Consider the following 72,089-nt stretch of genomic DNA (forward strand, 5'->3'; position numbering starts at 1 on the left):
ACAAGGCACAATATTGTAGCAAACCATTCTGATGTTACAGATCAACAAACAACTCAACCCTTCACTCATAATTTGATCAAATCCCATAAATAGCCATTTTAGAGTTAAAAGTCACCGAATTAATTAACTCTACACTCATAACCAACTCGAATCTCATAACTTGCCATTCTAACTTAGATAGAAAATACAATCTTAAACTCTACCATTTTTATATTGACTTATACATAGAGACTCATAATAGAATCATAACTTTTGAATAAGAACTTGGTTCTTAAATTTGACTTTTGATTTTGAGCACATGTTGGATCAAAACTTAGGAAAATCTAATGGTGGAATCAAAAGTTATGGTCTCTTCATTGAGATCCATTTTTGTGTGGCTCCATTACAAATTATTGAATTGATCAACCTCAATCAAAGTTAGCTAAAATTTTATAGCAAGTCATTCTAAATTGACAAATCACCGAATCGGTCAACCCTTCGCTCAAAATGAGCTAAAATCTCATAACAAGACATTCTAAGGTTACATATCATCAAATTGGTCAACCCTTTACTTAGTATCAACTAAAATGTTATTTATTACAAGCTATTCTGAGGTCAGAAGTATTCAAATCGGTCAAACTTTGCCTATTAATTGGCTACAATTTCATCACAGGTCATTTTTAAGCGACAATTCACCGAACTGGTCAAGCATTCAATCAAAATTAGGTATGATATCATAACAAGTAATTCTTAGGTTTGATTCTGAATGAAAGGTTGACTAATTCGGTGATTTGTAACCTTAGAATTTGTTTAGGGCATCTTTGTTAAATATTGTAAAGCTATGATAGTTTTAGTGAAAGCTTTTAACCGTCTTCATTGAAGCACAAAAAAAATAGTCTCAATGTAGAGACCGTAATTTTAGATTCCTCTCTTTCTCACACACACAGACAATAGACTTGCAACTAATTAAGAAATCTCTACTCAACTGAGCATATGCAAATGATGTCATTACATCATCTCCATACACAATTAAATAACTAGCATTTCTTTATTTTATTTTTTCTGAAGGTCGTCAACAAAATCTTTTTAACTACCAAATACAAGAGCAAGAGCTAATGATTTCAACAAAAAGTAAGAACTAAGGGGTATCCATTCTACCAATATCACCAATTAATGATTGTGAGTTCCATACAACTTGTCGATTGAAGCTCCCCGAAAGGAACAAAAATCTTTGCATATTTTGATTCAAATAAATAAATAAAACATTTAGTCTCGTTAACATTAAAAAATTCAAGTTGAATGCCCTTACATTATATTTGACAAAATCACTAAATAGGCTAGAGGAAGAGGCTTTTAGTTCAAAATATTCGAGGCATCAAATGCCGATAACCAGCAAGTTGCTGCATTCTTCAGCCAAAATAAAATATGCTTTTAAGCGCAACGTGGAAATAAGGTACACAAAATGTCGTTTCTTACGGTCCCGCTTAACTGAGAGAACAAAACGACAAAGAAAAGAGGAAACCATGACCTTAAAATAAGAAAACCAAGAACAAACTCCAAGCGTTTTTTCTCCAAGCAAGAATACTCCAAGATGATAGATACATTCAGAAGGAAGAATGTTGATGCCCTTTATCTTCGCAATATAAAAAACTAATTCATCATTGACTTCTATGAGGAATTGAATGTCAATGATATCAATAAATTGGCATAATGATACATACTAGAAAACATTTAAATATTTAAAGTCAAAATGGCTAGTGTTTTAAGTTCAAAAACTCTATACCATGCCTGCAGGTGACTTGGAGTTCTCGAATATCCAATCAGAAACCATAGGAACCATGTAAGAGAAGTTTTGGTACATGGGAAATGAGGTTCATAAATCTATGTACCATGCCTAAAGATGGCTTGGGTGTTCTTGAATATACATAGTTTTAGAACCATGCAAAAGATGAAGTTTTAGTGCATGTAAAATAAGATTTCAACTTACATTGTATAACAGTTTATACCATGTCTGCAGATGACTCGGAGTTTTCGAATATCCATAGTCAGAAACCATAGGAACCATATAAGAGAAGTTTTGGTACATGGGAAATGAGCTTCATAAATCTATGTACCATGCCTAAACATAGCTTGGGTGTTCTTGAATATACATAGTTATAGAACCATGCAAAAGATGAATTTTTAGTGCATGCAAAATAAGATTACAACTTACATTGTATAACAGTTTTGAGTTTTGATGCATAAGAAATTTTATTACAACTTACCTTGTATAAGTCGAGCTGTTAATCCTAATTCAAGACACGAATCAAGATTAAGGAAAGAAATGTATGTGAGCTTAAAACAAAAGGCCGGGGAATTGGGCCTTCTGAAGCAAACGCATGCCCTTCACCTACTCAAGAATCAAAGGAAGTAGCAGAAATTAAGGTTCATATGTCGAAATAAGTATAGAGAAGAAGACAGGCCTGTGATGCAAAAATCTATTAACAAAGAAATATACATGAATGTACTTGAAATCAAATACGAAACGAGTGAGTTAAAACTCAATGATTTATTAAAAGAACAAAGGTTATTAATATATAATCATTAGAAAATTTCCAAATGTGTTGCAGGGAAGGAACAATTATATTTGTAGCATTTGTCACCTAATAGAGGCAGTCTGTAACTTTATGTACCCTTGCACTCTGACACGTCTATCTTAAAAACCATTTCTCACAAAACAAAGCATAACACCCTTACCCTATTCTTTATAAGTCCAATAATTATAGGACACGGCTATCCTCCCTACAAACTGTACCAGTTGACCAATTTTCAAAAAATCAAAACATCAAGGAATTTTCTCAAAATTTCAGCATTTGATCTTCATGATCTGCATAGTTTGTAGTCGAAAACAACAAACAATTTGGATAAAAATCACTATGTTTTCGTAAATTTGGAAAAAAAAAGGTTTGACTTTGTTTTGTCTATAGTGCATTTTGTCTGGAGATTAGCCTGTCCCATAAAGATATAGGTAAGGTTAAAAAAAAAAAAATCTTATAATAGGAGCAGTCATCAAATTTGCTCAAATGCTTGATTACTTAGAAAAGCTCCATCATGAATAAAACAATGATATGGAACATGGAGCCTCTCCATCAAAAGAACCACTTGAAGAGAAAAACACTAAATCAGAGAACAATAGTCCATTCCACGAAACAAAAGACTGTTTGTACTTACAAGTGATGCTAATTTTGTGTTAGTACTCCCAAACTTAAAATAGCCTTCTGTAGTCTTGTGAATTAAAGAAATGAACTTAATCCAGTGACATGCACCATTATTGAAACAGATACAAAAAATACGGATTACAAATAGTTGCAATAATTGCAGAAAATATCCGGATTCAACTTGAATGTTTGTAAGGTCTGGTGCATACTGGAAACAAGAGACTCATATTATGGGGAGGAAAAACCTGAATCACTCTCAGAAACTTGTGAAATTGAGTCGTCTTTTGCAAGAGCTACATAATTGGCAGGGCCTCCTGGCCTAGAATGCTCCCTTCTGCCCTCCTTGTTTGCAGACATGCCCTGTCGAATGGGAGTAACTCCATTTGTTCCAGCTTGCTGCACACCAAGCGAGAGACGTCGATTCAAAGGAGTGCCATTTGCACTGCCCCCGTTGGTTCGTGGGGCGGTACCTTTCTTTGAAGAAAGTTGCCTGCTTGGACTTGGCCTTGAACCAAACATGCTTTCTTGTTCAGTCGTCAATTGTTCATGAAAACGTTTTTGATCCTGAACAGAACAAGGGTTTGCCTTAGCATTCAAAAAGAACAATTATTAATCAAGATTCAAAATCACTATAAGGTGGTGATGACTACAAAGTTGCATACCCTGAACCTCCGTTTCTCCTCTTCTCTCTCTTGCCTTAACACAGTGTATTCATCCAACATCGCCAAGAGGGGTACCTGTGCAGTTTCCCCAACAAGAAAAATGAAACCTAACTGATTAGTGATAGAACCTGTTGATTGGCAGCAAAAATCCTTCAGAGATCATTAACTTATGAATATACTACAACCCTATCATATAGGGGCAGAACAATAATTTCTTACTCCGTCATATAAAAACGTAGACTTCCTTTCATCTTCCCAAGACCTTGTTTTTGCAATCAACGTATCCACAAGAGCTACATGCAGAACAGCATAATAATTGTCATAATTATTATTCTTGCAAGGATTTATTAGTTGGATAAAGTAATTGAACATTGTGATCTTGTACTAGCAGGTACCGGGTATTTTGTTAACCAACACTCGAGCTCGCTCTGCACGTTTTAGATTTAAATGAGCACCTCTGCTGGAATTGTACCGATTATCATCCTGTAGAGGAATTAGACCAAAGTTAACACCTCAAAGCCTATGTTTAACAGTAATTGCAAATAATTGAGGCCACATTGAGAAGTAAATAGTCTGAAAAAAACAAGAAATGATTAAAGACATACATAAGACTCTGGCATTCCCAAAAAACAACAATGGAAGTGCAGTAATTAACTCCGTAAAGCCCTTACTTATTAATGTAGACATAATGAACCGCCAACTCCTAACACAAACAGGTGAAAACATAAAAGAGAAACTCAAAGGATGTCAAAACTACCTTGTTATAGTCTTCGAGCCAACTTTCCTCTTCACAAGCTGACATCCACTTCTCTACCTTCTCCATTATTTCCTTTCTACTAAGCGCCTCTTCTTTTGCCTTGAAGATCTGCTCTTCCATGCTAGCAAGCAACTCTGAAGGATCAATATTGCCTTAAAACAAGACAAGTGAATCAGTAGATGTTATAAACAAATAAATGAAATGAAGATCCTAACAGACCAAGACAAACCAACCAGAATCAACCAAAGCCATTAGCTTCTCTTGTGCAGACTCGGAATCTACTTCCATGTGAGCCCGTCTATATATCTCTTCAAGCTCTACTTGCTTCTTAAGCGCAAGCTCTTTCATTTTGCTAGATTTTAATTGATCCAATCTCTCTACTTCAACTTCAGCCTATAGAAACAAGAAGATAGCAAGGTATGTATGTGAGTACAAAAATGTTGTGAAAATAGTAACTTTCTAAATGTAAGTAAACAAAAATGTTCACCTGTTCAATAATATCAATGGCAAGTGCACCAGGGATTGTGACCTCATCAACAGAATCTGCAATATTGCAAGTCACATGATCAAATAATCTTCGTTCATCCATACTTGTATCCATTAGATTCCATAATTCTGTTAGTGAAGTTCCAAGTTCTTGGAGCTGTAAATAAACCAGAGAATTTATGTCAGGCAAAACCAGTTGAAAAAATTCTTGGCACATCCATCCTTATGGTATTTATCAACACCTCTAGATTATGTATTTTAAATGTTAAAGATTCTTCCAACCACTATTATGGGAATCCAACCACTATTATGGGAATACATTTATAAATCAATAAAAAGTTATGACAAAAATATTCTTACTCTCAACAGCTAAGTAGAAAGAATTCAATTTTAAACAAAACATAACTCAAAAATTAAAAAGTTCTAACGCGCAGTAAAACAGATTGCTTATGTCCTCGATTCAGTCCCAACAGTTAAATAAATAATAATAATCTTATACAAAACATTACTCAAAAATCATAAAGATGTAATGCACAGCAAAATAAATATAGGAAAGGAAAAAAAGGTGGTTTTATAGTCCACGACACTATGCCATAGTTTTTGGGTTTACATATGGTGACAGTGATATGGGACTACATCGTACTCTTTTTCAAGAGGCGCTTGGCGCTACAAACGAGGCATACATACCCTACCCCCAAGTGGGATTTGAACTTGTGACCTCTCTTTCAAGAGTACAAATTCTCCACCACTAGGCCAACTCAGGCTGTACAGGCCAACTCAGGCTGTATATGCAAAATCTATACGATGATTTAAATTAATACCAGATATGTACTACACCCCAAAGCTGCACCTTCAGACATTATTATATTGGATTACGAGTTGTTTAGACTTCACATGCAGCACTTAATCAATGCTGTGACATTTTAAGTGGGCCATGTTATGACTAAATTAACAGGCATCCTATTTTATCATAGATTTGTTATCATGATAATTTAACAGTTTTATGGGACAAAAGTGCGAAATTGAGGTGTTAATGTTTCTCTTTGATGGTAGAGTAGAACAAAAGGGAAGTTGTGTGACGATCAATTCTCGTGAAAGATGAATGGTCTATCTGGTGTTTCTCAGTCAGGTGATATCAAAGTTTGATTAGATTCATTATTTTTCATATCTAATAATATGATATCTAGCACCAGAATGCACAGAGTTGCTTACCAGTTTAAACCAGAACATGGATATTTTGGGAATGCAACTGACAGGGAGCCACAAAAACCCGTACGAAAAATTACAGAAAAAATTTGGAAAATGATAAAACGTCACAATAACAGAAAAGGGATATTTAAAGTTTCATATCTTGGAGGTTTGATCTGCATTTGAAAGGCTGCTGTTTTATATTAAGGCAGCGATTTGATTTCATCATGAGCTGTGATTTCCAGTTAGGGGCCTGCATTTATTCCTTGGAGGCCTGCGTTGACTTCTAGAGGCCTGCAAACACTTGGGAAGGCTGTCGTCCACCTAACAAAGCTGCATGGCTATTCTCTGCTGGCTGCGTCCAAAACAGGTGAGGCCAGCGTGGTCAAATCTGGGCCTGAGTCCAATCTTTTTGAGTCTATATTGCTGCTAGAGGCCTATGTAGCAGCGAAAGGAAGCTGCAATTTTGGTTGCAAGCAGCAGATATATATATTTCTGTTCATGCGTAGAGGGTTAATGAAGCTGCTGGAAGCCACAAGGACTTGGAATTGAAGCCTTGCTACATTCAAACGTCTGATATCACATATTAATCAGGTTCCCAATGTGAATGATAGTTGTTTTTATATTTACTGTTACAGCAAAGTTATTTGTATGAAAAGTTGTAATTGGTCAAATAGAGAGTTACTATTCAATACAAGCAAAATTATAAAGTCACCCGCATCTGCATAGAAAGTGTGATGTTGATCATTGGTCTACAGTTGCAAACAGGTGCTTAAATTGTGATCATTTGCGAAGGGCTTAATAGCAATTGTATGACTATAATAATTATCCTCTTGCATTACTGTACTATTCATTATTAATTTGGAATTCAGAATTGGTTTTGAATCATTTGTCTTCTTAGAAGTACATATATATGTGTGTTTTGGTATTTACCCATCTGAAAATTCAAAGGCGAGAATTATCTGAAGATTGTGAGGACAAATTAGTGGTGCACAGTTTATTGTTTTCCTGTTATTGTGCAAAAAAATTAGAATCAACATATGTTGTGAGGAGCAAGCTGGTCAGTGTTATTACATTTTTCATGCAAAAAGATAGGACATATTGCTGCTAGATGTCCTGACAATAACAGGAAGGATAAGCCAAAGAAATACAAGGACAAGGTCAAGAAAGCTTGCTATCTTGCTAAGGAAGGGGTTACCAATGAAGGGTCTGATTGAAGAGATGAAGACAAGAATGTATTTGTTGCTGTGAAAGAAGATCCTTCAGTTGACAGTGAGAAAGCTCTGGTCTGATCATTGATAGTAGCTGCAGTCATCACATGACCTGCATTGAAATCGTAAATTTTGATGGTGGATCGGTAAGATCTGGCAATGATGAACAAACAAATTGTGATAATGTCTACTGGGTTGAAGGTTTGAGGTGCGATTTGCATAGTGTGGCTCAAATAAATAATGAAGGATACATATTGGAGTTCAACAATGGTGGAGTTCAACAATGGTGTGTGCAGAATTCTAAGCAAATCAGGAGATTTGATTGATACTGGTGAACAAACAACATTATGTGTAGAGATTGCCATTATCAGATAGGGAAATTAACTAGTTCAAGCTTCATCAATAAATCTCATTCCTCTGAGAGCATTTTGCATTTGGTACATACTGACTTGCATGGCCTGTGTAGTCAGTCCCATGAGAGCCAGAAGTTTCTATGGTGATAGATCTTTCATGTTATTTATTGATGACTTTTCAAAAATGATGTGTGTTGTGTTTCTTAAGGACAAATCAGAAGCATTCTACATGCTTAAGGTGTACAAAGCTAGAGTGGAAAAGGGGACAGGTAAAAGTCTGAAATGTCTAAGATCTGAAGGAGGCGTTGAATTTACTTCACATTAATTCATTGCATACTGTGAAGAACAGAGAATAAAGAGAAAGATGTCAGCTCCAAGGACACCCCAGCAGAACAGCGTCGCAGAGTGGAGGAATAAGACTGATTAAGTGTGCCAAAACCTTGATGATTCAAAATAGAGTTCCACAAACTTTCTAGAGAGAAGCAGTAAACATTGCCCTGTCCACATGAAATTGAGCACAAATCAAGAAATGTATGTATTAGACACCCTATGAGTTGTCATATTAGACATCAAGAGGGGTGACAACTCAGGAAAGTTTGAACCTACGAGTAATAAGGGAATATTCTTAGGAGACTCAACAAAGATCAAAGCCTACAAGTGTCTAAACAAAAGGACAAACAAGATAATTGCGAGTGCAGGTGTCGGAATAGATGAGTTTGCAGAGCAAAATGATGAATTCAGTAAGAAGGAACCTTCAGACAATCAAGGGTTTGTATATGTAAAACTGGTGGAAGAGGAAATCCAGGATGAACAGGTAAGTGAGGAAGAACCAGTATCTACAGTTGAAGAGGGTCCATGACCTGAACCTACTCTACCAAGGTATGTCAAGTTAAATCATTTTGCTGATCAAATCATTGGTGATAGAAATTCACAAGTGCTAACTAGGAGGAAAGCAAGGGAAAGTGCATTTTTACTTTCTGAGTTTGTAAATGTAAAACCGATGGAAGAAGAAATCCAGGATGAACTTGTAAGTGAGGAAGAACCAGTATCTACAGTTGAAGAGGGTCGAAGACCTGAACCTAGTCTGCTAAAATATGTCCAAGACCTGAACCTTGTCTACTAAAGTATGTCAAGTTAAATCATTTTGCTGATCAAATCATTTGTGATAGGAAATCAGGAGTGTTAACTAAGAGGAAAGGAAGGGAAAGTGTGTTTACTTTCTGAGTTTGAACCCAAGTCTGAAAAAGAAGCATTGAAGGATAAAGATTAGACAAGAGCTACGGAAGAGGAGATTGAATAGATTGAGAAGAATCAGACATAGACACTAGTACCCAAACTGGTGGACAAGAATGTGATCAGTACATTTCTGAATAGAATTCTGGAAGAAGTCGTTTACATAGAACAACCAGAAGTATCTATTTCTCCAGAAGGCAAGGATATAATTTGCAAGTTGCAAAAAGCATTGTATGAACTGAAACAAGCACCTAGAGCATGGTATGAGAGATTGCACTCATATCTAATCAAAATTGGTTTCATCGGGGCAAGTGATAACAGTAATGTGTATCTAAAGATGGAAGATGAAGGCAAATTGCTAATTGCAGAAATATTTGTGGATGATACATTTTTGGAGGAAATGATATCATTTTTGCAAGTGAAATGAAGAAAGAATTTAAGATGTCAATGATTTGTGAGATCAAGTTCTTTATAGGATTACAGATTCTACAACTTAAGGATGGAATCTATATTAGCTAGTCAAAGAATGTTAGGGAGATCTTGAAAACCCATGGACTAGAAAACTCAAAACTGGTTGGGACACCTATGGTGACCAGTTGCAAGTTGTCCAAGGAAGACAAGTCTAAGGAAGTGGATGAGACATTATATAGATCTATGATAGGAAAGTTGCAGTATGTCGTGCACATTGGACCGGACATAGCACAAGCAGTTAAATTACTGGCCAGATTTTTGCTAATCCTAAAGAGTCCACTTGGTGGCAATGAAAAGGACATTCAGGTACTTGAAGGGAACAATAAAGTGATAACAGTAATGTGTATCTAAAGATGAATTATGAATGCAAATTGCTAATTGCAGAAATATGTGTTGATGATATTATTTTTCGAGGAAATGATATCATTTTCACAGGTGAAATGAAAAAAGCATTTAAGATGTCAATGATTTGTGAGATCAAGTTATTTATAGGATTACAAATTCTACAACTTAAGGATGGAATCTATATTAACTAGTCAAAGTATGTGAGGGAGATCCTGAAAGCTTTTGGACTAGAAAACTCGAGACTAGTTGCAACACCTATGGTGTCCAGGTGCAAGTTGTCCAAGGAAGACAAGTCTAAGGAAGTAGATGAGACATTATATAGCTCTATGATAGGAAAGTTGCAGTATGTTGTGCACAGTAGACTGGACATAGCACAAGTAGTTAAATTACTGGCCAGATTTTGGCTAATCCTAAGGAGTCCACTTGATGGCAATGAAGAGGATATTCTAACTTGAAGGAAACAATAGACTGTGGTCTTTGGTATGCACAGAAAGGTGATTTCTCTCTAAGTGTATTTACAGATGCTAATTGGGCAGGTAATGTGGATGATAGGAAGAGAACTAGCAAAGGAGCATTCTTCTTGGATGATAGGTTGGTATCATGGACAAGAAAGAAAGAAAATTGTATCTCTCAATCCACAGTAGAAGCTGGTAGAAGGTGAATATGTTGCTACTACAATCAACTATACCCAGTAGTTTGGATCAAGAAGATACTTGAAGGAATTCAAGAGAAGGTCATTGAACTGGTGGTCATCTACTGTGATACCACAAGTGCCATTATATTAAAGAAAACGGTGATACACTCTAAGACCAAGCACATTGCATTCAACTATCATTTTCTTAGAAAACAGGTACAGGAGAAAGAAGTGCGGTTGAAATATGTGCCAACCAAGGAGCAGGTAGCAGACATATTCACAAAGCTATTGCATAAAAGTACATTTGAGTATCTAAGAGGTAGCTTAGGGGTCATTCACATGCCTAGCCTGAACTAAGATGAAGACGTTGATGCATCAATCCATTGTACCCATTGAATATCTTATGCATGGATCGATGTTAAGGGACTACTTAGGGGGAGCAGTTGGTAGATCAGTCGGTTGATCAGTCAGTACAGTGAAGCAATACAAGTTAGTGAAGAAGCTTAGTGATGCAATCAATGGTTTACAGGTACATCATTAGTCAAAGTGTTTGGCACCTTTCGCATTGTTGTTAAAGGGGGAGAGAATGTGTAAGTGAAAGAGGTAGGGAATGATAATAGCAAGAAAGAGGATACAGATGGCAGGGAAGCAAATGTGCAAAGAGAATGTGGTGAGCAAATGGAGAAGACAAGGGGGAGTTTCCTACAGGTATCAAAGCACAAGGCAAATCAGAACACAGGTCCAAAAGATGAGCAGAAGTATTAGAGGAAATTAGAAGTGTTGTCATCAATGCAAAAGGGGGAGATTGTTGACATAACTGATGCAGTGATGGTAGATGATGTTTGGAGATATCCTGATAAAGATTTAGTTGTATGATGATGAGTGAGTGTGTTGTCATTGACGTCAAGTATTGACCTAAGAGTTCCTAGTATGTTGCTAAGTATAAAAGTGATGAACAAGGTGTTACAGAAAGTATCAGTGGTTGCGATCCTTATGAGAGACTTAGGGATGTCTCAAAATGTTGAATGTATGAACAGAACTTCTAGTGAAAAGGTTTGACTAAGTTATCACCAATTAAAGTTAAAAAGTGCAACTGCTAGAACAGTTGTTGACATGCAGTAGGTGATTTGATTGTTTTTCCAAGTCTATGTTAAGTGGATCAGTCACATGACAAGGTAGAACAAGGTCTTTAGATGTTATGGTTGCGACCACAACTCATTGGATGACTGGTGATGGTGTATTGCAATGATGATTGAATTTTTTGGACAGAGTGTTAGTGTTCTTGAGCTACCGACGGAAGATCAAGGATCGGTGATTGGTATAGATGAATTGATGAAGTCGGCTAAGTCAGACATGATGTGGTGACGTGTCCCAAAGTTTATAGAGGACTATTTGGCATTCCAGAGATTGATGCGAGTGTGTCATGAAGATTCTAGAAGAAGAGTTTGTTTTGTTAAAACGTGTTCAACTGTTCTTCATGAAATCAAATATAAAATTAATTGTGGGACGACACGATGCAGAAAATTTATTTTGTGCATTGAGATATGTGTTTTAAATCATGGTACACGATTGATTTATTTGAAATCCAAAATGAAACATGTTATGGCAAGTTTGAGGCGTTGGAACTTTTAGGGTTATGAAGGGCACTATATATTTGATGGGAGGAGAAAGAATCAAGTGTTTTGATCATGATTAGGGCATCATTGTGAAGGTGCAGTCAAGCCAGTGTGAAGTTGAGTATGGCGTGAAGTGTTTGAGGGAGCTACAACGGATCTGATCAAGCAAGAGAGGTGTTATCACACAGATCATTCTACTTGTCATTTCCTATCAGTTGCAGCAATAAAATCCCTTAACCAAGTGGATCCCAGCAGGTTGTTATCACACAGATCATTCTACCTGTTGTTTCCTAACAGTTGCAATAGTAAAATCCCTTAACCAAGTCCCAACAGGTCCTTTATTGTAAGTCCTTTAAAAGGGTGGCACTTTAAGTAGTGTTCAAAGTCTTTTAACAAGGCTACTATTGACAGGGTAAAGCTCCTAGCAAGGCTAGAGGTAAATCCCTCAACTGAGTCGCACCTAACAGTGTCTTTGTAAACTCTTAACAGGGTTAAGCTCCTTACAGGGCATGCTCCAAACTAGTGCGAATTGCGTGGGTACTATGTCCCACTATGGTTTACACCCAAATTGGATTTCAATGAAAACCAAAATCTGTGTGTCAATATTGCTATATCTTGTTGAAATGATCAATGGTTTCATTTACTATAATTAAGTTAATATTGTGACAGGGGTTTAAGTGTTTGAAAAGTTGTATAATCAGTAGATTATTGATTCCCCCTCCTGTCATTAATCTGATCCCTCGGGACTACTAGTTGATTCATATGTACATAGCATGGCTAGAATGAGAGGATAAAAAGAAAATAGACAAGATGTTGCATCAGTAGAAAGAGGAAAACGTAGAGGTAATTGTCAATTTTTACAATTTTATCAATATTTTTTATTATGGGGAAAACAGGTTTTGCAAGGGGCCCAAAACCCAGAACACGAGAAGGGGGAGAAGAGAACCCCGCAACAAACCAAATGCTGCCACAGAATAGCATTACATGTCTAGCAGCCCAAAAAAAACTAGCAAAAGAGTGTCAAGGATAACACTATCCAAGACCCAAAAATAAAAGAGACGGAAAATAAAATAAGCACCAAGTCCAAATTGTCCCAGAGGGTTTTGTAAAAAAGATCCCACAACCTTCAAAACAAACCTCCCTTCTTTTGGGAGCTAAGGATCGTATCAAAGTGAGGAGGAGATTTAATAGTGCTTTTCCAAAAACTGGATCCCTCCTCAACCATTACAGCTTTATTCTGCCAAGAATGTAACTCTAGAACAGAATTTCCAGAACAAAATGGAGATCCAACACAAGGCTGAGATCCCATGACAGAGCCAACACAAGAACCACCAGCTACAAAACCATTTTGGACAAGGCCAGCATTGGCCTTCACATCAATACCTTGTTGTTCAGTTACAGCAGAGCTAGACACCACCACAGCATGATGGTCTAAGCCAGCATGGTCTAAGCCAGCAGGATCAGCAAAGCATGCAGTCATCTACTTTGAACCAGTTATATCAGCAACCACCGCCTTTTCCAAATAGAATCAACAGTAGGAATCTCCTGAACCTGAACCGACCTGGTGGTTCCCTGTATCCCTTAGGATTCACATCCTCCTGGGAGGAATTTTTAATAACTGTATAGTGCTCCAATAAAGCTCGCTTCCACCATAAAGAGGGCCTCTTATATTTGACTCTGACAATGTCACACTTTGCTGCCAGGCAGTTTTATCAATGTTGATATTGCAACTGATCTTTATTTAAAGAAATAGTAAAAGAATAGGTTAAGTGCAGCAATAAGGTGTCACAAGCTAAGGCACAACAAGGTATGGTTCATTTTGTTGATATGCAAGAAGTTGAAATTTTTTAGGAATTTGCTAATGCTGATTTGTATACAAAAGTTGAATAAGATGAAGTAGAGTGGGGAGATAAGCCTTGGTGGGTTAATATTATAGTAACTTGAAATTCATAAGAGAGAGAAAGGGAGGAAAGATGAAAGAGGGGAGAGAAGATACAAAAAAATGTTAATGAGGAAAAAGAGGATAAGGAAGAGGGGTGCTTCAAGAAAAAACCCATGATTTTCAAATGCTCATGAGCTTCAACTCAGAGAAAATTTCACGTACCCTAAGTGTTTGATGCAAGGGCATCCAAGGGTGTTAGGCGATACATCGCGCAAAATATAGTTAATTTTAAAAAAATTGGTGTTTCATGTGATTTCTAGCTGCAGGCAAGATCTTCAACTCCAACTTAAGCACACGCAAGACAGTTTCCCTTTAGATATTCAGTTTGGCTTGCCAATATGTTTAAAATATCAATATTCATGAAATAGAAAAGAGGTTCAATTTATGCAAATATTAATTTTGATTTTGGACCAAACTTCTAAAAATGGCAAATCAAAAAATGTATACTTTAAACTGCTAAGAATGACAAAATTAAAAAAATTGAAAACCAACTCCCATGTTTGGGACATTGCCGGTTCAATAAATTTTGTCTTGACACATAATCCAACATTATTGTACAGCCAGGAAACATTATTTGGGTGCACAACTAACAAGAGTTACAAAACCCACGTGCAGAAGGAGCTACAAAGCCAACAGGTTACAAGTTTGATCGAATTTGCCAAATTGATGGTGGTGGTTATTGGGAGGCTCTCAAAGCCCATATTGCAGGTATTTGATATTTTAGTTTCAAAACACCATTCCTGAGTAAGGAAAGATCCAACACCCAGGTTGGGGATATAGCAAAGAGGTGTATGCTTTTGTGTGATTTGTTGATTTGTTTAAGATTTAAATAGCTTTGATGTAAAATTTATTGTAACAAATTTCAATTTGAATAATTCTCAGCAACTATCAATTTGGTAAGTGTTGCTAAACATCGAAATTATTTGAATTGAATTTTATTACATATGCTGGCAAGTTGAGGAATGATGGTTTGTGTGTGGTATGGGCTGCCTAAATAAGTTGTCCGAAAAGACCCCCCATCCTTGATTTGCATTACTTTGTGTTAATCTTCATCACCAAGTTAAGTAAGTGGATGGTATCTGCTATTGAAAAATGTATCTATTTCTCCGCAACATATAAAAATCACTGCAATTTTTAGCCTTGTTTGCCATGACTTGGACAATGTTTTCAACACCTATCATTTCTATTAACTCAATAAGGATTTTTAAAAATGAAATTTGCACCCCTGCCCATTGTAATAAACCACCATCAAAAACACTGCCCCTTTGGAACGCACTGCAATGATATTTTTTAAGGTTGATTTTTTGAATCTTCTCATCTATCAAAAATGATGAGCACTTCTGTTTCAACCCATGAACTCCTAAATTGGTTTGTATGCCTCTACAAAAAAATAAAGAATAATTTGCCAATAAGGCAATGGATGCCTTCTCATACCCAAGGTGTTTGATTGACTACATGCACCATTTCCCACCAACATGATGATCTCACTTAATTTAAGATGGTGCTTGTTGAATGACTGCAACATGCAATCTTCCATCGGCAATATCACCACCTCATTTTAAAATGCATTATCAATGAGCATATTGTTGAAGATATAGTGATCCAATACCCTGTTCTTGTAAAAAGAATGTTGCAAAGAAAGGATGTGAGGCAACCACTATTAGAGATGACCCTATAGGTGGCCAAAGTGATTCTTTCTTCAAGAAAGAATGAGATCTTAACTTTGCTCACTTGCTTACAATAGTAAATTCATCTTGCTCTTCAATATATGAGAGAATTTGCTCTTTTGGCAACCATTTTTATCCGACCCTTAATAGATTCTAATCCTTTTGGTCATTCGCAGAAAATTGATGAGCTTTCACTCATGAGTGCTTCTGCTTATAGCTGATATCAGAATTACTACAATGTCAAATAAAAACCCAAACTCCAAGAAGTTGTTAAACTGTCATAACATACTTATGATTGATCAAATTTAGATGTCCTAGTTGTAGCAATTGTGTATGGATTCTTGTTATAAAATAAATAAATTAAAATTGAAAATGTAACCATAATGAGTATAAAATGTTTTTTTGGCTAAAAACACTCAAAACATTTCTTAAAAAATAAAAGACAGAATTTCTGAAATTTTTCAAAAATCTCCTTTGATCAATAAATATCCTTCATGCTGGCTTGTTCCCTCCTCTACCACTTAGCTAACACACTATGTATTTTCCATCCTTTATGTTTGAGAGAGAAACAGCAAGCTTTGAGAATAAATATCTCTATACTTATCCACATACAGCTTAGAAGGATATTTTAGGTTTATTTTATGAAAAAAATACATTTTGAAGAGCTGATTTTTCATAATTTTGGGCCCCTTTTAAACCTACACACAGTGTCTTTTGAAAACAGCCAACTACATTGGGGGTTTGCATTCAAGTACCACGTACCCTTTGAAATGTCCCCACAGGGTACCCAAGAGAGCAAAAGCTATGCCCTAATCAAACCCATCTCATCGGATATGGTAACACAGCTGAACTTGCAACTGACGGGACATGTTTTCTTGCAATGAGAACATTTTCTGCTACAGTTACGGCATGTTAAGTTATTTTCAAGTCTTGAGCAATGACTTACAAAGACAGAAAAGGAGGATTATTGAGGAGGAGTTGTAGGCATCAGGAAATAGTGAATGTTTATGTATTGTGTCAGAACCTTCTCGCCAAGTTAATAAATTGAGGTAGACAAAGTGGAATTTGAATAAAGAACATAAACACATAAAAGATTTGAGCTGCGAACAATTATCCTATATTAGATCAAGCACCCCACTTAGTTCAAGGTTGATCAATGTCAGTCTCTAATTGGGAGGTGAATCAAAACCTTCCATTTGATTTCGCAACAACAATTGAGCAATCCTCTTCTCACTTAAATTTTTTTTTAAAGTGCATACAAATTTTAAATGTTAAAGGAGCATACTTTAAAAAAAATTAAAGTGCATGCAAATTTTAAATGTTAAAGGAACATATTGGACAACCTCGATTTTGCTTGATTGCTTAATTATGTGGTAGGCTTTCTTGCTCAATGATTTATACAAGTCGCTAAATAGTCAAAAAGGGAAAATGACCCAAATTAATCATTAATCATATTTGTTGGTAAACAGCTCATGAATGGCACTCAAGAATTCAGACAAGCATACTAGACATGGTCAAACACCCACACAAATTTCTGTTGTAGCAGCGAAGTGCAGCAATATGGTCCCTATAATTATAAATCTAAAGCTAAAGCAGGTTAGGTTTGATGTAGCAAAATGGAACATAAAATTTTGTTATAATTTGGATGTGCTTAAAGAAACTGGCACTCTTATCTCCAAAATCAATCATGCCATTTTATCCAACACCATCATTGCTTTCATCAACCAGTTACTCTGCTTAATATATACAGATTTTGCAAACACAACAATTGCCTTGAAAATTGAGTCTTAATTACCAAAGTTTATCTGTATTTCTCCTAACAATATAAGGCCTCAGATACAAATGGGTATTAAATTTCTAATATTGAAAAATACCATTGAATCTATCCGTGTGATCATAATGCCATCAATATTTGTTATAAGAAAGGTGTCCAATATTACACATGACAACAAGAGTATTACTTCAGCTTCACAACATAATTAGAAGTGAAATTCTGCCTTAACGAAAAGATTGGCATTTTGGCCTGTACCCCAAGGCCACAAAGACTCAAGATCCTAACTCAAACTCATAAGCCTAGTTTTCACAAGAAGAGGTATGTCCTAGTGGAAGAATCTGTACTCCACTAAAATGAGAAGGGGTCATGCACCTTAAAAACACCTTTCACCTCATTCTTCACAAATTTAGACAAAATTGCATGTCAATATGTTAGGGCTTTGCAAAACTGACTGCTTTTGTAGCCAACAAACATTTGTATTTTACCAAATTTAGATTGTTTGGCTGTCAATATCCAGAAAACTATTAACATTGCTTTGCATGAGAATTTGGATTTGGATTTGTATGAGTAGTGAGAAATTATTGAAGATCTCAATAATGATTTGGGTATGCAGCTGGCAATTCAATATTGATAAATAATGAATATTAATATTTCATTATGAATCTCATGTTTGCAGTCACCAAACTCGAAAGAGCAGAGCATTAATTGATTTCGATGTATCTCTTGGATGTTCGGCTGGGCATAAGTATTGGTTCAAAAGACACAAAGCCAATGGGCATGTCATGAGAGGACACGTCTCATGTCCGCTCATGACATGACTATTGGTAATTTGGTATAAACAATTATTAACCTTATACTAATCAGTTTAGTTAATGTTTAACCAAAATATGATTTATATCAAGTCGCTGATCTGCATAAACATAAATGGGTCATTTGCTCAATCCTATTATAATGTGAATGCATCCGATCATTGTCTAATTGATATTATGCAAGAGATCATTATTCGATCACCAAGAGATAATTTTATCTGGAAGTACAGATTTCTGCATACTTAGTTTGGTATGAATATTTTTTATTGAATGCAAGGATAATTGCTTGTTTGAATTCAAGGCATGATAGTTCTAGTTTAGCACAAGGACTATGCAAGTTTGTATGTATGCATGTATATCACAGTTCACATACTGAACTACTATACATCCATCCATACATGCACATATGCATACAGTCACCATAATCAGTTATCGTTGTATCAACACTCCATCTTGGCTAGGGAAGATAACTAAGTATGAATTGATTTAGATATCACCTAACTCGTGATATCAAGGAGTATACAGAACATCAAGTCACATGACATTTGTATGTCCTTGTTATGGCATGTGCACTAACATCACATCACATGGCATGTCCACGGATATTACATCACATAATATCCATCATGATTATCTCATAAAGAACATATTGATACACAATCAATATCAAGTCAGCATGATATGTAACAATAAGTCCAAGAGATATTAACTATCAAGATATTTCCATGAATATCAAGCCAGCATGATATTCATCATGATAGTCAACATCGTAAAGTCATCACCTTACAATGTTAGATACAAGTGTAAATTATTTGAAATATCATCACCTTTCAATAATGTACACAGGGGCCCTTAAAGTCATGGAGTCACACACATGACATCATCCACCATGAGCCATATCAAAGGGTGTGGATCTGTCACTACTCCCAAAGGGTGGAACAGGGGTTCCACTTAAAGCTTCTCTCTTACAAAGAAGAATCCAATAAAGTACATTTCAAGAAATCATTGATGCCAAGACTCCCTCTTAGCAAGGGCTTCATTCTTCACAACTCCACGCTAGTCTCCACATGCCCAAACTTTACTTTGGTAAGAGACTTGGTGAAGATATTAGTCGTTCATTCTGTAGTGATGATGTACCGAGTCTAGAAACCATCTTCATGGTCTACTCCCTCCAAGTCACTATGATCAAAGATCCACATGGCTGATCTACTAGCAACTCTCTCTGTTCTAATCACAACATCATTCGTAGGAGTGGTCTCTTGTACACAAATATACTTGTTTGATTTCATGGTAACATGAGTGTGTTGAGATAATGGGTGTTGCACACATTGCATAATATTGTTATATTGTTTTATTTTATTATGTAATGTTGCACCTAGATGGATGTGCAACATGTAAAGACTCCCATGGGATATACTTGATGAGTGGTATTGTAACATTGTGATAATATTTCATGTAATTATTTAATATTGGAAAAAATAATTAAATTTTCAATATTAAATGTGAGGTCAATGGGTTAGGTAGCACATAGTTTTAGCACATGGTTTATGTAATATCACTTGATGGTTTTGTGGGACTTGCTACTATCTAAACAGTCACAAGATAGTTGTTGAGACAAGGTAGAAGGCAAAAAGGGCAAGAGTTTGAAGGCTATGGGATGTGTGGATTCATGCTTGTTCACATAGATTGTTTGGTTGTGGCTATAGCTTTGAAGGCTTCCATGGTTGTATTGCAATGGTGCTTTTGTTGAATAATACATGGTGATGGATGCTTTTGGAGGCTGGGTTTTTCCCTCAATGAGGGTTTTTCAGGGTATATCTTGTGTCACATTACTATGGGTATGTTGTCTATTCTCTTACATATGAATTCCAATTGCATATTTATTTCAAATCTATTATAGATTATGTGGAAACGGTTATATTCTTTGTTGCAAGTTTCTTTACAAATGGTATCAGAGCCTAGTTCTGTTGTTGTAACCCTAGATTGAATACATGGGAATACATGAGAAGATAAAAGAAAGAGCAAGATATATGAGTTGTTTGCTGCAGATCTAAAGGTTTTGGGTTTGTTGTTATGATGGGATATTGGTAGATTTTGAAAATGTGAAATTGTTGGACAAATGGATTTTTGGATGTTTCATTTAAATGAGGGGTTTCAGGGGTAGCTTGCAGAAATTACCTCTTGGGTAAAAACAAACCTCACCATTGGATCTAGGTCAACGTTTCCATAAATTTTGATATATATTATGCCCTAGTTTGGCCATGTTCAGAAGAAATGCAAGAACTTTTTAGTTTCAGCCTGTAATAGCCGTCAAATTTAATCCTGTCAAAATTTTTTTCACAAAAAAAAAATCGCAGTGAAAATGATAAAAAAAACTACCTTAGTAAAATGACCATAAGTTTCTCTCAAAATATCAGATTTTAGAATTCTTACAGGCGTTGGAAAGTTAATTCAAAACACTACAACTTGGTGTAGGTTTGGTTCTGTGATTTTGACATTTTGTTAGGTTCTAAGAGCCCAAAGGTTAGATGTTGTTTATTTTGAGTACAAATTAGGGCATAACTTGGGCATATGGAGTCGGATTTTGGACTTCGAGTAGTCAACGAAAAGCTCTTAGAGAACTCTACACATTGGTTCAGATTTGATGCAGGTTTGACATGGTTTATTTGCTAATATATTGATCTGAATAATGTGCGATATATAATGACTATGGTAACATTGTGAGTTTATGACATTGTATACTCAATTCATATTTTAGATTGGTCTCATGATGATATGGTTATCAGCATTTGGTTTGGACATGTATGATAACTTCTTAGGTCTAAAAGTTGTGCAGTGTTGTAAGCGATCTATACTTACAAGTTGCACTTATAGCTTGGATATGGGTTGTTTTTGCCCATTGATCTTTCATTATTGATGCATATTCAAATTGGTGGCTTGGATTTGGGTTGTCTATGCCCTAAGTCACATGATTTGCTGAATTTTCTTTATGTAGAAGGGATGAGATGTTACCAGATACAATCATGGTGGAGGATTGGGGTTGATTATTTTATGCTAACAGGTTGGACACTTTGAGAGTTAGTTGCTCGGTTCATGGATGTGATCATGGTGCCATGGATTTTGACATGACATAATTGGATATGCAAGTACATCCTTGATGTTCATTGGTTTGGATTTCTAATTTGGTTATGGTTGTGTATCTTCTTGGTTGACGATCATGGTTATGTGGTTTCTTTTGAGGAGCTCATGATGTGCACTTTGAGTTCTTTGATGGTTTGATGAATTTGTTGGTTCTCATGGTTAGAAGAAGGTTTTTTCATCATGATGTCATAAATAGCTTGGATGTACGGTTTAGTAGGCACTTGTGACAGTAATGAGGTGGTAGTGCATGATTAGTTCCTGGTTTGGTTTGTATCTTCTCGGTCTGGAGATCTTGGTTTCACTTGGTACTGACACTTTGGTTGTGTTAGTGTAGACTTGTGGGATCTTCATGTAAGAGATGGGTTTTATGATGCCTTGGTACCATGGTCGGGTGGGAGTTTTTTGGCATTGATAAATTTATTGAGTGTTTGCAAATGTTGAAGATTTGTCTTAGATCCTATTGTTGCAGAAGCATCTTTAACATTTGCATGGTGCACTTGTTTATCTTCATGGTGTGTGGAGATGGTTGGATCTCAAGGACTCATGGGGTTCTTGGTTATCTTCGTGGTGTGTGGAGATGGATTTTCATGATATGTGGAGATGGTTTTCTTCATGGTGTGTGGAGATGGTTGCATCTGAAAGACTAATGGGGTTCTTAGTAAAGATGTGATTTATGCTTTCATTTTACATGTTATCCTTGGTGTTAAGATGGTTTCATTTTTATGCCATGGTATACTCTTGATACGCCTTTAGAGTTTTGACATATTATAGTATGTTCATATGGAGCATGTTATCTCTTTGGTTGAGATGGTTAGATCATGTTGTCATGTTTATGTTCATGAGGTCATGGTTGAGACTTTGACAATGATCTTGGTTTAGTTTCTTGGTATTGAGTGCATTGATCATAAGCTGGATACTCATGATATTGCTATGTTGCATTTGGAGTTGGCATGGATTGATTGGTTACAGGTGCTCGTGGATACTTACAGACGGTGGTGATGCTGATTTCTCTTGGATTAAAGAAGTATTTGTTGGGACAGTTGATGGTTTCAGCAGGAGAGTCTGAGGGGCATTCACCTGATATGGACTTGAGAGGAGATTGTTCTTAGATGAGTCTTGGTTGGAGACTTGGATATCTTGATGACCATTCTCATTCTCCACTCTTGGTCTACTTGGCGGTTTGCTACTTCAGAGATATAGCCCATTGTTTCTCTTAGGTGCATTATGTTTACGCTTGTCTTTCATGGATATGGATCTTGAGCTATGGTACATGAGTTAGTTATGGAGGGTTCATTTAAGAGATGGTTTAGCATTGGTCATCTCCATTTGCATATATGTTGTTATGCTAGTTAAGTTTGGAAAATAGTATTATATTGGACATATTCCTTGGATTAGGAATGGTTTATGAGTTTGATCTTCTTGTGAGAGGGTTACATCCATGATTAGTTATATGGTATGGTTTGGGTGTTGTTGAGGCTTCTTAGTTGGGGTTTTATGGAGAAGATCATACTTGCACAGTTTGCATCTAGAGGTGTGTATTTGCATGGTCTCTCTTTGGTCTTGGTTATCTTCCTACATGTTTAGTTTTGCTTACATTGGATTTGAAATTGGTTAGAGATTGTGATCACTGGTTTGTGCTCATGTATGTTATGTGAGAGATGACATGGTTATTCCTCTTATCTCTTTCCTCTATTGGTTGTGGAGAGCTTGGGAGACTATTGGAGATTTTTTTATGAAAGTTGTTCTTGTAGGTTATTCGTTTATGTGTTCACTTCTTTGAGATATTGTGAGTGGATTGGTTATAGATTTGACATTATCTTTTGCAGTGGGAGCTTCTTGGTATATATGTGGCAGGTATTGCCCGTGAGGCTTGTGATTACAAGTTACAAATTGGATATGTTGATGATGTGAGATTCACTTGGTATACCTTTGGAGGTATGAATAGTTGGATGGGTTTGGCACTTGTTGTGGGTTTTATTTCAGCTATGGATATTTTGACAACTACAGATACATGTGATTTACCTTTAGATCAGGTTTTTGTGCTTGGCATTTTAGTTGGTACAAGATTTTATGATCTTATAATGCGACAAGTTGGGTGGCTTTCTCTTTGGATGGTTTCTATGTGTTCGGTGGCAGTGGCATAATAGGAGGTGAGATCATTCATGTCTGAGAAGATGGATACTTTGATTTTGTTGTGGATACCAAGATGGAGCACTTCGTGTACTTTGATCCATGATGGTGGATGTGCTAGGAGAGATTGTTCCCTTGTTCATTTATGTGGCTACAGAGTGACCCTATGCAATGTATACAAGAAGTGGGAGATTGTTGAGATAATAGGTGTTGCACACATTGCATAGTATTGTTATATTGTATTATTTTATTTTATTATGTAATGTTGCACCTAGATGGGTGTGCAACATGTAAAAATTCCCATGAGATATACTTGATGAGTTGTATTGTAACATTGTGATAACATGTCATGTAATTATTTAATATTGAGAAAAAGAATTTAGTTTCCAATATTAAATGTGGAGTCAATGGATTAGCTAGCACATGGTTTTCGCACGTGGTTTATGTGATACCAATAGGTGGTTTTGTGGGACTTGCTACTATACAAGTAGTCACAAGGGTAGTTGTCTAGACAAGACAGAAGGCAAAAAGGGAAAGAGTCGAGCCGGAGAAGGCTTGATAGGTTAGCCAACGTGAAGGTTGGAAGCATGGCATAGGATGTGTGGATTCATGCTTGTTCACATGGATTGCTTGGTTTTGGCTATGGCTTTGAAGACTTCCGTGGTTGTATTGTAATGGTGTTTTTGCTGAATAATACATAGTGATGGATGCTTTTGGAGGCTATGTTTTCCCCTTGATGAGGGCTTCCCAGGGTATATCTTGTGTCACATTTTTGTGGGTATGTTGTATATTCTCTTGCATATGGATATCAATTGCATGTTTATTTCAGATCTATTATAGATTATGTGGAAACAGTTATATTCTTTGTTGCAAGTTTCCTTACAGAGTGAATGTAAAAAATACGGATTTACCCCCGGGTCTGGCAACACCAAAAATCATAATACTGTGGCTTCTACCTGAAGATCCAATTACAAGCATCAACCTCCTAACCTCTTTGTCCAAGGTTGCCTTTGATGAAATGCCAAACTCCCTCTGGTTATAGAAGGATACTCATAATTGCAATTATCTGAGAAATCTTGCATCAAGAGTCTCTTAGTATCTGGCATGATTCATATGTGGCTGAAAGTGCTAGCTCCAAGACCACTTGGGAGCTACTATCGAGTCCTAGACCATATAGTTATATGACTATTTCGATATTTGAACAAAATCCCATCACATTCTACTCCCTCTCATTGGAAGAGCCCCTTGTCTTTAGTTAGGTTTCATAATCTCGGATGTTATCCCCGGCAGAAATGTTTCAACAACATTCCTAATGCACTAATCTTCTCTTCCTACAATAACATCCTCAAGGAACAAAAAGAAGAAACAAGGCAAATTGCTTGTATAGTACATATATGAATACAAATAAGAGACTGCCTACAACATGCAAATAAAAGAAATACTCAAGATATAATAATTAGAAAATACTTATCTCTTTATTCAAGAGCAAATGCTCATCAACATCCTTCCAGATGTAATTGACTTCTTTCTTCCAAATAAGGAGTTGAGGCCAATTTTCTCAAAATGCTCCTTTTAATATAGTATGATGAAGGCTTCCTTCAAATTGCATTTGATGGTAACCATTCTATCTTCTTTATGATTTCCTTGTAGTGAAAATACCTCATAGATGTCTACCAAGGAATTTTCAGAAACATTATTTGATTCCAATCGGTTAATATATGACTTCTAACATCAAGATGTTTAAGAAGAGCTTCATAGCTTCTTTGTTTTCTAAGATGAGTTTGTTCCAAGTGAACTTGTCTTGTTTCCCCATCTTGCCAAGGCCCAATGCAAGCAGCCAAGTGTTGCCCTTGATGTCATTTTCTTTTCTAACAACTCAAGATCTGACTCTTGAATACTTATTTGTACATCCTTGATACAAGTTGTTTCAATGAAGGTTCATATGCATCAAATCATAAAGTGCCTCCATATAAGCATTTGTCAAACAATGGGAATGGAACATTGGTTATTATTCCCCTCCCACAATGTAAAATTCCCACTCTTATATCATTGAAGAATTATGCATCACATCAAGTATGGTAAACTTCTTTCTATTTTTAATTTGTCAGGGAAAGATGCTTCTCCATGACTGTTCTGAGTATATTTTGTTATCATGGCATTCCAAGAATCCAATTTGTGTTCTTCTCATGATGGCACTTCTTAGAGGCCTCACTTGTGTTGCAGCTAATTAACTCATAAATGCATTCCTGCATAGTCTCCTTGAGTTCCTTCAAGATCTTTGTGTTGGCCGGCCAAGCATGCTTCGTTATTTTCCCAAAATTTACTATTGGCAAGAATATGTCCTGCTCGCATACTTCACATACTACCATGTTGTCAACAATTACTGATCTTATTTGCAGAGAAATAAATGAATGTGTCAAGACCTAATCTCAAATGTGACGAATTAGCCAACCAATAATTGTTGTTTAACCTTTGCAAAAAAAATCTTATCATTTTCTCCCTCTTTAAGAGTGAAAGTCATTTTCATCATGCAGTGGCCAATCTCTTAATGACAAGTCTCTTAACTTAGGTTCTCAAACATTGAAACGACAAGTCTCTTAACTTATATATAGTTCATATACTTAGTTGCACCCTTTTATTAATTACTACTCAAAGTAGCATCACTTAATTTTATGCTTTAAGTTCCTTTATTCTTTCAGATTATACAAATCAAATGTAACCTTACCTAATTAATATAGTTCATACAACTTCAATATTTTCTGCTGTTGATGTTTCCAAGTACTTTACATGAAGATCTTTGTCACTCATCTACCATCCACTAATATTTCCACAGGGTCGTATAAACATCACTAACTTCCCGTTAAAAATTCTGTTATAGTGTGATGATATAATCGTTGCTTGAAAATATGACGGATATTGAAAAATTTGCTCATAATGTATATTATACTTTTCATATCCACCTTCATCCATTGTTAAACGCTTGTATACTTTTCATATCCACCGTCATCCATTGTTAAACGCTTGTATACTTTTCATATCCACCTTCATCTAATTGATAGTGCACTAGCTATATGTTACAATGATCAATGAGATGGTATTGAGGAGTCCTCCTTTGTATGCATATATGTAATTTCCCTCTTATCACATCTATATATTTGTCAATGCGGAATTGGATCAGAAATTTATCTCTGGGTAGTTTTGGACAATGCTGGCGACTGTAATAATCTTCTAAATACAGACTCCCGTAATTCATTATGTCGTCATTTGAATTCTCTTTTAATGATGTCGGATGTGGCTCAACTTATGGGATTGATATTGTGAAACTCGCTAACGTTGGGCTTCATACCCCCAAAAAGAAGTCACCACTTCCGAATAGCAATTTGGCTTTGTCGGTGTTGTATCTTACTCGATGCCCTTCACAACCTCCGTGATCGGAATGTTAGGGTTCCCAATTCCTTCCTCTTTTTCTGTTTTGTTTCCAAAGCAATTTTGTTCTGATCTTTATCTTACATGAATCTTCAAAAATATGTTCAGATCAGGTGCAGAGATGTTATTCTTCTCAAGTTTGAACCTGCTGGTGTCATTTGTCAACTTTGACAATTATCCCAATTGATCATGAGAAGAATAACATATTTTCCCATGTCATTTTCTAAATTTCATATATCCAAATAGACAAGTGTGTAATGTTCTACCCAATTTATCAGAGGTAAATTGTAAAGGCTGATCCATAGTGGGTAGTCATAAGGTTGATAGTCCGTCAGACCAAAATTGTTAGCGAAGAAGAGGGGCAAAATTTTATTTGGACATGAATTTGACTTCTGTTTCTCGTATTTTGGCAATCCAATCTTTGTCCGCTTTCCTGCTAAGTCTATTTACCATGAATTTGCATATGAATGCAAGGTTTTTCAATTTAGTCTGATCCTGGCTTCGCACCTGCACCTGCACCTGCTCATGCTCACGCCATCATGCCTACTCTTGTCAAAAACCCAACAAAGTGCACAGGAACATCTACCAGATCCCTCTTGGTGAAAATATCCAACACGCCATTCACAACTGCTTTGACTCATCTCCTTTCATGCCTTGATCGTGCCCTCGATATTATTAAATGCATACATTTTCTCTGATATCAAATTTCCTTGTTGAGATCTTTGATCTTCCTCCCATGATTTTGCTCTGATACCATATTGAAATGCAGCTGGCAACTTAATATTGATGAATATTGAATATTAATATGTAATTATGAATCTCATGTTTGCAGTCACCGAACTCCAAAGGGCAGAGCATTAATTGATTTCAATGTCACTCTTCGATGTTTGGCTGGGCATAAGAATTGTTCCAAAAGACACAAAGCCAATAGGCATGTCATGAGAGGACATGTCTAACAAAAGACTGTTGGTATGAACAACTATTAACTAATCAGTTCAGTTAATGTTTAAAACAAAACATGATTTATATCAAGTCGCTGATCTTCATAAACATAAACAGATCATCTGCTCCTATTATGTCTTAATATGAATGCATCCGATTATTGTCTGATCGATATTATGCAAGAGATCATTATTTGATCACCAAGAGATAATGTAATTTGGAAGTACAGATTTCTGCATACTTAGTTTGGTATGAATTTTTTCAATTGAATGCAAGAATAATTGCTTGTGTGAATTCAAGGAATGATAGTTCTAATTTAGCACAAGGACTATGCAAGTGTGTATGTATGCATGTATATCAGTTCACATAGTGAACTGCTATACATACATACATGCACATATGTATACAGTCACCATAATCAGTTATCCTTGTATCTGACTGAAGCTATTATATATCAACAGAAATGAAAACAGAAATGAAGCAACATGTGAAAGCCACATTTAAGGCATTAAATGTTGTTGGCACATATCTATATCACACTCTAGGAGGAGAAACAGATTTTGCAGAGCTTATTCAGATACAAATTATCTCTTAAGACAGAAGCTTGAGAACAATGAAGAAATTGAAAACTGAAATTATTGAACAAAGCCTCAAACAGCATTAACATGACCATCTCAAAATTATAAACCAGTTAACAGTTCAAAATTTATAAAGATGTTCTCGTAGCAAGCATTTATAAGGCACAGTATATATCTATCTGAAGAATAATGCACATTAAGATCTTATCGTATCCTATTGGCGAAGTACATTTAGCATGCACTAAATTTGCTTATCTAAATGGTTATAGTGTAATAATAATAAAAAGGCCAATTTGTAAAGGTGGGCAATATGACAACAAACAGCTCAACAGAAATGCATACACAATGACACATTCAGGACTAGGACCTGTTCATTCTTAGAACCTGTCTCAGCTCAATGATGTTCCTATAAAGACCATATTTGTTTCTTAATATATATTCTCAGATTCTTTATAATATGAATATCCAATATAAATAATCTTCTACACGGTTGACTTAATAGAAATCTAAAAGTATCTATAATCTTTTCCACTAGAAAGGATGACATTTGACTGCAGATTTTGGAAGGATTAGGTGATTAAAAAAATACGGTTAACTTTTGAGATTGCATACATTTTCACTTGAAATAATTGCAGATTTTGAAAAGTAATCTTATCTAAATGGGATGTTATTTCAATTTGTAAACTCAACCTTGTAAAAATGACCTTCGGCTTTGATGCCACAACCAAGGGGGCATTATGTCTTCTGTCAAATTCAACTGGCAGATTTCAAAAAGGTTGTCTCTATTGTCTATAATGAAAGCCCTGACAACTAACCACTCAGGCTCGTCACATTTAAATAATCCCCAAATTACAATTTTCCTAAAGCTAAATCAAGGAAAATTCCATGTTTTTGTCTGCGTCTGTCAGTATATACTAAAATTATCTTGTGGAAGACTTCTCCCGGAGGGATTATAGCTGAACAAAATAAATCCCAAGCCCCCAAAGAAAAGGGAAATGATGACTCGTTTGGCCTTTCCAGATTGACTGAGAAATGACTTTCCTCATACAAAGAGTAATTTGAATAATTATTTAATGAAATGCTTGTGTGCACACAAAAGGTATTACAACCCCCTGGGACCATTACGACTGCATTATTCATATTTTTACGGGTCTAAAGGTTCTTCTATTTTCTGTGAGAGGTCACTGTGTTTCAACTGTAGGACATTCAATTACATTTGCCAATAATTCAGTCCCATTTCAATCTTGTCCAAGAGAAAATTACAATCATAAGACTTATTTTAGAGTGTAATTTAAAATATGACCAAAGTTTGTTAGAGATAACTGTGCTTATAGAAATCCTGTTGACTTTTATATTTGCAAGCTTATGTACATCCCATTGGGTTGAAAAAAATGTCTAGGTAAGCAATACTTCTAAATGAAGTTAAATACTAAAACAAAACTTTACTTTTATCCAATTCTAGATAAGAAACATGGTGAATTTAAACTTCAAATGCATTCCAAACAGTTTACCCTGCAACACACACTGTCCTTTCAAAGATGTCTTACCTTTTGTACAATCAAACTCATCATAACAAATAAAATACTATTTTTGAGAATTTGGACATTAGACACATGCATGTTGCAGCCATAATTTTCATTCTCTTATAATCAGCTCAGCTATAATCAGCACAGAACCTTGTTCAGGACTTCAGCAAAATGTAATGCCAAAAGCTCACACAACGAAAATCATTTACCACCTAATGAATCATATTCCACACTTCATAAGCATATCTTTTTGTCACTGTTTGTTCAAATGACCAAATCATCATCAAAAACTAGCATCTGGTCTTGAGGTATTTGTTAAGAATTTTATTGAATTGTTTGCAAACATAAAGGATATAAGCGAAGATAATATTTGCATGGTCAAATTCTGCAACGAAACCTTGAAGCAGACCAAATTATCATGTTTTTCCATTCAAATTTCATATCTAATATAGATTCAGAGTGATCTATTTAAAAAAAGAAATCAAAGGATAAAAATCTATCTAGATGTTAACTTTATTACCTTTCGCAGCCTCTGTAACTTTTCCTCTTTTAAAGACTGCACCGTATTGGCTATCTTGGCCAGAGTGTCGTTGCTGATACTTTTTGATTGAATACTCACTGAATCACTTAAGGTAGGATGAACTTCCATAACAATGCTAAAGAAATCTATCCCCAGGACAGCACAAAGATCGTGTACAGTGCTCACATAGTTGAGAACTTTGTGGAGTCGATCATTCTGACAAGAATCAATATTTCCAATTTAAATGTTAGATGATACAGTAGCACAGTTAATCTAATATAGACAGGTCTTATTAAGAAACATCTAATGAAACACATAAACCATTCAACTCATGTCATTCGCAATTCAAATGGCCAATGGCAGCTTAATTTCCATTGGCCAAGAACAATCCCCAGAATGTGAAAGCTGCTCTAAACTCATCCGACTTCAGAGGTGGCTTAAGACAAGCAAAGACCATTAATTCCAAATTAGATATTTGTTACATTAAGAATAAATGCACGGAGAAAAGCGGATTACTTTTTCCTTTTGAAGCTCTTGAAACCGACAGTGAAAATCGTCAAGTCTTTTCATGGACAGGTCCTGATCATCAACTTCAGGAGTTGCTGCGGGGTCATTCAGTTGCAACTTTCCGGAAATTTCACCACAGATTCTCTGGATTTGCACCTGAATTTGCAGAAATTGTTTGATCCTCTCTTCCTTTTGCTGCCAAAGCTTTTCCAAAACAGGTGTAATTGCAGAAAGTTGTTCCTTCAAGGTCCCTGTGGGTTTTTCAGGCTGAAAAGACAGTGCCAGACGAATCACCTAAATTAATAACGAAGTTTTATGCAAATCAAACAAGAAAACACATATTTCTTGTTAAGTTATAAGTTAGGGTCAAAACCCAAGGATTCGTTGCGAGTTCAGTTGGCAAAGCAGTTAACCCGACAGGCCCCACTAAAAGTATTGGGAATCAAACTACTCTACCAAAAGTAGCTTTAGGAGATAACACTTACATGGCCAGGAAAAGAGTGTTCTCCGAGTGCAGACAAAAGATTTGCGAGTTCAGCTCTGGAATCCTCAAGGGTTTGAAGCAATTGAGCTCTTGACTGGCTTGCTTCGTCCACCTTCCGCTTGTACACATCTAAGCAATCTTGCTCCAGCTGAAGCAACATCATATCTCGTTCTGCGTCACTTTCTCCAACATCATCCCATATTTGCTATTTCCCCAAACATGCAACATCAGTTCCAAAAATGGTTTGCCTAACCTCTATTTTAGAATAAATTAAAAAGTACAAATATGCGTATAAACAACAAATCTGCGAGCCACATGATGCGACGACAGCTGAAATTTTAAACAGCATAAATAGAAACGAAAAATGTCTATGTTATGGAAATTGCAGAAAAGCAGGAAAGTTCGTAGATTGTCGCAGGATATTTCAACCGTCAGGTTTCACCTCCCACACTTTAAACGTTTAAACTCAAATTAAAACTCACCTGCAGTTCCTGCAATAGGGAGCCGCAGCTTTTTCCATCTACTATCAGTGGATTCTGCATTTCCGTCATTATGATTTGTTCTCTACACCAAATCACATTAGATCACTAACTTGGCATAGACGCGAACACATTAAATACTCTCTTGTCCTAAAAAAGAATACAAAATACCTAAACCTACAGAGGCAGACACTACAAGTGCCGATCTGTAAGCGACTGCGGCGCTTCCTAAAACTAACGCCAGTCACTCATTACACCCTCCCAAAACTTGAGGATCTGCTTTACTAACCTTGCTTCACTTCGCTGGCCGCCACTGCACTACCCTTCCCCAAAAACCCTGCCCCTATAATATAAATATCGTCTACCTCTAGTACAAATGAACTGACAGATTGACGGAAAAAGGACACTAATTCTAAAACCTGATACTAATATTTTGCTTCTCCTCCCATTAAACAAAAACAGAGGGACACGCATCCAACCCTCTACTGTCCTTGCGCGAACTCAAAAGATCCGTCTTCCCTTGTGTCACCGCTAACATGTACAAAATGAAACAACAAAATGGGACAAGTAGAAAAGAGCGTGTGAAGATTTTGCCTGCCTGATCTGACAAGAGAAATCCGAAATATAACATACAAGGCGCAACCTTCCCTCGCAACTTCCTCCAACCCTTGCTTCAGGGCATGCCAAGACAAAATGCTATTATTTTACTGACCTCCGTTATTTTCGATAAAGCAATCCCGTCTGACTTGTTGCGCCTCGAGAAATGGTTTAGGGAAGTGCAGAGTGGGGAGAGTGAAGAGTGGAATGTGGAAAGGGAAAAGAAGGAAAGTGCCTATATATGAGTAGGTGCCGAATAAGTTCCTAATAGCAATGCGGCATGAATGTGATGGAGGGAGAATGCTCTTGACTCCCTCTCCTCACTCCACTGGTACGTACCTGCTGTGGAGAGTGGCCAGTGGAGTGGAGTGGAGTGGAGAAGCCACAGAGAGACAGAGCGGGCATGTGACGTGCCCACGTGATGTGTGGAAGCAACACAACAACCAACGGACCGGTGGACCCGCTGACCATCTATTCAACTGTCTCCTTTTCCTCACCCCGCTCAGGACCCATGTGCTCCCGAACTTTTACCCTCATCATTTTATCATTTTATAGTTTGTCCACTATATTATAGTTTCCAAATTCCAATCTTGATTTTGTCCTTATTGACGACTCGTTAATACAAAAAATTGCATATAAAAATCAATATTTATTGTCTATTAATTATATCAAATAATATATATATATATATATATAGCACATGAAATATCTATGTTAAGTTTCCACACTAATGCATTCAAATATGTTTGTTGGGAGAAGGAGAATCTTGAAGTATGATTCTTTCTTGAATAAAATTTAGATTAGCAAGATTCAATGAAGGAAGGGACGTAGTGTCAAATTTCAATTGTAAAAAGGAATGCAATATAAGGAAATATTATTTGTCTCGTGTGTTATAATATGTATACAAAATTGAATTAATTGATTAAATAACATAAATTTAGATATCAAGTATATATAATTAGATTAATTAAGATACAAAATTAGTTTAAAATTATGAATTGAAATGAGATAGAAGATTTACCTAAAAATATGTAGAGAAAAGTGTGTTTTTGCATTGAAAAGTGTCGATATGGATATTGTAGATCTCTTAACAAAATGAAAAACTCAGAAATTGTTTTTTTTCTAATCAAGACTCAAAGAATAGGTCAACTTGGTGGAAATACTTCTGGAAGGTTTTCCAAGGAGTCACCGTCTTTCCAAAGCATTGTAACTAGGTCAACCTAGATTCATCAAAAAGCTTTTGGCAAGTTATTTCTAGATCTACAATCACAAATTTGCTAGCATGCTCCTACACACAATAGATTCAACTTTTTGTTTTTGGGTGGATGAGGACTTGCCTTGGTGAAGCCCTAGATTGAGGATTCAACATTGAATTGAAATGTAAATATATGTAAAGGAAATGCTAACATGTACTAGGATTGAATACCTGAAATGGAAGATATAATTACCTTCATCAATGCACTTGAATTTGATATGTGATCAAGTATGTAAATGTAATAGCTTTGACTTAAAGAAATTAAAAAGGAAATTAAAGAAGTCAAAAACCTCGTAAGTTGAAATGTATATGACATGTCATGATGAATGATAGAAGAACTTTAGGCAAGAGCCTACAACACAACACTAACTTGTGAGCCTCTTATCTAAGAGGTCTTAGGTTTGACTCTACTTGAACTTATTATATAATAATAATTACTCTCAACAAATAATAATTAATCTAGGCTTCAGCCCATTACCTATCCAAAAAAAGGATAGAAGAAATTCCACCACCACCTTGAAGGAAGAAGCTTGATGTAAAGAGGGAATACTTGGATTTAAATGCTTGAAAATGTTTATTTGTTGAAATGTCTTATCTTGATTACTTGATGTCTTTTGGATGTGTGATGAATGCTTGATGTGAAAATGAAGATCTCAAGCCTCCTCTAATAGTATTTTTTTGGTAGGAAAATGAGCTAGGCTGACGAGGGAGTAAAATAGATAAGATGGGAACCCTAAAGCACTTTGAGCCCCATGACCCCAAATTGTCGGGGAAGCGATCAACTTTCTTTCGAGGAAGGTCCTAGAGGCTTTGGAGGAGGTGCAAAAAGATTTGGGAAATATTGGACCCACCAAAAGATATGGCCAAAAAGGTGATAATGCAACACATAAAAGACCACATCAAGAGGCAAGAGATGATCTAGAAATGTGAGATGGATTAGAGGAGGAAAAAGAGAGACCAAAATGACAATAGGGATGGCTAAAAGGTCTCAAAATAAAGTGCATATATTTAAAGATGGTGCATTTAGCCCCCACTTTAACAAGAGTATGAAGCAAGTCATGCTCTCAATAAAGGAAGAAGAGAGAGATGATACAATGTCACATCGAGATAGAAGATCACTAAGCTTAAGTCATAAGTCCCCAAACCTAGGATCCTAAATCCACTCACATGCATAAGAGCAGGAAAATAAAGAATAAAGAAAAAAAGGAAAAGAAAAAAAATCAAAAGGCACAGACTAAAACTCAAATCAACTAGTGAAAGAGACCTCAATTGAAGAAATGTCTCACTCGCTAATATCATATTTCGAAGGCTATTCAAAGCAGAAGAGATCATGTAGGAAAGGAAAGAGCACATCACTCGTGATTATATCCCTCCTTCATCAAAGCATAGAGAGAGAGAGGGTAGAGAGAGAGAGAGAGAGAGAGAGAGAGAGAGAGAGAGAGAGAGAGAGATTATCTTGTCTAGTAAGGTTTGTGTGCCTTATTGTGAATCACAGAAAGGAAGGATTGAATAGTCTAGAAAGTTTGTGTACCTAATAGTCAATCATGAAAAACAATGATCTGATTAGGATCTAGGACTATTACAGAGGAATGCTTAACATTATTTCATAAAGTAAAATTTCAAAGCGTTAATTAGCAAATTAACACAACTTAAATGCTGAAATGAACAAAGCATAAAAAAGTAATGACTGAAAGAAAGAGAGTAGAGAGACATAAGAAAAAACATGATTGATAACGGAGTTCATCCGCGGGTCGGACTACATCTCCAGGTCCTGCTCCAATAGAGGGACCGAGCCAATTTACTCCAAAATCAATTACAAGTGTTCAAGATCTTCCCTTCAAGCACAATTACAGCATTACTCTCCAATGTGCAGGAATAATCATCAAGTCTCCAAGATCATAATCTCCTTCTCATCACCTGGATGCCTTTCCAAAGCCTATTACCCCCATTTTATACATCAAATTTAGCCAAAAATGGGCTAAAACAATTAACCAACACAATCCCCCATTTTGGTTACATATTTCGAATTTACCCCTTTTACTAATATTTTGTTATGATCTCACACCAAAATTAACGGTTTGTTTTCAACAAATACCCTTATTTAGATAAGATTGGGCGGATTTGTTATGGATAGATAACAACTCTTCCCTTAATATTCTATATACCATAAATAGCCCATTGGTTGGCCTTAATTTTAGGAGGCTAATGGTTAGGAGTTCAACTCCCATTATCTCATTCCTTTAATTCGAATTTGAATGTTTTCCCTCTCTTTATGATTTCGTGATGTCATGCTGACATCATCAGAATCCATACTTTTGCTTGAATTTGAAACCATCATAACTTTTATATTCGATATCCGTTCTTGATGAAACAAACGCCATTGGAAAGCTTTTGACGAGCTCTTCCATTTGAAATCCACTATCAAATACTTTTGAGATGATTATTATTTTCACCCTTTTATGGCCTCTGGTCCCAGTTTGACCAAACTTTGACCAGTCATACTTTTTGCACCTGAACTCCAAGTTTGTTTGTTCAAGTTATGTTGGACTCAAAATTGTGAACACTTTGTAATGATGTTGACTCTTGGAGCATTGGGACATTTTACTTTTCAGTAATTTTTTATCCCCTGGATCAAGCCTCCCCACTGAAGAGCTTTTGGACCTCTGAAAGTTTGGATTACTTAGAAAGAAGGTGAGGGTATAGTTCCCTCACTTTACCAATCTCCATCCATCTTACCTTGCTTGGATGCATCCCCTTCAATCCCACTCGGAGGTATTCAACTGGTCCTCTTCGTGAAGTTCTGACATTCCTGTCAAGGATGGCATCTTGTGGCAATTCTGACATGTACTCTGGTGAAAGGTCATCAATTGATGGAACCTGAACACTAACGTCTTCATCCAAGATCATTAGAGGCTCATACAACTTCAGATTCTCAACATTGACAACTGAGTAAATTTGCATGTATGGAGGAAGATTAAGGCGGAAAGAATTGGTACCAATCTTCTCTAAGATTTCAGAAGGACCATACCTGATAAGCTTGAGCTTCCTTCCTTCCTTCACCTTGCATTCTTTCCTTACTGATATGTAACCAAACTCTGTCACCAACTTGGAATTGGTGATCAATACGATGCTTATCATGGCGAGCCTTGTATTTTGCTTGGCTCTGCTCCAACTGTGCTTCTACTGCTTGATGGATTGCTTGGACCTTTTGGATGAACTTTAAAGCCTTTTCTGCATCATGGCATCCATCTACAACATCGTGCTTCCCAAAAGCAAAATCCATTGGTGTCTTAGGCAAGTAACTGAAGCAAGTCTCAAAAGGAGACCTCTTTGTAGAAGAGTGTGCCGCATGGTTGTAAGCATGCTGCACATAATGAAGACTTTCATCCCACAACTTAGGATGTTTGCTGCAGTAGCCTCGAAGTAGATGCACAACTGTCCTGTTTACTACCTCTGTTTGTCCGTCGGTCTGCGGATGGAAGGCTGTACTCTTCTTCAACTTGGTGTCCATGAGTTCCCACAAAGATGACCAAAATTCCCCTAAGAATCGAGAATCTCGATCTGATACAATAGAAGTAGGTAACCCAAAATGAACCCATACATTTTGAAAGTACAAATGAGTTGTCACTTCAGCAGTGACCTGCTTTTTACAAGGCATTAAAATACACATTTTGCTGAACCGATCAACTACTACATACAAATAATCATGACCCTTCCTAGACATAGGTAAACCTCCTACAAAGTCCATAGACACACTTTCCCATGGACGGGATGGTACAGGTAATGGTGTGTACAAACCCAATTTCCTATTACTTGGTTTGCTGGTTGCACACATTACACTTCCTTTTATATACTTAGTGACAGTTTCCTGCATACAAGGCCAGTAACAATATTTTTGCAATTGATCTAATGTCTTAGTTACCCCGAAATGCCCTGCAATCAAAGAAGTGTGTGCTTCACGAATTACATGTGCATGTTCATCTTTAGGAATGCATAGTTTTCCCAAGTGGTACAACAAATTGTCCTAGGAGCACATAGTAATCTTTCTCTTCCACATGTTTACCCTGGATTAAAGCTGCATAGATATCTTTAAAGTTCTCATCATTAGTATATTGTTCCTGAAAACTTTCATGAACCATAGAACTATTTTGAAGGATTATCAACGCATTTTGAACAGGAGGTCTAGACAGCATATCTGCTACTTTGTTATGGGAAACCTTCTTATACTTAATCACCAAATGAAACTGTTGTAGAAAACCCATCCACCTAAAGTGCCTACTTTGTTGCAACTTAGATTGTGAGTGCAAATATTGTAGTGGCTGGTGATCGGTGTGGATTACAGTTTCTTTTCCCATTAAGTAATGTTTCCATTTTTTAACACTCTGAACTAAAGCATAAAGTTCTTTATCATATGTAGGATAGTTACTTACTGCTCCTGAAAAAGTTTCAGAGTGGTAGCAAACTGGTTTACCTCCTTGCATGAGTACAACTCCCATGGCAAACCCACTTGCATCTATCTCAATCTCAAATGGTTGACGTAAATCAGGTAGAGCTAACACTGGTGCAGTACTCAACTTTTCCTTCAAAGTATCGAAAGCCTTCTATTGCGGACCTCCCCACTGAAAAGTTGCCTTGGTACTAGTTAATGCATGCAACGGTGATGCAATGAAAGAGAAGTTTGCAATGAACTTCCTCCAGTACTGAACTGCACCTAAGAAACTCCTGACTTCTGTAACTGTACTTGGCTTAGGCCATTTTACAATACAATAGTAGGGCCCGCAGGTCACTGAACCAGTCATATTCGCCCGAGCAATAATCTAAAACTTTCTCAAAAAAAAGTCTCTAGTTGTTCCCCGGACATGACTACCTTTTAGTTCAATGGGTTCACCTGCAGACTCATTCATTGGGGTGGGGGTGCCCTATCTCTATATCAGGGAGGATACATTTTGAAACGCCCTATATTTGAATGGGCAACGGCTATCCTTAGAATTATAGGGGGTGGGCCGGACGTATAGAATCTGCCTGCCTTTAGCCCTTAGAAATTATAGGCAACCATTATAGGCGCCTAAACTATCTAGAATTCTAGTCCCACCCCCAACCCCCTTTTCGACCTTCGCAGGGTCTACTTTCAATTGACCATTCCCTACGACATAGCCTAAGTACACTAAAGATGTCTTTGCAAATTCACATTTTGACATCTTTACATATAGTTTTTCTTTTCTCAGTATATCAAATACTTTCTTTACATGAATTACATGATCATCCCAAGACTTACTGAATACCAGAATATCATCTAAATAGACTATGACAAAATCATCAATAAAGGGACGAAAGACATCATTCATGACTCTCATGAATGTAGCTGGTGCATTACAAAGCCCGAATGGCATAACCAACCACTCGTAAAGTCCCTGTTTTGTCTTAAAAGTAGTTTTCCAAATATCACTTTCTGCAACTCTTATCTGATGATATCTGCTACGTAAGTCTAACTTAGTGAAATAAATTGCATGTTTCAACTGATCAAGTAAATCATCAATTCTAGGAAGAGGGTACCTGTTCTTTATTGTTATCTTGTTCAAAGCCCTGTAGTCAATGCACATTCTCCAAGTCCCATCTTTCTTTGGAACTAGCACAATAGGAGAACCACAAGGAGAAGTACTAGGATGGATAACTCCTTTCTCGACTAGCTCTTGAACTTGCTTCTTGATTTCTTCATTCTACAACACTGATAAGCGATACATGCCAATATTAGGAAGTGGTGCATCTTGCTGCAACTGAATCTCATGTTGTATCTCTCTCTTAGGAGGCAATCCCTTTGGTTCCTGAAACAAGTCATCGTAAGCAGAAACAACTTTGACCATTTCATCCTTATGTTTTAGATCACATCCCTTAAATGCCTCAGATGTTTCATCTTCTTTGGCTTTTACAAGCATTAACACAAAATTCTTACTAGAGTTAACTAACCTTTACATTTGACCAGCATTGACTAATGCCAAATTAGTCTTAACCTTATGTGCCCGTAAATGTATTCAATCTTGTCTTTAAACAAATGATATTTATTTTCCCCCCTATAGAAGATAGCCTGGCGATCATACAAATAGGGACTCCCGAGAACAAGACCACAAATATCTAAAGGGACTACATTAGCTTCTATCTCATCCACAAAGTTTGCAGTGATAGCAAATCTTAATTTGCATTGTTTAGTTACCTGTAACTATGCATCATCGCAAACCCATCCAAGAGGATATGGTTTTGGATGAGGTGTTGTAGTCAAATTAAGCTTTTTAACAACTTCTTCGGATATCAAATTAACTTGAGAACCAGTATCAAATAATGTATCAACCTTAGTATGCTTGATAACAACTCGGATGTGAAATAATTCATTCCTTTGCTTATCATTCTTATGAGAAGATTCTTTACTTGTACTTGCACTTATACTAGAAGAATTTGTAGTTGATGTGAGAGATATACCTTTTCCTTTACCTTGAATCCCGGTAGCAACAATCTTTGTCTCATCTCCAAAGTCAGATCTAAGATCTTGTTGAGTTATAGCAGCAGTCTTTTGTTTGCCTTTGTTTCCACCAAATCGCTTTGGCCTCTTTTCAAGATGCAATTTCCAGCACTTAGAATCATCATGCCCTTCTTTCTTGGAATGTGAGCATGTGGGTTTCTCACCCTCTTTCTTTACTATTGCTGTCTTTTTACCCTTTCCTTTGCCTTTGGACTTTTCTTCAGACTTAGATGGTTTTTTATCAAACTTATCAATGAAAGTACTCTTACCCCTTGATTCTAAATGTGTTGCTTAGACACATACTTCATCCAAATTACAAGGATTCAGGATGAGAATAGAATGCCTTAGGTAAGAATGAAGACCACCTATATACTTGAGTAAAGTGTCCTAGGTATAATGGGACATTTAATGAAATAGCCTTTTTACGAAATTCGTGGGTGTAATCCTGGACAGACTGACCTTTCCCTTGCCTAAAATGTTGACAGTTCATCATTAACTGCTGCATATGGCCTAGGGGGTAGAATTGCTTCTTTAAAGCAGTAACAAATTCTGACCAAGACAAATTAAACTTACCATGCTATGAAGTTTCATCCCGAAACCTACTCTCCCACCAAGTTAAGGCTACACCACCTAACTGAAGAGTGGCTAACTGAATTCTATCAATATCATCTACAAGGTTTTGAACTCTACAGTAGACTTCTACTTGCTGAATCCAATCATCTAGTTTCTCGGCATTTAAGTCCCCACAATATTTTGGCAAGTCAAATTTTACATCCAACTTGATTCGAGGCTTATGTCCACCCTTAAAAATATTAGAAGACTCAGAATGGGTAGAAGAAAGAGAAGAGGGGGAAGAAGGAGAAGAGGGAGAAGAAGGAGAAGATGGAGGTGTCTTTGGCGGATCACGATCAACGCCTTTCTTTTTCCCTTTGTCCTTTCGAGCTGCACGTCTTCTCATCTTCTCTTCTCTTTCTTGTACCAAAACTTCTACCATTGTCTGCAAATTCTAAAGAGTCTTCTGAATACTCTTATCTTGAAAAGCTTGTCCACCACCTTCATCTGCCATTTGCGATGATGGTTTAGTCTTTCATTTTCCAATCTCAGGATTGTATTCCTCGAGCTTTCCTTCGCCTTTCTCAATCCTGGATCTTGTTAGCATTGAAATTTGTAATACTAGTCCAACAAAAGCTCTGATACCAAATTTGATCTGATTAGGATCTAAGACTATTACAGAGGAATGCTTAACATTATTTCATAAAGTAAAATTTCAAAGCGTTAATTAGCAAATTAACACAACTTAAATGCTGAAATGAACAAAGCATAAAAAAGTAATGACTGAAAGAAAGAGAGTAGAGAGACATAAGACAAAACACGATTGATAACGGAGTTCATCCGCGGGTCGGACTACATCTCCAGGTCCTGCTCCAATAGAGGGACCGATCCAATTTACTCCAAAATCAATTACAAGTGTTCAAGATCTTCCCTTCAAGCACAATTGCAGCATTACTCTCCAATGTGCAGGAATAATCATCAAGTCTCCAAGATCATAATCTCCTTCTCATCACCTGGATGCCTTTCCAAAGCCTATTACCCCCATTTTATACATCAAATTTAGCCAAAAATGGGCTAAAACAATTAACCAACATAATCCCCCATTTGGGTTACATATTTCGAATTTACCCCTTTTACTAATATTTTGTTATGATCTCACACCAAAATTAAGGGTTTGTTTTCAACAAATACCCTTATTTAGATAAGATTGGGCAGATTTGTTATGGATAGATAACAACTCTTCCCTTACTATTCTATATACCATAAATAGCCCATTGGTTGGCCTTAATTTTAGGAGGCCAATGGTTAGGAGTTCAACTCCCATTATCTCATTCCTTTAATTCAAATTAAATAGCCATTTTAATTCGAATTTGAATGTTTTCCCTCTCTTTATGATTTTGTGATGTCATGCTGACATCATCAAAATCCATACTTTTGCTTGAATTTGAAACCATCATAACTTTTATATCCGATATTCGTTCTTGATGAAACAAACGCCATTGGAAAGCTTTTGACGAGCTCTTCCATTTGAAATCCATTGTCAAATACTTTTGAGATGATTATTTTTTCACCCTTTTATGGCCTCTGGTCCTAGTTTGACCAAACTTTGACCAGTCATACTTTTTGCACCTGAACTCCAAGTTTGTTCATTCAAGTTATGTTGGACTCAAAATTGTGAACAAGTGATGTTGACTCTTGGAGCATTGGGACATTTTACTTTTCAGTAATTTTTTATCCCCTGGATCAAACAAAAACAAAAAAGGCAGGATTCAATGGTCTAACAAGTTTGTGTGACCGGTAATTAATCATGTGTGCCCTTCAGCGGCTTATGATGCATGTGTATGTGTGTCGAATTGTGGATCAATTCCTTGGTATCATCATGGAGTGTAAGTGTTTGTGTGTGTGTTTCCCTAGGATGGAGAAGTGTCATTGATACCCTTAACAATGTGTTTCCTTAGAATGGAGAAGTATCACTAATACCCATTGAGGACTTGGCAAAATAAAAAATAAAAAAATATTTTCTCAGGATAGAGAAGAGTTATTGATACCCTTGAGGATTTAGCAAACAAAAAAAGTAAAAGTGCATAAAAAAGGAAAAATATAGTACAAAGATGGTGTATGTATGCCCCTTATGATGAATAGTCATAGACATCATAAGTAAGATAATCAAGGATAACTACTTCTATCAATAAGGAGATATCCTCTATCAATGATATATACCACAAACATGCAAAGAGAACGGATTCTAAAATAAGGAAATAGATAAATTATGAAAGGATGTGCCACTTATAAGAAGAGATCCTTGTAAGGAAGAGATCTTGTGTGCAAGACATTTACCTTCAAGAGGAGTGTCGTGAACAAAGATAACAACTTTAAGACAATAGAGGGGAAGAAGAACGTGAACATGCCTATTTATCCCATTGTGTATAATTGGAATAGAGATGCTTGGATGAAGGATGACAAGCTTTAGAACACATAGCAAGGGTAGATGCTTGTAATGAACATAATTTTGCAAATAAAGAAGAGGTGATGATCAAGGGCATGCACCTCTTGTATATAAGAGAGTCATGATCAAGACATGATTTCTTATAGGAAAAGAATGTCGTGTAATAAATAAATGCCACTATACTGAGGAAAGTCAAGCCTTGGATAAAGATAGATAAATAATGTACCAAAAATTTGTTCCCCCCAAGCATGAGGAAAGATGGAGAAATCTATGGTAGATTACATAACAATATCTTGTAAGATATAACGATGAGTTGTAAGTAACAACCTATAGTCATGCATAAAATCTAAAAATCCTATATCCAACAAGAAGTATCATGAAATAATGCAACACCGTAGAGAATTAAAGAAAGAAATATCATAGGATATGTAATTTCAAACAACGTAAGATGCTTGGAAAGATATCACATATGAAGTAAACTATAGATGATTATTAAAGGAGAAGTATTAACATCCAAGGCATAAAAAGACATTTGCTAGGCATGGACACACAATCTTGCATGTAACAAAGCTTTACATACCGAAAGATAAGAATGTACCATAAAATAATGCAGATGATCTATAGAGAAATGAAAGAAAGAGATGAATGAATATCATGTTATGTCAATTTAGTTATCATGAGAGGAACAATGAAGGGATAGCAGGTTCTTGAAAGAAGAGATAGAAAGAAAAATCAGTATATGCCCTAAATGATATATTCTTTATAATAAAAAGCACTTAAAAGCATAAGATTACACTTAGGATGTTAATCCCTACGTAACTCAATTAATGTGCAAGATAAAACATCAAATTTATAAGAGAATGAAAGTTCATGAATGATATTGGATGCATTGAAGAAGGGAAGAATGTCAGATTATGATGCAAGATCATCCTAGGCTTTCTTGCAATCCTACATGTTTAGACGGATTTTGGCTAAGTGTTATGGAGCATCGAGCTTGGATTTTGGTGAAGCTATGTTTTTCATGGTTAGGGATGTGTTAGAGACACATTGGGAAACCTTTCCTCATGAGTGCATGGAGATTGGATGGATTGAGTTGATGTTTGTGTTGTTTGAACGCTACTGCTAAAACTATATTTTTTCCTGGTTTCTAAGTACCTATTGCAAAGCGTATAACTAATTATCCTTAATGAATGAAAGGTTGCACACTTCAAGGATTGAAGAGGGCCTATAGTAAATCCTTGTATCAAGAGTGCAAGTCCTAATTCATTATAGGTTGGGAGATATGGCAATTCTCCTGGAGTATCGATTTCTGGCAATTTCACACGATAGTCTGTTATGGGTGACTTTTAGGATGGATGCGCACTTTTCCTTAGGGAATAAACCTTTGTGCTTTTAAGAGGTTATAGAGGACCTAGATTTCTAGCTATAGTTCAAAGCACAAGTTCTAATTCAATTAGAGCTAGAAGATATCGTGATTTTACTCGGATATAAATTTCTAGACATTTGATTGTTGTTGCAGGTTGACTTGTGGCATTTAATTTATGTATTTGTATTTAATTTGTATTCTAGGTTGACTTGTGGCTTAGATTTGTATAAGTATGGATCTTGTGGAGTACTTTAGTCATCTAAGTGGAGAAGGAATGAAGGACGGATGTGAATTTGAAGAGCGGATCTAGGGCTACAATTGGAAAACAAGGAGATTGCTTAGTAGGCTTGCAAGCACAAGTTTAGATTTCCTTGGTGGTTTTCTTCCAAATTGTTGTTATGTTATAGATCTGGGCTAGCTAAGATTTATTTGTAACTTGGATCTTGCAGAATTGATTTTGTAATTGCTATTTGTATTTTGCCCTAACCTAGAAGGCCTTACAGTCAGACATATTGCATGTAATCAATTATATATCTATGAATCAAGAATTATATTTTGGTATCAGATCTTGCATTGTTGTTTCTTGATGTCATATTTCCACTGTGTTGTTATATTGTTGGGAGCTAGGACATCCCCTTTAGGGATACTCCTGCCCTGCACTATGTTAGATGGTATCAAAATGAAGGTTGTTCCTGAGTGTGTAGACAGATCGCTGAAGTTGAGGCAGTTTGCACCAGGAATTGGGTTGAAGAAATAGATCTGAGTTGATCTTGATCTATTGGCAGATTTGTTGCTTAGGGTTTGCTGAAATTTTGGAAGATGCCTCCAAGAAGATTAGACCCTAAGGCAATTGTTGATCTTAGTGATACTGTAGAAGAACGAATCTTAGAGAATATGAGAGCATAATTCAGATCTGAGATTGCATTGATGAAGAGTGACATGATTGTTGAAATTGTAAGTTCTTTAGGTGGTGTACCTAGACATGTGGGTACTGAAGATGGTTATGAGGAAATTGCTGAAGACTTTGAAGCTACTGGATCTAGTGATGAGGCCAGAGCTGATTGTATGGAGAGATCTATGAGAGATAGGATTGCTCGACTTGGATCTTAGTTGAAGCTAAAGCATAAGATGGAGGTTTCTAACTTTTTAGGTACTTTGAATCCTAAAGACCTTATTGATTGGATTGGTGAATTGGAAGACTACTTTGAGCTTGAGGATATTGAGGATCCACTCAGACAAACTAAATTGAAGGGACATGTTGCTCTTTGGTGGAAAGAATTACAAAGGGACAGAGAAGAGGAAGGTGAAATGAAGATCAGTAGATGGAAATTGATGGTGACTAAGTTAAAGGCTAAGTTCATTCCTGTTAATTATAAACTTGAGTTATTTCAGAGGTTGTAGAATCTGAAGCAAAAGGATATGACTGTGAAAGATTATACAGAGGAGTTCTACAAGTTGACTATTCAGTCTGGGCATAGAGACTTGTCAAAGAAGAAGGTAGCATGGTACATTAATGGTTTGAGATTCAAGGCCAGTTTTCTTGAAATGATTTATAATATCCATTATCAAGGTCAGTCAATTGAGAAGGTAGAAGTAAGATATAATTTTATTTAGCACATTGTTGAATCTATGCAAGAACAATTACTAATGATTAAACAAAGTACAACTCTAGGCAAGATGGAAGATATTTAGGTTCAAAAGTTACTTGTGCTACCTTCTTTTAGCAAAGCATTGCCCAATATTTGAGATAGAGAACAACAAGCTTGATATTGAGGTCTATAAGTTTGATGAGAAAACCCGAAAGAAATCAGAGACTCCAAGTCCAATTTATGAGTGGACACATAAGATGAGGATGAGTACTAACAATAATAACTACAACCATTTTGTAGGCTTCTTTTTGGCACCTATTTACAAAAAAGAAATCACAGGCACTTCAATACTTAGATTTCCTATGTCTTGTAAAGATTGCATTCAATTGGGAAGTCAAATTCAATTGGTTGACTAGTTCTTCATGGAAGACTACACTGTGTTAAGGTTCTATGGTTCAATGGTTGAATTGTGCAAACTTCCAATGCATGTTATAGAAAGGGTTCTTGCACTGGAATATGTACAGTAGATGGAGAACGTAGATGACTTTTCACTAGACAACAAAAGAAATTTATATTTCCTTCCTTGTCTTTCGCAATTAGAGATCTCACATTTGAGAGAAAGGCTTTCAAAGTGGCAAATGAATTGGTAAATTTTTTTGGCTTTGATTTTGTCAATCACTGGAGTTATGATCCATTGAACATAATAAAAATAAGACTTATTGCCAATGGGAACTCTGCAAGAAAATATCAACATCAGGAGATGTCATTGATAGAAAAGTTAAAAAACATGGATTCATGGGATGAGGTTAAGAAAGAGATGGAGAAACATGCAATAGAGAATAATATCTTAATGCAAGAATTGTCATCCCAAATTATGATATTGCACATATCACAGTCACAAAAATCAAAGCTTCTGACATACTTAAATTTCTACAAGAAAGCATCTCAACCTTCTAAGATTTCTATGCTGAAAGTAATTAAAGAGGCATGCAAATCTAAATTATGGTCCCAAACCAAGATGACTGATTTTTGGAAAATGAGGCAAATTTTGGGTGAACAAAAGACCTCAACAAATTTTTAGGAAATTTAGGAGGATGAAATTTTCAGCAATTACTGGAATAAAGAGCATCCAATTGTACACTATGAATTTGGCACTTGCAGTGATAGTGATAGTCATAGATAGAAGGACCTCAAGTCTAATGGAGACATTCAAGGTACTCAAGATTCTAAGTCAACCAAGGGCAGGCATATTGTTTATCTTTAAATGAGTGATTCTATTAAGCAAACATATTATAAAGGGGCAACTATGATACAAAAAATGGGTTATGCAGGTATAGGGCCCATTAGTGCAAGTGGTGAAGGGATTTGGAATCCAGTTGTAGTACCTGACCCACCCAAAAGTGGAAGTAAACCAATCATTGGGCTATCCAATGAGATTGAAGATGATTCATCTAGAAATAAAAAAAAATATTATACTTCTACTTCTGAAGGTCATCCCAACACGATATTCGTTAAATTTTTAAATCCAATTGTAGTTTATCCCATTGGCACTAGCATGGATGAACCTTGTGCAAAAAAGAAAAAAGTTATCACAATTACAACACAAGCAATGTCAACAATTACTTCACCAATGTATACACCAGTAGCTTTTGTACAAAACCCTAAAAATAGTCCTAAAATGCTAGGATTTAGAATGGGTCATCTTCAATATGTTGGCAATCCTCAAAATGCAATTGTATGTGGAGTAAGTGTAACTTGAGCTAGAGGAGCATACAAGAATTTAATTGATAATTCACCTTTCAAATACTCAATTGTGTCAACAAATCCATATTTTAGTTCAAAGGAGTTTACATCAAAGTTTGATTAGATAAGCAATAGAAATATGCAAATTATGAAGACTTTGAAAAGTGATGCAGTTGTTGAATGTCAGGGATCTACTAACAGTATATTTCCAACATATGATATAAAACATTGAAATGATTAACTTCATGGCTGTTATGCCCTTAGCTAGAGTTAATAATCCATCAAAAAATGTAATAAATCATAATGATATACAAGTTACCAATATTCAAATGGATTTCTCATAAGTGAAACATCTTGACAAAATCAATATATCAAAAGAGAGCAACAAAATGGTCTACTCTGCACTTATGAAAGTGGAGAGGGAAAACAAAAGGCTTACAAAGGAAACATAAAAGTTTCAGGCAAACCTTGCTAATGTGAAGGCCAAGGAGAAAGCAACAGACAATAGGTTCAAAGAACTACAAAACAAGATAAAGAATTCTTCTTCTACAGAAACAATTGTCTCGCAAGAAAAGATGAATGAACAATTGAAAAACTTGACTAAAGAATTGGATGAGTGCAAAAAAAGAATTCAGCATGAAAAAGCCTCTACTACATAGTTGTTCAAGTCTGTACAGAGTAGTGCACAGGTCAACAATAAATTGAAAATTGACTTGGACTCTATTGCCAAGGAAAATAATCATTTGAAGAATGAATTGGAGAAGGAAAAGAAAAATCACTCCTATACTGAAAATACAATCCGTAATTTGGAGATGGCATTGGAGAATGAAAAGAAAAAATAGGAGTCTAAGGCAAGGATAATTGATAATTTGCAGAAGGAATTGGGGAATGAGAAGAAAAAAGAGGAGTCTAGTGCAAACACAATCCACAATTTCAAGAAGAAATTAGAGAGTATGAAGAAAAAAGAGGAGACAACTGCAAAGGCAATCCTTGATTTGAAGAAGGAATTGGAGAATGCAAAGAAAATGGAGTCTAGTGTAACTGCAAATAGTATCACAATCCACCATATGAAGAAGGAATTGAAGAACATGAAGAAAGATGAGTCTACTCAAACACTCCATGGTTTGAAGAAGGAATTGGACAATGTGAAGAAAAACGAGGAGTGCACTGTGAAGGCAATCCATGATTTGAAAAGGGAACTCGAAGATGAGAAGAAAAAAGAGGTAACTATTGCAAAGACAATCCAAAATTTGAAGAAGAAATTGGAGGATGAGAGGAAGAGAGAAACTAATTGGCAAGTGCAACTAGAGGAAATACAAAAAAAGAGTGAAATAGAGATGTCTAAAATGAAAAAAAAGATGGAGAATGCAATTGCACAAAATAAAACAACATCTTCCAAAGACCATCATGTCAAGGATACTATAATAAACATGGTTAAGCTTATCAAATAAGAAAATTGGGAAAAACTAATGAAGAAAATGACAGTTTGTTTGAATGGCTTGATTTAAATAGCAATCTCAAAGTTGTCTTTGAAAATGTAAAAAAAGATGTTGAGGGTAAAAAAAGTATCTTCACCAATGCCTTAAAATATCTTGCTATACAATTTTTGAATAAAGTACAAAGATCTAGTGATAGGAATTTGGCAAACCAAGGAATAAACAACAGGTTAGATGCCTCTATAATGACCTTTGTTGTCTGTCACGATTGTGATCAATTAATGGAAATAGATGAAGCTCTGAAATCTACTTCTAGAGAATTAATGAAGATGAATCACAACATACTAAACTTGCTAAATGTTAGATTACCAAATCCAGCTTACTCAGACAAAAAATTCATTGAAAAAGAAGATTACATGAAAAAGTTGCACAACACAATGAATTATGATTTAGGCAACTTGCCTGAGAAAACCACTCTACAAATAATTGCAATTTGCATAAAACCAGTATCAATAATGAATGCAATTATAGATAAATTCCTCAATTCATATAAAAATATCTCTTCAAAGTATTCATTGTTGACGAGGTTACAACTATTTAGCTACAACCTCAAAAAATAGAGCTTTCAAATGATGCATAATGGAGCGCCCTAAAGAAAGTTCATCTTCTCAAACTATTACTATTAGTGTCAGTGACAGTCATAGCTAATAGCCCTAAGAAGTAACAACTTAGTAAGTGATAGTCCTGTAATCATTTTGTTACTTATTGCTCTTTAATTTCAAATTTTGGATTTAATTTTAATTTTGTTTAATGTTAATTGTTACAGGAATCAAGAGCCAGCATATCAGAATAGAGAGACAATCAGGCACTAGCATACTATTACTATACAGAGCAAATGGAAAAAAATTCCCTACTCCTACTTGAAAAAAGTGTACAATTGGTAATGTGACAATGTGATTGTACACACATAATGTAGTAATAATCTAATTATATATACAACCTACAACTATTGTTTAACCCTTGTATCTGTAAAAGGGAATTCAGGGTCATTTGACATTGAGCCATTTGCAAAGGGAATTCAAAGTCATTCGACATTGAGTCATTTGCAAAGGATTGCAATTATTAAATGTATTATGCTACAAGCCAATTTATAATTATAAATTATAATACAATTTTTTTTAAAGAAAGTTTATTCTGTAAATGCATTATGTTACAAATTCTTAAAGAAACTAGAATCTGAAAATTAAAAAATGTCTAAAAACTAGAATCAATGAAAATCTAAACATGTTTAAAAAATACAATCAATAAAAATCTCAACATGTATAAAAACTAGAATTAATGAAAATCTCAACATGTGTATACTCTAAAAGTAAAAACTAGTTTCAATGAAAATTTCAATATGTAAGTTTGTAACATCAACATGTTAAAAATAATAATTAAGCATCTATAAAAGGATAATGAATGAAGGCTATAAATTAACTTCTACAAACATAATTAGTTAGTGGATAGAATCTTAAACATTGGTAAGACCAGAGCACATAAATTAATTTGAATTGAAATTGGTAAGACCAGAGCTACTATCCTACTACTTGATCACACAAAAGTTAGAACTTAAAATTGAGAAGCTGCTATAGTTGCAACTCCACCTGGACCGACTCAGCTTCACTATCATCAGAATCCTCCTCATTTATTGCATATAAAATTTCATTGTTCATTGTGTTTTCTTTAGATTCACTATCAGTACGCATGCCGAAGTCAACTTCATCTTTATTGCTTCCAATATCAAGACATGAACCACTACCATTGCCACTGCCACTTGGGTTTGAAATTTTGGCCATCCCTCTTCTTTTACATTTGTTTCTCCAAATGCTGAGAGCCCTATCATAAGAGAAGCTATCTACCTCACACCTAGAATTATAGAGCCTCAAACAAATATCCAAATTTTTGTCTAATTTTTTTCTATGCTTTGAATTTAGGAAGCCCAAAATACTGAAAACTCTCTTATTCTCCATTGAACCCAATGTCACTGTCAAACAAAAATTGATAAGCTTAAAATATTTTGGTATTAACTCTCCCAACCGATTGCTTTGACCACTCCCTCTTCATTTGGATTCTCCATAAGGTCATATCATTCCCTCATTATGTTTGCAAAAGAATATGATTAATCTCTTAGTTGAGATTCATCTAAAATTCCATTTATAGTCACTCCATTGATTACTTTAGGTTTGCAAAAATGCTTAATCAAAGTTGTCATCCTTCTTCAAAAATCACAGATAGTTTAGAGAGCAATATTGAGGAAAAATAATAGACATTGCTTTGAGTAATTCCTTTGGAGGGAATCTGAATCTAATTGCGATGAAACATTGTAGCAAATTAGCTTGATAGTCTTTGATCTTCTTGAAGTCTTCACTTGTAACACATGAAAGTACCTTCTCTGGTTCTGATTCTACTTTGCTTCCTAATTCTTTGGGGTTGGACTCGGGGTTGACGTAGACATAGTACTACATTGGTATGTCAACTCCGTGTACCTTGGGCACATATCTCATTGTTCAAATCTTTGATTTCTATCCACTTTGTAGACTTTGATCCATCTAATGGTTGCAATCGATATAGAGTATCCAAGCTATTAATGTTATTTTATGCAGCTTATTATATTCCACAATGTACATAGCTCTTTGTTGAACCTTTTTCATAATATTTCTCATGTCTTGTAGCACAGGGAAAATAGCTGCTAAAGTTAAGAGTATCTTAACATTATTTAGACTTGAATATAGCCGAAAGAATCTGTCTCACATAGAATGGATTAGTCCAAGCAATGATGAATATTCAGAGAATACTCAATGCACTGGTCCATCCAAAGAGATCCATCTAGTATAATTATCTTTAAGAAGCTTCCTCCCATCAGTAAGTCCTTGAGCAAAGTGTTGAAATTCCCGGACTCATTTTGGACTTCGACAAAAGTGTTGGTAAATATTTTTTATTAGAGTTTCCACTTTACTTAATAACCAAAATCACTAACAATTCCAAAAGCTAGATTGATATGATGGGCCATGTAGTGAATGGGAATAACATAGGGTGCCAAATCATTCTTGATCTTTTTGCAAAGGTCGCCTTTATGACCTTCCATAACCGAAGCTCCATCTGCTCCAACACACACCAATTTTTTGGCAATTTCCATGTTATCCATACCTCCACAATCAATTAGAGTACTCTTTAATAAATCATATAAATTTTTGGCTGTCACACTACAAATTAATTTAGCAACAAATAGTAGAAAGGGTTGACGACAAAGATCGTTTATAGTATAAACATGCATGTACACCCATGAAGTACTATCAATTGTTGTAACTTCATCTAGAGACAATGCAATGAAATTCGAGTGTTTTATTTTTTCCTTCATATCTTCTTTTTCAACCTGTGCAAGACAACTAGCCCATTCCCACCTGCTGTTTACTGACCACTGAATGTTCGGATAGTTTTGAACTTTAAAAAAGTGTAATAAACTAGTAATTGAAGGGTAGTCCATCATAGGATGCCCTTTATTCAAAATATGAAAGACCACACTTAATTGAACAACTTTTCCCATATTATCCACTTCCATTGCTTTCCTAATGAGATCTCCAATGGAACCTTTTACTACAGAATGCTTCTCCCATAATTACCTGTGTAACTCATTTATTTTGACATTCCTAATATGCAGATAATTGTAAGGAAACTCAAGTGCGAAAACAACTTCCTACACTAATCTCATAAGGAAAGTATGGTGCAAATCCTTTTAAAATCTTCTACACTTACAGATTCAATATCATGTAAACAACATTATTGTAGCCAACCATGCATACAGAAATTAGATAGAGAAAGAACACATAACACAAAGATTTGCCGGTGGGGAAAAACCTTTCGGTAAAACAACCCCACCCCTCCAGAACCTGCACAATGTATTATCTTCAAGACAAGATTATAATACACTTGCAATGCAAGTTTAACATTAACAATAGAAGACTCCAACAACACCTCAGTACCTGCAAACTTTCATCTATCACACTATTGCATTACAATATGCAATACCCATTTTATGAACATCTTAAGACCCAACAACATGCCCATAATGGAGTTGGGCATTTTTCATGGCTCAACCACCAAGAAACATGCACAATGCCACATGTACATCCAATACCAAGAAAAGGGCGTCCATCCCTTGAATAGACAATGACAGCTTGTCATAGAATCTGCCAAAAATAGCGATCACAAGAGAAGTGTAAGGGAATCCGTCATACCAACCTATTTTTGGCATATTCTCTTACACACACCAACCACTCATTCTTGGGCACCCAAATAGGCCTCATGTCATAAGATGCTCTTACACCTGTCATAGCTCATTCCTTAAATAGCTCTTACGCGTCATAGGAATCCGTCATAACCATTTCAGCCATGATCTCCTTCACACACTTCAAGATGCTGACACATGTAAGTGATCAACATGCCAACTAGACATGTACACTCACATTTACATATTATTTGCAAAAATACATTTTACAAAACAAATAAGAATAAGAATAGGAATTATACAAGGTTGAGACACCTTATTCCTAACATTCTCCCACTTGTCGAACACCTTGTAAGAGCAATCAGGAACATAACAGGAACTAACGGCTATAGGCCGAAAGGCCCATAGACTCTGAACACCATCTGAACTTCTCAGTGCCCACTGGTTTCATTAATGCATCTGCAACATTCTTCACAGTATCTACCTTCTCCAAATTTACCTTTCCATCTTCCACCATATCTCTCACAAAGTGAAACTGGACATCAATGTGCTTTGTTCTGGCATGGAAAGTTGGATTCTTTGCAAGGCAAATAGCACTCTGACTGTCACACTTTGATCTGTTCTGCATCAACACCAACATCAGAACACAATCTCTTAAGCCAAATGGCTTCCTTACAAGCATGAGTAGCAGCCATGTACTCAACTTCTGTAGTGGACAAAGCAACCACAGATTATCGCTTACTCATCCAACTGATGGCACCACCAAACATAGTGAACACATAACCACTATTGGATCTCCTGCGATCAATATCACCTGCCCAATCTGAATCCACAAACCCATGAATGCAAACTGAATGCCGAGATCCAGAAGAGTTACCATGATAACATATGGAGTAATCTGATGTACCCCTCAAATATCTGAATACTCGCTTAACTGCATCCCAACATACCCGTCTAGGATTAGACATAAATTGACTTAGGACTCCCACTGCTTGGGCAATGTCTGGTCTAGTACACACCATAGCATACATAAGACTGCCAACTACACTAGCATAAGGTACTCTACTCATGTCCTCCACCTCACTAGGAGATTTTGGACAATCATCTACAGATAACTTTGTTCCCGCAGAAATAGGAACACATAGTGGTCTACAATTTGCCATGCTGAACCTGTCCAACACAGACTTCACATACTTACTCTGACTTAACCAAAGTTTTCTGTTAGACCCGTCTCTACTGATTTCCATACCCAAGATGTACCTTGTTGCTCGAAGATCTTTCATCTCAAATTGTGTTGACAACTGAGATTTAAAATCAAAAATCATACCCTTACCCTTCCCAAACAGCAACATATCATCAACATATAATGCAACAATAAGAAGGCGATCATTTTCAACTCTGAAATAAACACAATGATCTGATTTCGATCTTATAAATCCAATTGACAACACAAAGGCATCAAACTTAAGGTACCACATCCTAAGAGATTGCTTCAAACCATATAGAGATTTCTCCAATCTGCAAACAAAGGATTCTTTACCTTTAACAATGTAGTGCTCAGGCTGTGACATATAAATCTCTTCCTCCAAATCACCATGAAGGAAAGTTGTCTTCACATCCATCTATTCTATCTCTAAATCATATGATGCAGCAAGAGATAACAGAAATCTAATGGATGTCAACTTTGCAACAGGAGAGAATATTTCACCATAATCTATTCCTTCTACGTGTGAATACTCCTTTACAACCAATCTAGCTTTGTACCTTTCAACACTGCGATCTGCACAGAATTTCTTCTTGAACACCCATTTACAACCAACAGGTTTTCTCCCTTTAGGAAAAGGTACAAGGTCCCATGTTTTGTTTTTCTCTAATGAAGCCATCTCATCATCCATAGCCTCAATCCAGGAACCTACATCTTCCATGCACAAAGCCTCTTTCACAGATCTAGGCTCATCAGTGTTAGTAATCAAAGCAAAACCACAATTGGAATCTAACATAGAATAACCAAACCTTTCTGGTTGCTTTCTTTCTCTCGTGGATCTCCTCAAGGGCTGAGGTTGAGGTTGTTCTTCCTCTTCTTCTGAACTATCAGAGCTGCTAGAGCTTTCCTCATCATTAGACCCAACATGGTCTCTCTGTTCAGTCTTCTCAGGGGTAGGAGGCAACTAAACAACATCTTTTTTCTTTTCTTTTTCATCTGGTTGTAGCACAATAGGAGAAGATGTTAGCTCTCTAAAAATAACATTTCTGCTATACAACACCTTACTAGTCACAGGATCCCAAAGCTTGTATCCTTTCACACCAGCACTGTACCCAATGAAAATACATTTAACAACTTTGTTTTCCAACTTAGATCTTTTCTCCTTTGGAACATATGCATAAGCTTCACAACCAAAGACACGAAGATGTCTAATTGAAGGCTTCTTACCAGACCACACCTCCATGGGTGTCTTACCAACAAGGGCTGATGTAGGAGATTTGTTAACCAGATAGCAAGCAGTGGCCACAGCTCCGGCCCAAACCCTTTGTTCTAAACCAGCTCCACTAAGCATACTCCTAGCCTTCTCCATCAGTGTCCTGTTCATTCTCTCTGCAACTCCATTTTGCTCCGGGGTATAAGGAGTTGTCTTATGCCTCTCGATACCTTGTTCTTTACAGAATTGTTCAAACTCTACTGAGCAAAACTCACCACCATTGTTAGTTCTCACACACTTAATCTTCTTACTAGTCTGATTCTCTACAAGAGCTTTAAATTCCTTGAATCGACTAAAGACTTGTGTCTTACTTTTAAGGAAATAAATCCATGTCCTTCTACTGTAATCATCTATGAAAGATACAAAAAATATAGACTTGGAGATCGAAGGAACTTTTACAGGACCAAATACATCAATCAAAATGAATAAGATCCAAAACATCAGAAGATTTGTGAGAACTAGAGTAAAACTGAACACGATTTTGTTTACCATATACACAGTGTTCACAGAAGTCGAACTTGAGATTGCAATCATTTAACCCCTCAACGAGATTTTTGTTTTTCAGGGTTCTGAGACCCTTTTCACCAATGTGGCCAAGTCTCATAGGCCACAACATTGTCTTTTCTGCAGGAAGCTTTCCTTCCAAAGTGTTTGCATTGCCATTAGAACCTATAACCACAGAATTCTTCACTTCTCATTAAGATGGTGAGGATGAAGAACTATAACATAGAGGAATACATGCATCTAGCTGAAACAAAGTACCTCTCCTAGTACCCTTAGCAAGCACCTTCGATCCTCTAATCATCTTACATCCTTCTTTCGAAAAAACAACTTGCACACCTACATTGTTCAACATACTTACAAATAATAGGTTTCGTGCCAGACCTGGAATGTGCATAACTCCATTGATTCCCTTTACTCGTCCATCAAAAAATTTGATAGTGACCCTTCCGCATCCAACTATCTTTAGGTGAGAATCATCACCTAAGTACACCTTTCCACCATCGAACTCTTCATATCTTGAGAACCAGTTTCGATGAGAGGTCGTGTGAAAAGATGCACCCAAGACAACCAACCACACATCATCAGATGCATGGGCTGCCAAAGCTACGATGAATGCATCGCCATCTTCTTGAGATTTTTCAGAACTAGAATCTGAGGCTTTCTTCTTCTTCTTAGGCTCTTTACAGTCTTTACGGAAGTGCCCAGTCTTTTCACAGTTCCAACATTTTGGCTTGGACTTATTGGAAGTCTTTGACTTCCCACGGGATTTGGATCTACCCTTATTTTCATTTTTCTTTCCTCTTTCCGTGGATCTCCCATGAACATCAAGGGCTTCTTTTTTCGAAACAGAAGCCTTTCTCCGCATCTCCTCTGATAGCAGCGAAGACACCACATCATCCATTTTGAAGGTGACTAATGTGCTTCTGAGAGCCATCACAAGATGGTCCCATGAATCCGGTAAAGAACACAAAAGTGCGTAGCAACGATCCTCCTCCTCTAACTTGACACCAGCAGATGTCAACTATGCAGCCAGCAGATTAAATGCATTTAAATGATCCGTTAAGGATCCACCTTTCTCCATTCACAGAGAATACAACTTCTTCCTCAGGAACAACTTGTTCACCAGAGATTTGGCCTGATACATGGCCCCAAGTCTCTCCCACAAACTATATGTGGTTTTCTCATCTAGAACATTCAGAAGGACTGCACCGGTTAAACAGAGTCTTATGAGACCCTTAGCTTTACGATCTTTGATATCCCAATCTGCTTGAGTTATAGTTGCTGGTCTTGTAGCACTTGTAGTCGCTTCCCATAGGTCACGATCTTCCAACATGTCTTCCATCTTGAGTTTCCACAACTCAAAATTAGTGCCATTAAATTTCTCCACCTCCATTCTTCCATATGATGAACTCGCCATCTTAATCTACAAATAAGATTCAGGATGCTCTACACAAGACTCCCACTCAACTTGAGATTAGCTCAAAAAACCCTACCCAACAACTAGGATCAAAAGTTGATCAAGCTCTGATACCACTTGTGAGGAAACTCAGGTGCGGAAACAACTTCCTACACTAATCTCATAAGGAAAGTATGGTGCAAATCCTTTTAAAATCTTCTGCACTTACAGATTCAATATCATGTAAACAACATTATTGCAGCCAACCATGCATACAAAAATTAGATAGAGAAAGAACACATAACACAAAGATTTGCCGGTGGAGAAAAACCTTTTGGTAAAACAACCCCACCCCTCTAGAACCTGCACAATGTATTATCTTCAACACAAGATTACAATACACTTGCAATGCAAGTTCAACATTAACAATAGAAGACTCCAGCAACACCTCAGTACCTGCAAACTTTCACCTATCACACTATTGCATTACAATATGCAATACCAATAATGGAGTTGGGCATTTTTCATGGCTCAACCACCAAGAAACATGCACAATGCCACATGTACATCCAATACGAAGAAAAGGGCGTCCATCCCTTGAATAGACAATGACAGCTTGTCATAGAATTCGCCAAAAATAGCGGTCACAAGAGAAGTGTAAGGGAATCCGTCATACCAACCTATTTTTGGCATATTCTCTTACACACACCAACCACTCATTCTTGGGTGCCCAAATAGGCCTCATGTCATAAGATGCTCTTACACTTGTCATAGCTCATTCTTTAAATAGCTCTTACGCGTCATAGGAATCCGTCATAACCATTTTAGCCATGATCTCCTTCACACACTTCAAGATGCTGACACATGTAAGTGATCAACATGCCAACTAGACATGTACACTCACATTTACATATTATTTGCAAAAATACATTTTACAAAACAAATAATAATAAGAATAGGAATTATATAAGGTTGAGACACCTTATTCCTAACAACAATTGTCCTTTGTTTTCCAAGTTAGCATGGATTTTTCAATTCCATCTATAGTCTCTTTTTTGTAAACTTTACCGACATGCTTTTCTATGGTATCAAGTTTAAGTTACAACCTCTTCTCCTTCTTTGTTATCTCTATGCAAATCTTACATTTGCATTCTATAGGAGGCTCACCATCAATTGGATTGGCCAGTGGTTCAACTAACCAGTACTTTTCCACCCATTCTAATTGAAAATTCCTTTTGGACGAATCCCAATGAGATCAATCTTTTTTTTAATTCTAATTTTCTTGTCCCTTTCTATGCATGAACATGATTTATGGAATCACTTTTGGTTTCCTTATGCAACTAGTCTGGAATTGACTCCAAGTCTATAATATTAGTTTGTGACTCCCTACTCATAGGAAGTGCCTCCAAATCATGTTTAAGTTTGTGCTCGACTAAGATATCAGGTTCACCAACTTGAACTTCTTCAATATGGTCTCCAATTTGTGATGAATCTCCTTTTTTAATATGCACTGGAGATCTAATTTGTGAATCTTGTAGTTGCCAACATTTCCACCACCAAAATATGTAGATATGGTTCTATTTTTTGGTAATGGTGACCTCTCTTGGTATTTAGGGATCCTACCAGAACCCCTGTTACCCCTCTTGTTTGACATTGCAAACTGACAAAAAGGCTACGAAAAACAAATCAACTTAGTTGTTGAACAAAAGACTCAAAGAATGACGAGTCAAAGACTATGACAGTAGACTACTTAGACTACATATAATAACAATAATATGATTCATTCTCATAAAAGGGTACTACAGTGGACATGTACCCAATAAAATTCACAAACCTATCTTAGCATGTACCCATGAACACTGGACAATAACAAATAAGTAGTACTAGTAGCACATAAAAAAATAAATTAAAAATCACTTACCTTTCCACAAGTCAATGGGCAATGCACTCAACATTCTGAAACTTTGACAGTAATAAGAAATGTCAATCTCCAAACCAAAAAAGAGCGAATTGTGTAGAATAATAATATCTTATAGTCTAATCTAGGTTGGAAAATTACGTGGGATTAACAAGTGGGAATGTCAAATAAAGGTGAAACACACCTTCCTATGCAAGCCCACAATACGAAACAGTTGGTTAAATAGGGTTGGTGCTCAACACACGTTGGAAAAATGGTAGGCAATGCCCAACCCAAGGGAAATTAATTGGTTGTAGTAATGGTGAAAGAATATTGTCCAATAAGAAACAATATGCAAAGGATGGTGAAAATTTTAAAATAAATGCATCCAAAATGTATTTTACATTGGCAATTAGACCAAGATTTTTGACCAATTATGTGATAACAAATGGATGCCTACCATGGGCATTGGACCCAAATTGTATAAATATATGGTGATGAGGTTGACCTACGTTACATGTGTAATTCACCAAATGACAATTGACCCATGAGATGGGATCACTAAATGACGAAGATTCGCCACTAAAGTAATCTCTAGTAGCTTATTGTCAAAGACCATGTCACTTGCGTGGCCACCACAAATCCTAGTGTAAACCTCTTGTAAAGCCAAAGTAGCCTCATTCAAATCTATATGATATAGAGTTCTAGCTATAAAAGTGTAGCGGGAAGCTTTTAGAATGAGGTTTTGGCATTAGGTGTTTATGAGATGCGGTTATATGATATTGTTCTTTAGCTAAGAATTAATCTTGTGGTACCATAGGGATTAAGGACCACCCAAGACATATACCATCTCAAACTCAATATTCTCATAGGTTGACACATGTAGTTTCTCAACTAAAAATTCATAATGTGATGTGTCATGAGCAATTTCTATGATTGATTTGATTGTAGCCATAACATCGATAGTCTAATTTTGTGACAAGGGACCTATATGAGCTGAATGCTCTAGATCTGCTCTTTTATATTGCCAACCATCTCTTTGCAGGGTAATAACTTATAATCTTTCATCTGATATTCATCTAAGACCTATTCGATTATGAGTTGAGAGACACCAAACACTTACAACTCCATAATATTCCATTGAGTATCTAATGCAAGTCCTATGATGAGAGCCTCATAATTTTCTAGATTATTATACATTGGAAGCCTATCTTAAAAGACTTAGGGTTTTAGTCAAGGGGTGAGAAATAGAATCCCGACCCCCAATCTATAAGATGTATATAAGCCATCAAAATATAGCTTCCAGGAGGTCTTCTCTTCTACCATGTATAGGTAGTCATCTTGGAACTCCATGACCAAAGGAAATGCATCTACCAAGGGTACCTCTCCTAACTGATTTGCAATTACTTGCCCCTTGATTTTTCTTTTTTCAATGTATTAGATGTCAAATTTGTTGAGTAGCACAACCCACTAAGCCATGCAGCTTGTAAGATTTGTGCAAGAGAGTATGTGCTTGAGTGGATCTACCTTAGAAATGGGATTTTCTTTGTGACCAGGCATGTAGTGATGAAGCTTTTGAGTGGAAAAAAACATTTCTAGGCATGCTTTTTCAATTGGTGTTAGTTGAGCCCATAGTTAGCAAAGGTAAGAATAATGTAATAGATTGCTCTTTCCTTTCCATTATCATCTAGTTGGGAAAGGAGTGCACCCAAAGCTATGGTAGTTATGGAGATGTATAAAATGAGAGGATTCCCTAATGTAAGTGGTACTAAAATTGGTGGGTTTGTTAGTTACTCTTTGATTTTGTTGAAGCTGCATTGATAGATTGGACCCCATTTAAAGTATGTATCTTTCCTTAGTAAATGTGTGAATGGATGAAACTTATTTACAAGTTGTAATATGAACGTCTTAAAAATTTGGAATTTTCCTTAGAGACTAGGCAATTGTCAAAGAGTCCTAGGAGGCAAAGATAACTTTAAGATTGACCACCCTCATGAATAGGAGCATTACCCTAACATTTTTTTTGGTACGCATAGAAATAAAATGTACTTATATAGGTGAATTTTTTAATTCTTATGCAAAGGATAAAATATTTGTGGTGGTAAATCGTTGGAAATTAGCCAAAATTAGTGTGAAATTATTGGCGATATCACCGGAAAGAGAAATAGTCATGAGAAATAATTGTTGATTTTAATTTTGCAATTCTACTCTATGGTACCGATTGTTGTTTTTTATTGATGATTTTTCTTCAGTGCACACAACAACAAAAGAAAAATAGTGGCAATGTTCCCTTAGACCACACAACAATAAAAGCAAATATTGGCAATTTTTCTTAAACCACACAACAACAAAAAGTAAAATATTGGTGAATTATATGGAATATAAAATCAAATAAATCAAATATACAAGTGAATTATTGTAATGGAAAAATTGTAGCTCTTTACTTTATGTTTATTGATAAAAGGAAAATGCCCTTTTATATTATATTTCCAAATAATTTAACAAAAAAATAATTCTCCTTCAAAGTGTAGGTACCAAAGGCAAAAGAACAGGGAAGAAAACCACTGGTATCGCCTAGGACATAAGTCCTATTCTAAGATGTGCCTCATTTATGTCATGAGGTCTTTAAAAGACATACCTTATAGTTGCAAAATGAATAACTTAAAGTTATATATTTTACCCTTGCTAGGAGCATTAAATAGTTTTCATCTTTACATAGGTGTTTTAAATATTACAATGTTTACTTTTCTTGTTGACCCCAAGATTCAGAATTTCCTTCCTTCCTTTGTAATTCATTACACTCTATTCTATTTTATACAGAGACCTTTAACTGATATCTTCTGCACCTTATTTAGAAACTATTAAAAAATCTATATAAACTCATTCTAGCCAAGATCATTGTTAACAACTTTTAATAATGATTTTCTTGTCAACTTATTTATTCTCCATACATGCATAATGAAAAAGAACACATCAACAAGATTTAAAGTAACAATCAATCTATATTTATAGTAGACTAATTATGTTGTCTAAATTTGATTTATATTTAGACACTAAACTAAATTAACTATTAATCTAGATAAAGCAATTACAACTATATTTGACTCTCTCATCCTAGTATAAACCTTATAACATTATTTGTTATATTTGGGACTATCATTACACTTACAATCCTATCAAGCTAATTTATCTCAGTAAAATTTCCTCTCCATTTGCTCCCTTATTAGGTAAAATATCTGCCTCTCTATTGCCTTTCCTATAAAAATGTTATATGATTATTTCTTCAAATTTATCCACTATGGCTAAAGCATATTCAAGTTTGGAATTAAGAATACAATTTGGGGGTGTTCTTTTTCTTAATGCATTTAAGATAATTAGTGAATCACCTTCAATCATTAGTTTATTAATACCCATATCTCTACTAAGAGTTAAACCTTTAATTAGGGCCTCTAATTCTACTAAATTATTAGACATTACCCCTAAGGGCTTGGTGTATTTCATTAAGCGTAATACATTATATGAATAAATAATACAACCTAAGCCTATTGAATTTGGATTAGCTCTAGAGGCCCCATCAAAATTTAACTTTGACCATCCTACCAAAGGAGGTTCTCATCTGCATTCAGTCCTAGCAAGCTTGTTGGTTTTAGAGTAGGTCATTGGTGGATTGATTAGGTTGAACCATTTTTTATGCATTTCTTTGTCCCAATCTATGAATGATCCTTCCTCCTTATATTTATTTATGATGTTATTACTAACTGCCTCAATAATGCAAGCCTCCATCTTATAAGGAAATTTGATGAATCCATTCTTTTATTATAGAAAATCCTTCGATTCCTTTCTTTCCATAATTCCCATGTATCGATGGGGATATTTTTCATATGTTATTGTAAACCTTGGAGCTATCATGTTTAGGCCAAATCCTTAATAAATTTAAAAGGTTATTAGGGAGTGTTGTTTGTCAATTTAATTTCTTACATAACTAATACCAACAACCCTTAGCAAAGGGACAATCGTAAAGCAAGTGTTCAAAAGTTTCAGAGTCATTCTCATAAAGTGGGTATCTCAATGTTCCTTCAAAACCCATCTTGGTGAACCTATCCATTGTTAAAATTCTCTTTTGAAAAAGTAACCAAACATGTCAGATCCCAACATAGTGTAAGAGGAATGTCAACCTTTTCCCATTGTTAAGAGCTTATTATCTTTTCATACCCTAGTTTGACTTTATAATTTCCATCATTTGAGGCTCCCCATATTAGCCTATCGTCCCTATCTTTGTGATTTACATGCTTACTATTTAAAAATTAATTAAATATGTGTTAATCATGTGTTGAAAGTGGTGTTTCTTTAAGGAATTTCCATTTCCATCCTCTATTCTGATTGTCATTTATTTTAATTTTATAATCACTAACATGCTGACCCCATAGAGTGGACAATGTGATTTTGATGTTTTCTTGTACTTTGGCACTATCTGGTGAAGGAAGCCCATCCCATGAATCCTCCCAAAATAATGCATCCTGCTCTAAACTAACATCCTAGGTTAAGTTATTAGCTATTAATGGACGACAATTCAACATGAAGTTCTAGATTCTAGATCCCTTTGGTAGTTTTTTTAGTTTTAAATAGAAACAAAGGATTAGTGTTGTCCAAGTACTTATGAATTTTTTTTTTGGCCCATTTAGTATTATGTTCTTTGTACATTCTCCGTATAAGTTTAGCCCCTAGAGCTTCATTTTGACAACTCCATTTTTTTAATCCCTAGACCTCCATATTCTTTAGGTCTGCATATTTTTTCCCATTTTATCAAGTCTTGTTTCTTCTTTTCTCCAGTACCTTGCTAGAAGATTTTGTTTTAGTTTAGCATCTAGTTTCCTTTTTACTCCTTTAGGTACAATGAGATGAGACATGTGATATGTAGTGATAGTCAAAAGTATTGCTTTGATCATATTTTCCCTACCTTCTTTATTTAACCATTTCTCTTTCCATCTTTTTATTTTTTATGTATTATTTCTAAAATTAAGTTCTAGGATTTATCTTCTCTAATGACTTCTTCTAATTGTATATCAAGTTGCCTGTATGGGAAGTTTCTTTGACTTACTAGCATTTACTTTCTGTCTTGATGCTTCTATGTAGTTTGTGAATTATTTTCTTAAATTTTCAAGCCTTGTCCAAAGCATTTTCTCCTAGTACAATGGCATCGTCTGAAAATTGTTGTGTTATTTCAGGGACTTCCTCCATTATTGTAATTTTTCTAATTTTCCTTTTAGTTTGAGCTTTCTTATGGCGTTGGCAAAGGCTTCTGCCATGATAAAGAGAAAGGATGATATAGGATCCCCTTGTCCAATTCCTCGAGATATGGTGAAGTAGACTTCAGAAGTTCCATTTATAAGAAGAAATATTTTAGGTGTCGATTTATAATTATAGATTAGAGTGATCCATTGATGCAAAAATCCAAAAGCTTCAAAAGTTTTACATAGAAATCTCTAGTCTACTTTGTCATAGGCTTTTTGAATATCTAACTTCATTAGCATGAAAGGTTCCTTATTAATTTGTTCTGAATGGATTAGTTCTTGAATTATAATAATACCATAAAAAATTGACCTCTTAGGAACAAATCCTATTTGTTCTTCTAAGATGAGCTTTGATAATACATTTTTTAAGTCTATTTGTTAATGCTTTTAAGAGGATGTTGTAGATGGTAATACATAAAATGATGTGCCTAAAGTCTATTGGCTCTTCATGATATGTTTTCTTCTAGATTAAAGCTAAAAAGGTGTTATTAATTTTAGTTAGAAGGGAACCTAAGTACCAAGTTACCTCTATAGCTTCCCAATGGTTGTGTCCTAAAAAATCCCAACATTTTTGGAAGAAGAAAGCTTGGAAGCCATTCGGGTTGAGGGGTTTCTTAAGATTAAGTTGAAAAATAGCTTCTTTAATTTCTTCCATGGTAAATTTATTATTTAAGTTTTTGTTGTCTTCTGTAGTTATTGTTTTAGGAATAGTTGATAACATCTTTTTTGGGATATTGAATTTGAGGAGTCAATATTATTTAGGATGCCCATGATGTAATATTTAACAAAACTATCCACTATCTCATTTGGATTTTGAGTTATCTTCCCTGCATTATCCATAATTTTAGTTATTCAACAGATATTTCTTTTGTTAATAGTGTTGTTTTGAATGAATTTTGTATTTCTATCTCCTTCCTAAGAACCATGTTTCTCTTGATTCCTATTTCCAAAATATTTCTTCTTTTACAAGGATATTTTCTTACTTTGCGAAAAGTCCTTTTTCTTTGATATATTTTTTATGTCCATTCCTTGATAATTTCTTTGTTTAATTTTTTGATTTCTTCTTCATTCTCTAATTTAACTTTAAATATATTGTTAAAGTGATTTTTATTTCTTTTTTTTTAATTTTGGAATTAATGATTTTAGTTTTGCAATAAAAGAAAATATCCTTGATCCTTCAGCTATCTCTTCATGCCAACACTATTTTATATTATTGAGACAATTGTTGTCTAAAAACCACATTTTTCACATTTAAATGGGTTTCTAGATGGTTTGTGTGGCTCTCTAATTTCTAATATGAATGGGTAGTGGTTTGATCTCGCATTGCGTAAAATGATAGTAATAAATGTGTGGTTAAAATGAAATTAAGTCTCCTTTAAATATGAATATGTCCAATCTTTCTATTATATTTCAAAAGCTAGCTCGTTTGTTATTCAATGTAATGATCTCATTGGATGCACAAATATCTAGAAGATTGTCTTTAACAGACCATTCTTTGAAGTCTATCATAACTTGGGTGATGACTTTAGATTCTCCTGATTTTTCTTTTGAACTTAGAATTGCATTAAAATCATCCCAATAAAAAACATTTTCTATTGAGTTTCATGTGTACAAAAAGTGTCACACTTCTATAAACCCTTATTCTTGAGAATACTCACGAAAGAGAGCATCTTAAGAGGCGGATTATAGCTCTCTATCTATGATGTGCAAAGGTGTAGATAGTAAAATGGTATCTCTCAAATGAACCAAATCCATGCAACCCTTACAAGGTGCACCATAGAATGATAGATTCAAAGAGTAGTGGCAATGAGTGCTAATATCCAATAATCAATAATGAATGTAATGAAAATGCAAGCAAAAATAAATGAATTACAATATAACAAAGAGAGTTACAAAGCCTCCTACTTAATCTATGTGATCTAAGATAGAACATAAAGAAAGCTAAGCTACATGCAAGTAAGCCATCATGCAAGTATGGTAATGCAAATGCAAAAATGCTCCAAGCTCCTTCAAACCTCCAAAGTCACCAAGAAAACTTGCAACATAATTTTAGCATGAGGGTCTAAGATCTTATAATGAGGAAGAGAGAGCCCTCCCTTTTAAAGAAAAATGGACAGTAGAGATTAAGAGGAAAAGAGGCATAATCAAGGAAGAAGAATGTATCTTGAGTGGTCCACAACGGTTGACTTCTGAGAGGGAAAGAAATGTGTGGAGGAGAATTAAAGTTATTTTAAAAATAGAAGATTCCTCTCACATAGAAAATTTTCATTCATGTGTAAACAAAAATGCCTTTTCCTCTTATTTTTAAAATAGGAATAATGCTTTATGTGTGCACACTTAGGATAAGTGGGAAGTGGGGCTTTTTATTTAATTAAAAGGGAGCATGTTCTTTCAATTAAATAAAAGACTTAGGATAAAATTGTCAAACCATAGGTTATAATCGGATAAATAGATTTTTGAGGATTTGATCAAAGATAAGTAGTGGATAAATTATGCAAAATTATGAGAAAGGGGGCTCATAGTCTAGATGACCAGTTTTGGGTGGCTAGGAATTTACCTCTAAAAAATTACTTATCTCATTTCATATTACTTTCTTATTTTCTTTTGGTGTTGTATCATACACATTAATAAGAAGGAACCAAGCTTCACTCCTTAAACTATTTACTTTCCCCACAATCCAATTGTTCTTGGATACAAGTGGAGTGAAATATTTCCTTCTCAAGTCCCAAATAATAACAATCCCACTAGAAGCCCTAATAGAATCAACCAGTTCCATTTTCCAAGATCCCAATTTTCTTCTAAGTCTTTCTCCTTCTTCTTTATTAAGTTACATTTCTTGTATTAACGCTATATCTGATTTGGATAGTGTTAAGTTGCACTTCAGTAAGCAGTTCTCATTAGGGGCATTTAGGCCCTTAACATTTGATGTTGTTAACTTTATGGCTCCGCAGGAAGGAATTTCCCCTTCCCTACATTAAGAAGATCATTGAATTTTTTTGGTTACTAGCGACATCTGTAGCTGTTCTAAGTTTAGCTAGGGATTTTCTTCCTCTTTTTTAACTTTATTTTCCACAAACTAGGTATTTTAGGCCTTGAAAATTTGTTGATATACCAAGCTTGTCTGGATTTTTACTAGCATTCTGCATACTTGCACTAATAGATTCATCTTCCTCTTTTTCTGAATATTCTATGTCCAATTCTTTCATTTTTTAATTGCTTAATCCTTTAACACCCTCATCCAAATGTATATCTTCTATTTGCTTAATATGATTATCTACCTTAGTAATTTTGTCAATATCTTTCAGATATTCTTCTGTGGACCATGATTCTTCCCAAATTTGGAATTTTCCTACTCTACTCTTATCGACGTTTTCCAAGACCTAGAAGTCTAGAGTTCCCTATTAATTTATCATTTCAAATTCCCTTAGAAATATCAGTGCTTCAATAGGGATATTTCTATTGGTTTCTTCTCTATTCTCCGCTAGTTCTTGAGATGATGTAATAGACTACAATTCCTTTTGTTTTTCTTTAGTATTTTCTTTTGATGTCAATAGATATGAAAATTTATATTACCCCATTGCTACTGGAGAATTTGAACTTGTATTTTTATCTCATATTGTTTCCTTTAGTATCTACTAAGCTTACCATTTGTTCTAATACGAAAGATTATTTTCTCTTTTTCCCCTTTTTTTAACTACTCTATTTTTTTTTCACCTCTTTTTCCTGACGTCTAGTGCTATTACTTACTCTTGATCTACTAAATTTCTTTGATTTCTTAGATGTAATAGTGATATACTTTTCTTTTTTCTTATTCTAGCTTAAACATGTCTTTGTTATCTTCTAGTGAGTCTAAAAGATTATTTTCGAACATCTCTTTGCTTAGATTATGGTTGTTATTCTTCTTCTTCATGGTTGTATTTGAATCTATCATATCTTCTCCCTTCTTTACTTATGATTTCCATGAATCTTATTCGTCTTAGGTTATATTTCTAAGTTTAGATTCACTTCCCAAGATCTATTCCTATGTATCAATGTGCAAAGTATAAGCCTCTTCCCATAATATGAGTTAGTCACAAATATCATTGTATATCAACATTATATCCTTCAACATCATATTATGTAGTTTTTTCTTATGTCTTCTATGAATAAGTTTTTTTGTTTAAACTTTGTGCATTGTTCTAGGGTATTAATTTTGTCTTCTATTATGAGTTTGCTAGATAATTATTTTTTGCGTATGTACATAACTTTCTCCTTTCTTAATTCATATGTCCCACCTCCTTCCATAATAATTTTTCCATTTGTGTCTTATATATGTTCATGATCATGTCCCACTAATATTTAAGATTTGTTGGTTTGTTACTGAATTTATATTTACATCTGCCTCCGCTATCTCTCCTTCCTCTATTTCTTGTTTCAAGGCTTTAATCATACTGATCAAATTCTTCCTTTGCCTTTCATTCTCCCCTAATATTTGATACCCATCTTCCTTTTTATTATTATACATTGCTTCTATTTCTATTTTCTTTATGCCAATTATAAACAAATTCCTTAGATTTGATGTTTGATGAGGCTTCATGTAAAATCCATCGACATTGTGTCTTGAATATGGATCAAACAACTTGATTTCTTGGATATGGTCTTGGTAAAGAATTGATTATATTTTTTGAATTGATCTATTATGATAATTTTAATTGGGGCTAATTTATGATTCTTAGTCTTCATGTTAACTAAGATTTTAGTTTCTTTGGAAAATGTGAAGTTAGATTCTAGACCTAAAAGCTCTCTTATGGAGTTGCCTATTCTTTTGAGAATCTAAATGTGATTAAGTTCTACTAGAAGGTTTTTTTTATTCTTATCGATGTCTATTTCATCATTCTACTATCATTCATCATATCAAAATTAGGAAGCCATTTGCAAAAGATTACACTATACCCTTTAAGAAAAAAATGAAATTTATATAAAAGATCATCTTTAATTTGTTTGTTATTGCAATGAACATATGCTAAGGATTTAGAAAGGGAAGTTGTACTTACATGGCCCTTGCATCTTAAGTTTACTTGTGTTGGTCTTGGATTGTTTCATACTACATATATTTCTAGAGCTTTGCATTCAAATCATCAACTTTATAAAAAGTAGTTGCTAATGATCATTACTTGTTCTTTGTTTTGTTTGTTTATAACTTGCAAGTTTTGGAATTTGTTTCCATTTTATTCTCTATTCCTAGTTGATTGGGAATTTGATTCTTTAGTGTAAACATTGTTTTCTTTTATATAATTTGTGTTAAGGATCACTGCTTTTCTCCTACTTCTTTGCATACTTATCTTCTTATTTAAACTCACAGTTGTATTTCTCCATCCTAAAACTTTGTATCGAGGTTTCACTTGTCTGTCCTATTCCTTGGATTTTCCCATTTGACGTTGGTTTTAGAATAATTGTGAACATAGTTTTTTCCTTTTGTATGAAACTTTGTAATTATTTTCTTTTTGAAGATCCAACCTTTGTTGTGGATTGCTTAGGGTTTTTAGATTTCATCAATATATCAATACCATTAATTAATTGTTTTTTGTTCATTTTCTTATAATCATTTCTTCCAACTTTGATTTAGCCTTCCAAGTCTAAATCATCCTTAATCATGTCCTTCTTACTCTTAATTTTTGTTGGTAAAATGTTGTCTTTTCTAATATGTAGAGGAAGATATTTTGTTGAAGTATCATCATATTTAACTGGAAAATCATGGGATGCCCTAGATAGGGCATACAAAATATTTTTGTAGGGAAGATATGTGATTATCTTCTTAACCTTATGGTAAATCACTTGTACTACTTTGTTCTTGAAAAATGTGAAACTTACTTTGTATGTCTGAAGTTTTCAGTAAATATATTGTTGCCCTTTGCTAAAAAATCAATGTATTTCACATTTTGTAGAAGGTTGGAGGCATACAGATTGCTTGTTGTAGTGGGATGGTTTGCTTTATTCACAAAAGCAGAGTGTGTCACTATTTTTCCAATGTAAGGACTAGACTTTGAAGTGAAATTAGTAGTTTGCAAGGATCTCACAGATTACTGATCAGAAGGTTTTCTCAGCATGTTTGTGTTTTCTATAAAATGCTTCCTGATATTTAACATTTGGGTACATAATACCAATATCTATGGTCATTTATACCAATCCTATTACCAACAGGTTTGTGTTGTGTGTTTCACTCATAACAAGTGCCTAAGAGTAAAATTCTGCTTCAAGTTCATCTTCATATTGCTTGACAAGGTTGCTAAGGATTGTAAACTTATTTGACGTCTCACATGGATTAGGGTTTCTTCCATATTTATTTTTACCATAAAAGGGGGGTTGAAATTTCAATTTCTTTGTAAACTTCACATTGTTCTCATGAAAAATTTGCAATGTTTACATTAACAAAAAAAGATATGAAAATTTGTGTGAGATTCTTATTTTTATTTTTTAATAATTGTAGCACTGTACTTATTTTAACATAACTAATACAATGGGAGCTATCCCTACCTAACTATATATTTATAAAAAATGATTTACATATGAATTCAACAAATGTACAGTTGAATTATATTAAAAATCAAAATCATATTCGAATCAAATCACAATCAACTACAATTAATTAATTATTATATTATGACATTTCTACGAGATTCAACTATGTAGTTTTTTCAATCATATTCATTGACCAATATTTTATTA

At 35.4% G+C, this 72,089-nt stretch overlaps 1 protein-coding gene across 2 annotated transcripts; it reads right to left on the reverse strand.

Annotated features, from left to right (window-relative positions):
- Window positions 1–3,140: 3,140 nt before the first annotated feature.
- On the reverse strand, window positions 3,141–32,685 carry LOC149530255 (65-kDa microtubule-associated protein 1-like). Of its 2 annotated transcripts, XM_089811288.1 has the most exons (12): window positions 32,656–32,685; window positions 32,061–32,142; window positions 31,580–31,783; window positions 31,104–31,361; window positions 30,588–30,803; window positions 5,083–5,238; window positions 4,829–4,988; window positions 4,596–4,747; window positions 4,234–4,321; window positions 4,058–4,131; window positions 3,839–3,913; window positions 3,141–3,740 (listed from the first exon to the last, which is right to left on the reverse strand). In XM_089811288.1, the coding sequence occupies exons 2-12, from the start codon at window positions 32,127–32,129 to the stop codon at window positions 3,405–3,407; spliced, it is 1,788 nt and encodes a 595-aa protein (XP_089667414.1). In that variant the 5' UTR covers window positions 32,130–32,142; window positions 32,656–32,685; the 3' UTR covers window positions 3,141–3,404. The 2 variants fall into 2 exon arrangements, with proteins under 2 accessions (XP_089667414.1, XP_089667413.1); XM_089811287.1 differs by lacking the exon at window positions 32,656–32,685 and having other exon boundaries at window positions 32,061–32,621.
- Between the last annotated feature and the right edge of the window lie 39,404 nt (window positions 32,686–72,089).

This window comes from Cupressus sempervirens, chromosome 11 (genome assembly GCF_028749045.1).
Source record: "Cupressus sempervirens isolate cs-2001-9-10 chromosome 11, ASM2874904v1, whole genome shotgun sequence".
NCBI lineage: Eukaryota > Viridiplantae > Streptophyta > Pinopsida > Cupressales > Cupressaceae > Cupressus > Cupressus sempervirens.

What these genes read in the sequence shown, in the direction of transcription:
- LOC149530255 (XM_089811288.1), bottom strand. Translation starts at nt 32,129, where the DNA reads ATGACGGAAATGCAGAATCCACTGATAGTAGATGGAAAAAGCTGCGGC. An exon ending in CCATTGATATTATTGAACAG is followed by an intron (nt 4,989 to 5,082) that starts GTGAACATTTTT and finishes TTGTTTCTATAG; the next exon opens with GCTGAAGTTGAAGTAGAGAG. An exon ending in GGCTCGAAGACTATAACAAG is followed by an intron (nt 4,322 to 4,595) that starts GTAGTTTTGACA and finishes ATTCCTCTACAG; the next exon opens with GATGATAATCGGTACAATTC.